Consider the following 72,089-nt stretch of genomic DNA (forward strand, 5'->3'; position numbering starts at 1 on the left):
GGCCCCATGGCCTCCCTGCTTGCATAGAGAACCATGGGAGAATCATGTAGTCGCCTATACATACAACGAGTGAAGATAGCGGCCTAGAGGAGGGACCCAACAGAATGGAGAAAAATGGAGAAAAAAACAAAAAAGAAAACCCAAAAAATATGACGGACGAAGGCAAGACGCCAGGAAGTGAATACGGAGGAGCGAACGTGTTCGCAAGGAGCGGGATATTGCAGAGATCACCAGTGTTGAACCTGGAAGCCACAGCGAGTTCCAGCAGCAGCAGTAAGCCCCAAGGTGAGCAGCAAGGACACCAAGGAGAGCTTGGTCTTGTGCTATGCCAGAGGTTCACACCGAAATCCAGCAGTAGCACACCCCAAGAAGGATTGTAGCTTGGGAAGACCAAAATGACGGAGATCAGGAGGAGGATCAATGAACTCCATGACTTCATCAAGGATAAGAGCAACGTCTACAAGGCAATAAATGAAATGGTGACAGGCATCAAATCCGCCATGATTGCTGCCGAACGTGAACAGGATGCGCTGAAGACAAGATCCGTGACTGTTGAAAGGGCGCTGATCGAGGCCAAGGAGAAAGCAGCAGCTGAAACACAGGAGACGCCGAAGGGACCTCGAAATCCACGCTCGGTGAAGAGGAAAAAGGAAACGCCAGGAGAGGAAGAGGAGTTGAAAAAGAAATAAAGAACAACAAGGAAGCCAACAAGGAGGAAGTTGTACCGTCGAGAAGCCGAAACCGAAGCCGAGATCACCACAGAAGAGGAGCTAAGAAGTGTGTTGAGAGTGCATTGCAATCTGGGAGATGTCCCGATGTCAATCCGGCGGCATGCAAACGGCGGTGATGCGGCTTTCGACAGTTGCAGCGAATAAGCTGTTGGAGACGGGCAAGGTCAAAGTTGGCTGGTCAGTGTGCTCGCTGAAAGCCACTCCTCGGGTTACCAAGCAACTGGAGCGATGATTCAAGTGCATGGGTTTCGGTCACCAGGCTAGGAACTGCAATGGCCCTGACAGATCTGATCGGTGCAGGAAATTCGGAGAGAAAGGTCAAATTGTAAGAAGCTGCAAGAAGCAACTGAGGTGTATGCTCTGCAAAAAAGAGGACGGAAACGATCGTACGACGGGAGGCTTCAAATGCCTAGCATACAAAAAGGCGATGGAAGGCCAACAGTAATGGAGGTAATTCAATTAAACCTCAATCATTGAGACATTACTCATTGCGGAACCGTATCGAGTCCCTCCCGATAACGGTAACTGGGTGGCGGATAGAGCTGGGATGGCGACTATACAAGTAATGGGCAGATACCCCATTCAAGAAGTGGTTGTGAGCTCATACGAAGGTTTCGTTATCGCCAAAAATCAACGGAATCTAAATATGTAGTTGTTACGCACCTCTCAGATGGACGATGAAGAAGTTCCATGAGATGCTGGATGGATTTACCGAAGAACTGATCGGACGACGACCGGTAGTCATCGGAAGCTTGGGCAGTGTAGTGGGGAAGCAGATGTTCCACTGCGAGAGGGCACAGTCTGCTGGAAGCACTGGCAAAACTGGAAGTTATGCTGGCCAATAAAGGCACCAGCAGCATGCTTGGCATGCACAGTTGTACACACCAACTGCTCATTTGGTTATAACTTTTCACTCAGATGTTGAAATTTATTTTTCTTTAAAGTAATTTGTTGGATTAGGCTCATAGTTTACTATAGATTTGCGAAGATTAGGTCAAGCATTTGAAACAACACTAATCAATTTAACACTTAAATTCCGAGATGTTTAATGAGCATTTCTCACCTTATTTTTACAACGCAAAAACAAATACAGTTTACTACTAGCATTAAAATCTACTTTTTTTTACATATCTATAACTATTCTATCTACTGCTTCAAAAAGAACTATGTTCCATCAACTGTGTGCAAAGTTATTAGCAAATGAGCAGTTCGTGACCAAAACTGTGTATGCCAAGCATGACCAGCAGCACTTTTCGCAGAGATGGCCGGGAATCCATTATCGACGTTACTTTCTGCAGTCCGTCGCTGGTGGCAAACATGGATTGGAGAGTATGCGAAGGATATACCCATAGCGACTATCAGGCGGTCCGATACGGCATCGGCTAACGGAATACTGTGCCAGTACTGAGGATGAGAACTTGTGACCGGAAGTGGAAGACGAAAACTTTCGACAAGGATCTTTTCGTTGAGGCACTTCGTGTCGACAGGAGCCCCACTGTTTTGAATGCGGACGAGTTGAGAGAAACGTTAGTGAGAACATGTGACACGACCATGCCGAAGAAACTGGAGCCAAATAACAGACGGCGTCCAGTTTACTGGTGCAACGAGGCACTTATCACCCTCCACGCTAGTTGTCTCACAGCCAGAAGACTTGTTCAGAGAGCAAGATCAGAAGTAGATAGAGAGGAACGAAGAGGAGTGTTTCGAGTGGTCAGGGCCGCACTTAAACGAGAGATAAAGCAGAGCAAGTCGAACTGTTTTAAGGAGCTGTGTCGAGACGCTGATGCCAGCCCGTGGGGCGACGCATTCCGAGTAGTGATGGCGGAGATCAGGGGTCTAACGATGCCCGCTGAAATGTGCCCAAAGGAAGCTGAAAGTCATCGTGGAAGGACTTTTCCCGAAGCACGACCCAACGACTTGGCCCCCTACACCGTGGCGAAAGGATTGAAGGTAAAGAAAGCTCCCGGTCCGGATGGAATCCCTAACGTAGCGTTGATAGTGGCGATCCAGGCGTCCCCGGACATGTTCAGGATGGTGCTGCAGAAAGGCCTGGAGGAGGGTCACTTTACTGACAGATGGAAGGTACAGAAGCTAGTGTTGCTGCCGAAACCAGAAAAACCACCGGGGGAGCCATGCCTGCTGAATACATTCGGAAAACTCTTGAAGAGGATCATCCTAAACAGGCTGATGAAATGCACGGAGAGTGAGCACGAATTGTCGGAGAGGTAGTGCGGATTCCGGAAGTGGAGAAGATCGACGGTGGATGCAATTCGGACAGTGGTCGAGAGAGCCGAGAAGGCGTCCAAACAGAAGCGGAGAGGAGATCGATATTGCGCCGTGAATGCGTTCAACAGCGCCAGCTGGGAGGCCATCGCCGAAGCGCTGCATATAATGAGGGTCCCTGATTACCTGTGCAGGATCCTGAGGAGGTATTTCCAGAACCGGATTCTGGTCTACGAGACAGACATGGGACAGAGATCGATTAAGATCACACGGGTGTTCCGCAAGGCTTCATCCTTGGTCCAACGCTCTGGAATGGGATGTACAACAGCGTGCTAACGCTGAAGCTGCCCAATGGAGTTCAGATCGTTGGCTTTGCGGACGAGGTCGTGTTGACAGTAACAGGCGAGACGCTGGAAGAGGTGGAAGTGTTGTCAACCGAGGAGATCGACATGATTGGTAACTGGATGCAAGGAGTGAAGCTGCAGATAGCACACCGCAAAACGGAAGTGCTGTTGGTCAGTAACTGTAAAGCGGTACAGCGGGCAGAAATCACCGTCGTGGAGCACGCCAGGCTTCGAAGGCTATCGCGCTGGTCCCAGCAGTAGCAAGAGGCGTCTTCTGGCCAGTGTGTCGTCGTCGATACTGAGTTATGGAGGTCCAGCCTGGGTCCAGCAGTACGTTCCGGCTCATGGCTATGCGAGTCGTGAGTGCGTACAGAACTATCTCGTCGGAAGCAGTATGCGTTATCGCCGGTATGATCCCTATCGGCATCACCCTGGTGGATGACAGTGACAGTGGATATCACACCGTGCGAACTTCACTACAGGTCAGGCTTCTTGAAACTTTCCTAAGGAAAAATTGATTCAAGCATTCTAATTATTTGATGGTTTAGAACAGTATTAACAAATAAATTTCATACGTAGGGTAAGATGGAGCAAAATGTGCCTCGAGATAACATGACCAACAGCGTTTTTTCTCGTACTTTTGAAAGATTAATTGAGATAAACAGTTTTGCAGATGATAGTTTTGCAGCTCTTCTTGTGATTCTGGGTGAAAACCCATTAAATTTGTTTTAAAATACACTTAAATAAGCACTGTTGGCCATATTATCCCATGGCGCGCATTTGCCCATCTTATTCTATATGAAGTTAGTTATTCTGTAATATTTTTTATCGAAAAAATAGTCAGGAAAACATTTCCCGATTTTGTCAGATGTTTTAGGAGAAAGGGTTGACAAAATCGGGAAAGTACTGTATAAATTATGTAACAATTCGAAAAATGTCTCGATTTTGAAAAAAATAGTTGAAGCATATGTGTTTCCAAAAACAAGATTTCACGGTATTCGAAAAAAAAATATTCTATTTTTAGGTTCGTTAATCGTTAAATCGAATATAAATTGGACATAACTAAGTCTATACCAAATGGGTCATTTCAGCTCAGTGGGTACATAATTTTAAAAAGTTGTGGTCGGTGTCACCGATTTGAGCCAAATTTGGCCAAAACTCTTATTTTGGCATTCTGAACAAATACCTTTTTTGATTTTGCTCCTATGTGTCTAGCTCCTTCTGGGATACAACCCTGGATTTTCAAGATTTTTTTTAATTTCAACTTTCAGAAGAGATTACTCCACAACCAAATAAGCTATTCGTGATCTTACAAAATTAGTAGATTCTAATAAATTTACAAACATTTTGTTTTTGTTATAGTAACTACAGTAAACAGACTGATTACCGGCAGGTATCAAAATTGTCAAAAAATATTCTATTTTCACCATGGGAGGAATTTTTTATTTCTTAATATTTTGGACTCAAATTTTCACCACACTTTAGAAAACTCTTATACTTGATGTGTTTCCGAGGGCAAATGATTCTGGGCAGAACGGTAAGGTGGTGCACAATGGGGGCAGAACGGTACTTTTGTAGGGCAAACTTCGCAACGCATTACCAGCAACAAAAATGAGAAACCCAGATTCGATTAAGGGCAATCTTAACGTTTAAAACTGTGCTTCAGTCCCACCCTAAGAGGATACGGGAAGAAGTTAAATTAAAAGTTTATGGGTAAAACTTTCAATGACCATCCATTCAGCACCAGAAAACAGTGACACAAAAGTGTTTGCTCTACCGGTACGCTCTTGGCTCAACTCCCATTCAGTTACCCTCTGTGCAACATGCAAGTTTTGGTGTGACCCATTTAACCTTAAAGTGCTTTGTGACATGTAAAGGAAAACAAAATTATGGCAGAAAATAATTGTAATGTGTAGAACCCAGATTAAATCACTCATCAGTGCCATGTGCCTTTTTCTCATGCACTATTTTGTCAAAATGTCTCCAGAACCAATTGTTTGATCGATTGGTAGGTAGGTAGACACTTAACACTGAAATCGATACCTTTCCGCAACTGCTCGAAAATCGATCCCAAGGTTCTTCACGGAACCACTTCATTTTAAAGCTTTCAACAATTTGACATCGATTTAAGATACATCCTTCGTCAAGAGTAGTCATCCTTGTTGGTTCATTTCTCCCACTGACGCCGCCCGTGCGCTTCTTTGTACCGCTGCTGGTCAACCTAATTTCCATTTTTCTCAATCTTCTAACGAAGACGGAGATGAAAAGTCCCCGGCGGTTATTTGCTTAGGCAATTTTGTGTTTTTCTTTTGGCCCGTTTTATTTTTTCTTTTGTCCTCATCATCTCGCGAGTCCCAGTGAAGAAGGCGGAGTACGAATTCTGTCTCAAGGGAGCGGAAGAGGAGGAGGAGAAGGAGGAGGAGGAGAAAGGGCAGGAGGTAGATATTTGTTTTCCTTCTTCTAACTTTCCTCGTCTCGTTTGTCGCTGCTCTATATCCCAAAGGAATAACAGGTTGATTTCTCGTTCGTTACGGATAATTTGTAGCGACAAAGAGGTAGCAGCGGTAAGGAAGCTTCCGGTTTGATTTGAATCTCGAATGAAGAGCCCGCTCAGATTGCTAATCAAGCATCCAATCTGAGAGACGAAGAAAGGGAACCTCTTCTAGGTAGCTCGCAACAGAAGGAATGTGAGGATGATTGATTTGGAATAATCTTGACACATCTGAGCTTCCCTTGCTTAGAATTTATCCGTTATCAAACCAAAAGTTTACTTAATGCCTTTCACCCCTAACGGAGCAAGTGAATTGTGTGTTATTTTACTGGCACGGATTTCTCAACTAATTAGGATAAATTACTGCTTGCTTTAACATCCTTATCAGGGTGCGGAATTGCTCGTTCAAAACTTCAGTATCACTCTTCTTCCGGAGACAAAGCTTCCTAACATGGAAAATTAGTTGAATTGCTCAAAACAGAAAAACTTTGTTAGGCTGGGTCTAGTGGGAACTCTTCGTTCAAAAGTTTCTACCACTAATGAATATTCCGGCTTTAGTGGTGTACGTAGTGCTGACACTTTTGCTTGCATGTGAGTTTTCCATAGCCGAGTATATATATATTCGTAGTTGACTGTTTACTTATTCCATATAAACGGAGCATTCATTTCCAGCACCAACTTCCTTACAAAAACACAAAAAACAGCTCCTCCGCAGCCGCTACAGGATAAGCCCATAAATTTATCCATCGTCAAATGGCGCAAATAACCGCAAATCTTGAGCGGCTTCCCACTGCCACAGTTCAACAGCTCAGGCATCATCGTTTAACAACGGCATTCGATCCCTTACATTCGCAATTCGACGAATAATGGGATTTAAAATATCATTTTATTAGGCTGCCCCATTAAAACTTTGGCTGACAGCTGTCAAAAATATAGCTATCATAAAAAAAAGTCCCACCCGGCTAACCGAAACAACTGGCATAGCTGAATGAGGATTACCACTTTAGGAGCTGTTGATGGAGTTTCTATGCTCTTGTAAAGCGCAGAGGAATGACAGCGTCGTTGAATAGAAGAAATTTGCGAACGAAAAAAAATCAAACTTGGGGAAAGAGAATTGAAGAAGCGACTTCTTTCCATTTTTTTACAACTGCGGCACTAATACAATCCTGCAGATGTAGTTCCATTTTCCTTTCGCAGTAGACCATATTTGTTTGTAAATGTTTATAGAGATACTGCTAACCTGTTGGATTACTCTTGAACAAACAAATCTCCAAATCATCACCAATCGTCAACTCCATCACATCACTCTTGCCTCCTTTTTCTAAAGGTCTCGATAATAAAGAATATAATATTAAAGAAAACTAACTAACTACAGCTACAGCTATCCCCCGAAGAACGCGTTCCCTACTGAGTTGAACCCACCGCTTTGTCTCGGTGGGTTTTCAACCAAGCGCTCTGATTTTCTGCGAGTGACTAGTTCTCCATTGACCCTACTCACATGCAACAAATCAGACCGACTGGTTGCAACCCGCCGAGAAAAAGTGGTGGATGCAACTCAGTGAGTAGCGCGTTCTTCGGGGGAAAGTTGTAACTCTTGCCTGCAGCTTATATCTAACAAAATCAATTAAACCATCCATAACTGCACCGTCTACTTAAATAACCGGCTCAATAGAATGCAGAAGGAGCAGCGCATCAACAACAGTCACAGCTTCCACTAAAATCCATTGACAACAATTCCAACTGACCAACAGCAACCAGAAGAGACCATTTATAGTTAGAGTTAGAAAATGCGCCTAACCACTTTATTTATTTCCTCTCGATGATTTCTTCACGCAAATCAACATAACCTTCAAGAAGTCTTCTCTGCCAATGGTGGTTTTGACTGGTTGATTGGAATTCTTTTATGTCCTGGAGTGTTGTGGAATTTTTTACGCATCGAGGACAGCGTAAATGAGGATTTTTCATTACCTGTTGTTAATTTGTAGGAAATTTTAAAGTGATCTTTGGCACAGCACTACAACGTTTGTTTTTTGTTTTTTTTTTGTAGTGCTGTGCAAAAGATCAGTTTAAAATTTCCTACAAATTAACAACAGGTCATGAAAAATCTACATTTACGCTGTCCTCGATGCGTAAAAGTTTGTAACGGGAAACGATAGACATTACAACCCTTGAGAAAGGCCGCAACCAAACGGTCGAAAATTAATCGTTTCTACTAAAAGACTGAGAAAGCCACCCCATAAAAGAAAAAAAGTCTTCTCTGCCATCATGCATATTCGTATTTCTTTGCTTGTAATGAGTGATCACCAGTATGTATGCATATAGGGGAATTTACGTATTCTCGGCAACCTAAGCAGCGACCTTCTTTCTATAGCCTTTTTCTCTAAGGAACGCACACATATGCAGTATTGGTTTGTTTACAATCTTTTGCTGCCAGCTGCTCTAACAATTTCAGTCGTTTTGAAACGCTTTTACAAAGCTCCAATCTTCTCTAGTGAGAGCGAGTATTGTCGGCAACCAGTTTTTCTTCGGCAACCGTTCAATTTGAACTGCATGTAAATCTGCTGTTCTATTATCGGCAACTCGAAATCAGCTACAATTTGTAGTGCGTGTGTTTCATTTCAAGAAAACCTTGCTAGATTGCTTTTTCTCAGTGGTAAAAATATAGTCAAATTGAAGCTGAAAGCATAAAGAATCGTTTGCATGCATTCAGCCAAGTGTTTTCGTAAGAAAATCCAGTGAAAATAGTGTTTCAAATTGGGTTGCCGAAAATAGTATGTCATGCCGAAGCCGTCATTTCCCCTATGTATGAAAAAAAAACCACTCATTGTTGCAGGACACAGACAATAGACAGTGGACTGTCCGTCTCGTATGACTTGATCAAGTACGATACATAGTTGTTTTCAAATTATCTTCGTATGCGGAGGGTGGACCCATAAGTATAGACACTTGCGCGTGATCCACGGGAGCAAGAAGAGTTTCCTTGATAAACATGTTCCAACCCAATATAGAACAAGCCATCATACGAGGGGATGTCCCAAAGAGTAGGGAGAAGAGCCCCCCTTCAATTCACGAAACGTTAACAACAGGAAGTTGGCAATTCCACTCTTCCCATCCCTACCCAATGAATTTATATGTTTATATGAAAATATGTAGAATATAAGAACATAATACAACCCATGATTTTCTGTTCAGTAAGCACAGGGAATCGAGCATCTCAAAACCACAACACTCCACGACAAAATAGGATTAAGTTTCCGCTTGGTATGTAATGAACAATAGAGATACGCGACAATTCATATAGTTTCTGCGGTTGATAGTTAATTTTAAACATACGAATGGTACTGCCAACGGCGACTACGATGACGACAACAGAGAACCTGGAACTTACAATTTGCCTAGAATATAACACCTTTGTATAATGAGAGAGAGAAGGATTAGTATTTTCCATTTTTTTTTAAACTCTTTATTTGTTCCAAATTTAAAATAAATTACATTTCATTTTAACCTAGGTGCTCCAGTTACTTCAGTAACTTACCAGACTTATTTGTTATGATATCTAGTTTTCTCGTAGTTGTTTTTTCGTTGTTCCTGCCTTGGCAATACAGTATTTTAAACAGGTTTTTTTTTACCTGCATGTCACTATAACAATTGATATCTTAAAACTAAAAACTAAAACTAAATCTTATCTAAGTATAAAGGGAATTAATCGTTGCAATTGAGGATTGCAACGATTTTTGCCTGAAATTATTCATTATTTTGTTGGACATTTGTTCTAAAGTCTCAACATTCGAAATTCTATGTACCTCGGTAGTACTGTACCAGGGAGGCAACTTCAAAATCATCTTCAGAATTTTGTTCTGAATCCTTTGAAGTGCTTTTTTCCTGGTATTGCAACAACAAGACCATATTGGCACAGCGTAAAGCATGGGCGGTCTAAAAACTTGTTTAAATATTAGAAGTTTATTCGTCAGGCAAAGTATGGATTTCCTGTTTATAAGAGGATACAAACATTTTATATATTTGTTACATTTGGCTTGAATGCCCTCAATGTGATCTTTAAAAGTTAATTTTTGGTCGTTGCGTTGGGAGAAATCTTCCATCTTTGTTAATAAGAAGAGAAAATATCTCAACTTTTCTGCAGTCTGCTGCAAATAACACGAAGACTTCTTCCTTTAGCGTAAATGCCTGTGTCATCAGCGAACAAAGATTTGTGGCAACCCTGAGGCAAATCAGGGAGGTCCGAAGTGAAAATGTTATACAATATAGGCCCAAGAATGCTACCCTGAGGAACTCCTGCTCTAACAGGTAGTCGATTAGATTTGGAATTTTGATAATTTACCTGCAGAGTTCTGTCAGTTAAATAATTTTGAACTAATTTCATAATGTAAAGTGGAAAATTAAACTTTTTCAATTTAGCAATCAAACCTTCATGCCAAACACTGTCGAATGCTTTTTCTATGTCTAGAAGAGCAACTCCAGTTGAGTGGCCTTCAGATTTGTTTGAACGAATTAAATTGGTAACTCTCAAGAGTTGATTAGTAGTTGAATGCCCATGGCGAAATCCAAACTGCTCATCTGCAAAAATTGAGTTCGTATTGATGTGAAGCATCATTCTATTCAAAATTATCTTTTCAAAAAGTTTACTTATTGAAGAAAGCAAACTTATTGGACGGTAGCTAGAAGCTTCAGCTGGATTTTTATCCGGCTTCAAAATTGGAACAACTTTTGCATTTTTCCATTTATCAGGAAAGTATGCCAAATGGAAACATCGGTAAGTGTTCCAAATTTTGTTTCAACAGAAAGTCCAAAAGTTTCAAAAACTTGGGTTTCAAATGAAGAAATAATTTTAAGTTTGATTCGTCTATGAACAATGATGGCAACGCCACCACAGGGTCCACCAAGACGATAATTTCTATAAATGAAATAATTTGCGTCCTTCTTAACCTTATGGTCAGATTTAAGGAACGTTTCAGTTATAACGGCAATATGCAAAAAGTTAAATAGCTCGTCTTCATTATCTTTAAGAGATCGAGCATTCCAATTTACAATATTTAATGCTTTAAAATCCATTACTGAATTTTAAAGTCATGACAATATTATTTGCAAATTTTACTCCAGTTTGAATAGCATCAAACATGGAGTTAGATTTAAGCATATCAGAAATCATGTCAATTAATGATTTCTGTAAAAATTCCATTTTAGGGGCAGTAATGCTTCCTAAGTCAAAATTGTCAAAATTTCCGTTAGAATTACGTTGGTTAGTATTTTGATTTCTACCCGTTGCAATAGCAGCATAGGTAGCTCCATTAACTCGCTGAACATTGTTAGCAGCGAAGGGAGTAGGTACAGATGAAAAAATTGAAGCAGGGGTGATATTTGTACCTACGGGTACGAATGTAGAATTTGTTCTTCGCTGACCTTTGTTAACAGCAGAGGAATTTGTACCTGGTCGGAAACGTGGAGCGTTTCCTACCTGTCGCTTAGAACGAGATTGTAGGATCGCTTTGCGAGTCTTACATTCCCAAAAATTAGATTTGTGGTTTTCACCACAATTTGAACATTTAAATTTCTTAGGATCTTCCTTCACAGGACAGTCGTCCTTTGCGTGAGAGGAATCACCACAATTCATGCAATTTAGCTGGCATGTAGCAATTTTTGGTTCCGTGACCCCATCCCTGGCACTTACGGCACTGAGTGAGGTTTTGGAAATTTCCTCCAGTCTTCCTGAATTCTTAACTCTTTCCGTTTTTGAATTGGTGGCCCTGAAAAGGGCCGGTTGTTTTACAAATGGTGGCCACACCAGTGCAAGTCGATGCTGACTGGATGACGGCGGCCTAGTCATGCTGCCTATTGCGGGAAGCCTTTCCTCCGGTCGATGTGGGTGTTTTCGTCGTCGTCCGTCGTCTTCGTATTGGTGCGATGCGTGCTGTTACACTCAAACGACGTGTTCGACGCTTATCCGTCTGCTGCTCGAAGGCAAGTGACGAAGAGAACGCTGGCAAGCGTTTTTATTATCGCTGCTTTTCTCCTTCCTTCCTTTCATGGTGAAAATATGATCGTTGGTAAGTGTCGTGTGTTCTCCAATATTCATGGACGTTTTTTTTTTGAAGAATAAACATTATGTTTTTAATAAAAAATACTGAATTCGTTGAAACAATATTTCTTTTTAATTAGCTAGGAGAAATTACGGCTTCGGCATGACAGACTATTTTCGGCAACCCAAATTGAAACGGTAATTTCACTGGATTTTCTTACGAAAACACTTCGCTGAATGCATTCAAACTATTCGTTAGGCTTTCAGCTTCAATTTGATTATATGTTTACCACTGAGAAAAAGCAATCTAGCAGGGTTTTCTTGAAATGAAACACACGCACTACAAATAGTAGCTGATTTCGAGTTGCCGATAATAGAACAGCAGATTTACATGTAGTTCAAATGGAACGGTTGCCGAAGAAAAACTGGTTGCCAACAATACTCGCTCTCACTAGAGAAGATTGGAGCTTTGTAAAAGCGTTTCAAAACAGTTTTTGACAATTCTTTCGACTGAAATTGTTAGAGCAGCTGGCAGCAAAAGATTGTAAACAAACCAATACTGCATATGTATGCGTTCCATAGAGAAAAAGGCTATAGAAAGAAAGTCGCTGTTTAGGTTGCCGAGAATACGTAAATTCCCCTATATGACTGAAAAAATTCTCATTTTTTATTGAACACCCGTTTTTACTGTACGGTAAACTTTCCTATAGTTGCGGTACGTTAAAAGCATTAGGTTCCTTTAGTTGTGAACTGAGTCTCCATGAACAACTTTAGGAACCTAACGCTTATAACGTACCGCAACTGTAGGAGCGTTTCCCCTACATTGATGAATTAATGAAAATAAATTAATGTGCAAGTAAACACATCTTGATAATCATAGGTAGTAAACAGCATATAGAATTGTTACAAGATAGCGATAGCATAAACAATAATTTTTCATAAGCCATCTGTGAAGAACCTGTTTTGCTTTCATGAAATCGCAAACAAATGCAAAACGTTTTAATGTGGCTTTTATGACGATAATTTTCAGACCGAATTATTTTTATCTGAAGCCAATTTGCTTGATCCTATTCCGTTTTGTTTTATGACGGCATTAATGGCGGCAAAGTTGCCTGGAAAAACTTGAATTATAAAATTTATTTATCTTTTTTCTTTCCTTTATTTAACGTCAGTCTCTGTCGTTAACCATTGATGGCAATCGAATGTGCAGGAAGGCAGCTTCCACACCTGCGTAGGATATCGTACCCATTCAATTCAATACAATGGGCCGGGACCAACGGCTTTACTTCCCTTCCGAAGGAAGACGTGACCGGAGATTTTTATGCTTCAGAAAAATCACACGGACCTCGGCTGGGATTAAACTCAGACCCATTGGGGTGAGAAAGCAATCACGCTTACCACTACATCACCGGCGCTGGCTTGTTTATCTTTCGACAGTTTTGTTGTGCGATCATTGCAATGAGGTTCTACCAACCGGTGGAAACTAACGATTTTAAAATCGCTCACTACTTGACTAGCCTATTGGTCCCAAGTACATCTGTAAGGAGGATTCTGGTAGGGCCTCCAAAATTCTGACTTATGCGCCAGACGATGAGAGTCGTCTGTCAGAACTCAGATCTGTTTGTCCAATCCTACAGCAGAATCCACCTCCAAAGATGTGCTATAAATTCATCCAACTTCCCAATTTTCTTTCTAATAAATTTTCCCAAAATTCGATTTGATTAGCGTAATAAATTCAATTTTAAATTACTAATTTGAAACTAAAAGCAAAGTTGTTTTGTACTTCCATTCATGCAATCTGTTTATCTCCAGAGTCTATTTTTTTGTAATTTTGATATCTGTATTGTAACTATTAAAACCTTTCCCTCATCCTACCTTCTCCTAACTGTGACGTCGTTCCATATATGTGGTCCCTAAACGTGAGGCAACCAACTGGTATTAAATCCCCTCTCCCCTTTCTTCCCCTACTAATATTAACTGTCTTCCCTACTGGAGGTGGTATGTGTTCGTGTGGGTACTAAAGAAACTAATCAAGTACTTACAGCTTCCGTCGATCGTTGGATTACCTTTCACCAGCCACGGAGTGGGTTGGTGGTAGACGCCGTCGTCGCTCGTCGATCACGGGTGCTCGACTATCGCCACGTGTGACCGGTCTCTTTGTCGAAACTGTCGACGAGTCGTCGCACGATGATACAAGCCGGTGGATTACCGACTACGAGGACCATGCGGTGAGTGCTAAAGGGCGACTTGGACGCCAAGACGGCGTTCTCTAACACCAGGAAGGGGACTCTCGGTTTCCCTAGGGCGACGGAGAGGTACACTGGGATAGCTGGGGATCTGATCAGAACTGGTTGTTGAGTTTTACCCGGGACGTGAGTCTGGGCGATTCGCTCTGGCAGTGGCTAACTTTCCCCAGATAGACTACTCGCGGATTTTGTCAACCACATGGTAACGGGTGGTGCTCGCGAGGTCGAACTTTCCTTGCCGATGACCACGCACTCTGAGATTATTCTTAGTGGCACGCAGCCACGAGGTGAAGAATAAACCCAGAGGTTCGCCCCAGTTCGATCAACAGCACATGGATAGCTTTGGGTGCTGATTTAGCTATGTCAAGAAGTCGTCAACTCACACAATCGGGCCGATAAACCTGTAGCCAATATCCCAACAATGGACGTGACCACGTATGGTGACTGTGGATACGCGAAGATTAGCACCCCAAACAAATATTTTTCACCAATTACCTCGCGTAGTTTCAATTTTCTGGTTACGCTTTCTTGTTAGAAGTTTCTGAACTCACGTTTTTATTTCTATTAAAAATTAAACATTAATCTCAATTTTGATTTCAAAATTACTTCAGCTCATACTTTTTACAAATTTCCAATTAAACACGACTCACGATTTTATATTAGCTTTTCATTTAATTTCAACAGAATAGACTCTGGAAATAATAAATTATTTTTTATTACTTTGCAACATACTTCACTTATGGCTTTTTCATTACGTTTAATTTGTTTTCACAATCACTTAGACTTTGTTTCGATAAGCTTCTAGATTCACATTTAAAATTTTCGATTTAAGACGGTTTGAACGGGAAAAATCGAGTGGGTGCTTTTTCCGTGATCAGAAGCCTATTTTTTTTTCAAATTTCGTTTTTATTCTGGTTCTATAGTGCTTGATTCTAAATATTCGTATTAAAATTTTCTTTGTGGCCTGATTAATTAACTAACATACTGATTCGAGCACCTTGGTTGCCTATTTCTAAGGCGCAAATTAATTCCACAAATAGGATTTTTAATGAAACTTGGACCGTAAGTCCGATTCACATCTATAAGCGTACCCCGTTCTAGTAAAAATTCTAGTACTACACTATGTTTGTTTTGATTCGCTATGAAAGTTTGACAGTTAAAATGAGGGGTTCATCAATTAACTTGGGACCGAAGATAGTACCAGAGTTGAGCCAAAATGCTCAGCACGTTTCTTTCTTCGCGACATCCTGGTCTTAGAGCTACCTCTATAGTTCTACTCGAGCGTTGGGTCAACAAGTTGTGTGACATCCTCGATAAGGGTGATTTTCATCCATTGGAAGCAGTTAATCAGGAAGTGTAGCTACATAGCTTGGAACAGGTGGAAGCACAATCGTTCCCGAAAAGTTTTTCTTCTCCCGGATGATGCGGATGCGTTGAAGTCTATGTGCGCTTGCTTGGATTTTGGAAACAGTTTACCTTTTCGCCGAATGAAACCGCTGTTATGGATCGGAAGGCAGCCAATGTCCAGCTGACTGACAGCTTCTGAAACTTCATGACGGCAGTTTTCCGCAGTCCCAGTTTGGCTCTGATGCATGATATTTGGATCATCATGGAAACGCAATTTCTGGAGAAAGATGGTCTGTTTTTATTCAGAATGTGACGCAAACGCTATGGACAATATTTTGTGTATTCCCATCAATGTTCAGCGTCTTATTTGATGCCTTCCAGTGTTTCGTGAACCGCATTCACTTCTCTCTTCTCAGTCGACTGCTATGTTGTGGGACTTGTGATTCTGTGTTTGAAATCTCCACTCGATTTATTTTTTCTCTGTCTGTAGGCAGATCCATCTTTTTAGTTTAGACAGTAAGTAAACAGTAGGAGGTCATGTGATACACTTTACTGACACCAAAAAGCAACAATATATGCTTTCTGATCACGTTTGAAACCGAACGGTTTTATAATTGCTTTTATAACGATAAAACACGTTTATGGAGAATTTTGTCGTTACATCAATACAAAAAATACCGAGCAAGTTTATGATTGATTAATTGAACAGTTTTATAAAGGGATAGAGTGCTGCATTAAATTCATTTTTAAACCAGACACTTTCTGAGTTTTTGCTCAGACTTAAAAAGGGTTTAAAGACAGCAAAATTCTGAACTTCTAACCAGTAATGTGTTGCACTATTAAATTTTGGGTTTAAACTAAAAATATTGCTTATTACTGTTATAAAACTACACAAAATCAGTGTGAAAGCCGAGAGGCTGTTAAACTGTTACTTGGATAACCTGGGGAGAGGATCTGAAGCCCTTGTGCTTGGCAATATTTCATTTAAAGGTACACTGGTAGCGTTGTTTTTTTATATTTTATTTAGTTTTTATTTAAAACTTCATAAATTAAATTGGTTTTTTTTTCTTTAAAAAACTGTATCTTCAAAGGGTTTGTTTTTAGCACAATGATGTATTTTTCGTTCCCATAGACTTTTATCTCGATTTTAACATCAATAAATACTTTGACTATATGTTTTAGTATTACTTCTACGTGAAGTCAACGATTTACATAGTTGAAGATGCTAATTTCAAATAACAGACTGTAGTGGTAATTTTTATACGATAGATGGAGTAGATGAAAGCATAGAGTTGATAGTTCCGTTTAGATTACGGCAGTGTGAAAATAGCATATAGATATTAGAATAGCGAGCTAGGACAACTTTTAAGGAAGGTACAAATCGGTTGAGGGGACACGGGTGGGGTAGGTGCGAGATAGTCAAGTCGACGATGATAGGAGCACATATCGTGGTAGGGGTAAACAATAGTTGCTGCAATTTCCAAACCTACGACTGGATGCCTTCCTTCAAATAACAACTGAAGTGCGGTAAAAATCGGTAGAACTGTTTCAAACACACCGTACACTCAAGTACCGGGTCGGTTTTCATCTCTTTTTGCCAGTGGTGGCGGGGGGAAACACCCCTCACCATCGCTCTCCAAAGGGGGAGTTTGGTAAAGAGAGATGAAAAAAAAAACCGATTTGTACCTTCCTTAAAAGTTGTCCTAGCTCGCTATTCTAATATCTATATGTAATCTTCACACTGCCGTACTCTAACGAAACTATCAACTCTATGCTTTCATCTACTCCATCTATCGTATAAAAATTACCACTACAGTCTGTTATTTGAAATTAGCATCTTCAACTATCAATAAAGAAAATTCTTGCATTTTTTTAATTTTTTAAACATATTTCTGCTCATTTCATACTAAAGCATCATCGAAGAACGCTAGAACGCTTAGATGGTGGTTTAAAATTTCATGTTTTGGGTTTTCATACCCATGATGATATTTTTACTCGTAAATTTTCTTCAAAATCTTAAGAAGAAGCTGCATTTTTAAGATTTTTTGTATCTTTTTTAAAAATATTTTTAGATAAGTCAAAACGTACTTTTTTCAGTGGCAGTAGGCTTCTCGTTAAGATTTTGAAGGCAATTGATGCTAGAAAATCTAAATTGCTTAAGCGTCAATGTGTGTTCCAATTAAAGCCTATGGAATTCCCATAGGTCATAATTAGAACACCCCATAATAGGAACGTATTGCCATAAATTGAACACCTACCCTTATTTCGAATTAACAAAACAATCAAATTTGACATTTGCACTGATTAAAAAAATGAATTGAATTTTCTAGAGGGGGCTAGGGTAAACGCACCAATAGTGGAGGTACGTTAGTGAAATGTGCTCCTATGGAGTCTCCATAAGTCACTATACGAACATTGGAGGGTATTTGACTGAATTTATCGGTTTTTCTATATCCGGAAGCCACCATCTTGAATTTCAATATGGCGTCAGACCGAGGGGCGACACATCTTCAAAATCTAATAAAACAGAAAAAAGACTGTCTTCCATTTAATTCCACTTAATTAATTCTGGTATCCATGACAGATACGCACTTCGACTACAATGTGCAGTCTTCATCAAATGGTTGAAAAAGACGAGAAAATCAATTCAATCAAACGCACGTTTCGTCGAGTTGCGTATGCTTCAGTGTTGGAACACTAAATTTTACATGAAATGTTTGTTTTTATTTCATGATTTACATCAAATGTTAATTACGTCACGTGTAAAAATAGCTATTTCTAAGCGTTTATAACTGCAAGCCACCATCTTGGATTTCAAGATGGCGTCGAGCATCGATTTCCGGTCTCTAGACGTCACCCCGATTCCAAAAATATTCATATTGATTGATATTTGACAGCATTTCCGAATTTTTATAAAACTGAAAGCCGCTATCTTGAATTTCAAGATGGCGTCGGATATCATTTCCGATCTATTTACGTCGCTCCGATTCTGGAAATACTCACATTGCATAGTTCTTCATTTGAAATCCTAGTTTTTCTGTATTCAAAAACCACCATTTCGAATTGAGATTGCATAAATTTATTCATCAAATACAAATTCTGTTTAATTAACTGTCATCACTTACAATTTTCAATAATGCCCACTACGCATATAAGCTACAACAGTACCGGATCTGTTCTTGAATCCATCCTTGTGAACACGAAACCTGATGCTCGCAGCAAACTGGTGAACACAGTGCGGTTTTGTTTGCAACAACATAACCGAAGCGAAACCAATACCGCACATAGGTATTGATTTATAATTTTGTATCGGTGTTTTGCCCATCACTCGCGTATAGGACAAAATTCAATGTCCGATGCCTCTTTGGAATCCAAGATGGCGACCACATCATACGATAATTTACACTTTTTCTGAAACAATTGGCTACCATCTTGCATTCCAAAATGGCGTCGGACATTGATTCTCGGTCGAGACAGTATTCACTCGGCTGACGTCAGAAGCAGGCCACTCTCGATGTGTGTAACGCGATCGTTTGTTTACTCGGCAGCAACCATTGTGTGGTTCTCCTCATTGTTCTTCATCAGCAGTTCTTTCGGTCGATGCGTCGTCAACTTTCGAAAGCAACCATTTCGTGATGATTGTGTGAGTGATGATCACGTTTTGCGTTCATTGCTGCAATGGAAGCGCTCTGCCTTCAGTTGGTGATACTGCAATAAAACCACTGGAAGCGGCTCCCATTCTGTAGGAGGAGGCTTATTGGATAGCGGAAGATAAAGTGTTTATTGTGTTGTATCTTCTGGCTATAGTTTTAAGATGTTTTGAATCCTTGGCTCTGTAAAGTTGATTCGACTGAGCCTTATCAAATAAATTAATAAACAAACAAAAAATCGTTTCTCGACATTCACATGTTGCCCCCGTTCCGAAAATACCGGTATTTTAAGGCATTTCACAGATTTTTATAAACCAATGGGTGCTATCTTGGATTTCAATTAGGCGTTGGACATCGATTTTCAGCCTCTACACGTCGTCCCCTACCTGAAAATACCCATATTCCATGCACTGTGCTTAATTTGTATGGGAAAATGTATGGGAAACAGAATGAAACTATTCATTTTCTTGACAAAAAATCAAAAATTGGTCAAATTTGGTCAAATCTTGAATTTAGATTGGTAATATTATACAGAAGAATTTTGTCGAAGATCTCAAATACAACTTTGTCTCAGACGTTATAATTTGTTGAAACATATCGAATACGGCATTGAAAATTATCGAATATGCCATGATTGACCATAACAAACAATTATGTAATTTTGCATGCTAATCAGAGAATGTCCCATCAGATCGATTCGTCATTTGACGTGGAACTGCTCTATATCGCACATCTTTAGAAAAGCTATGAACGGAGCAAAGGTGCAGCATTTTTTAACAGCAAATGGTTTTAATCTCATAAATGGTAGTGCGAGCTACCATATTACGGCAAGAGCAGTGAATAACAGAACCGGAAGTAATTGAATAACAAAGTTTTCGAATAAATTTCTACTCTCCAAGTTAGAGTGGGAGCTCCGCCAAAGTGCAGGTGAAACGTAAGCTATGAGTTAATTATAATATTTTTTTTTTACATTGTCGATCAAGTGTGGACCAGCAGGCAGTGAACAGTTCGTGTGAAAAAGCAAATAATGAAAATTGATATTGATTTTAAAGATTTAACGAAAATTTGCTCACTATAAACTTCAATTTGGGCTTAAGAATGACAATAAATAATGGGCTCAATTTATTACTGCCAACACCATCAACTTTATTAATTCTCCATATTAGCTACAATTCCCTCCAACAAACCCAGCTTACCTCCCGGTGAATGGAGATGCGGATCACAATAGTCAGCTGTAACCAACAACAAAAGGAGTTAACTCAGGGGCAAATGATCCTTTAGAGTTGAATGATTTGTACACACAAAACAAATCTACATTAAACGTTTCTTCCCCCGTCGTGTGTGTCGAGTTGACTTACCCTCTAGTGACATTTTCGAATGTAAAATATGTGTGGGTTATATTGTGTGAAACTGTGAAGTGTGCGCCCTCTATCAACAGTCGTCATTCTTTTGTATCACAATTGAGCCGTAAACGTTGGCATTAATTGTTCGCTGTGAAATTTGAATAGCAGATTTGCCCCAAGTGGAAGTGGCAATGGCAGATAATGATGCTGAGATGATTTATGATCTACTTAAATTGAGGACATCAGTATGGTCGATTTTTTTTTAAAGGTGTTATAGTACTTTGTATTATAGCATTCAGTACAAACCCAACAACAACAATAACTGATGCTATCTAAAGAAAATTCACCTCATTCACAGACTGCCATTCAAAATCTTTAGTGGAAAGTGCCACTCAATTCAGGAATGCTTCATAAAGGGACGATTCAAATATGACGTCCACTATTAAATGCGAGATGGGATTTTTATAATTTGTGTCAGTACGAGTAATAAGTATTGGAAATAGCCAGACACAGAAGGGTGGGGACTGTGGATATTTGAACCATCCCAAAGTACATTCGTTTCCATGTTTATGTATCAAGTAAATCGATGACCTGATGGAAACTGTATTTTTTAACAAGACATTTATGTAAACCTGTTTCAGTTTTGTTTCACCCTCTTAACAACCTTCCTTCCAGTTCGAAGCTCTCAAAAATTTTCCGGTAGGGTTAACTACCCTATTTCCGAACTATTAAGCACAACCCGCACTTCATCTTTCTTAATCTAGCGCAGTTTAGCACCAAACGGAATGTTATTATTACTGATGGCTTCAAAATGTATTTACCTTTCCGTACGTACCGTAAGATTTGAAAAGGAGAAACCAATCGTTGAGATATTGTCAAAAGTCTAACACTGCTTCTTGACGCCAAACTCGGCCTACGGATTCTAAACTCGGCCTAATGCATTGAAACGCAATTGAAACGCCAATGAATTTACTTCGGCCTATCGAGCCTATCGGATGAAGATAAAAATTGATTCGGTCGGAGCGCTTCTTTTGTTTTTGGGAATAATGGGTGCAAACCTTCATACCACACGTTCTCATTGACTTCGTTCGGTAGCTTATTAACTAAAGCATCGTACCAAACGCATAATTGACTTGTTAACTCTGAAATCATGGATTTATTTGAAGTTTTCTGCTCGATAGGCCCGAAATGGGCGATTAGGCCGAAGTAGTTCTCTACCCTACCTGTTTCGACTGCTGCTGAAACGATACCATTTTCTCAACAGCCATGACTTTCCAGCACGAAATGCAAGTAATGAGCCTAATCGGATTGTAAGTGGAGCTTGGCACAGCGAGAAAACCTGGTTTGTAAAGGAAGACGAAAAGGTTGAAAGGTGAAAAGTTTTGCAGGTATTGTTGAAGTCTATCAATATGATACGCCACGCGGCCTTTGCCTTCTGTAATGAACAACCGCGCTAAGTAAAACGCTACAATTTTGTTACACATAAAGCATGTGCGTCGTTTGAGTAGAACAAAAGCAGTGGGAATTTGTTTAGGAAATATCCCAATAAGCACCGGCACCCACGCTATGATCCTGGAGCAAGGCAAACGAAAGTTGATTCGTTTGTAAATTGCAAACTCCAAAGGCACACGAATCATTGAACCCTTTTCTTCTGGCGGAGGCGTTACATTGGAAAGAGCAACTTTCAGAAGCAGATCGAAAATATCGTTACCCAATGAATTCAATAACGAAGGCAGGAAAGCGTGATGGATTTCCAGTAAATTGTGCATGCAAACGACCGTTTGCATAAAACTAATCATTATTCATAAATAATACCTGAGGTTCAACAATTTCACAGGCCGTACGGAGTATGAAAGATGTGAATTCTGTGAAAACTGTTCAGTCACTCTTATGTACACTAGGGATGTAGATTTTGAAGCAGGTTGTGAATCTTCAAGGTACTTGCCTTGGCAGGCAATTTTCTTTAAATTTGTTGAAAAATGGTGAAACACTTAAAACTTTGTATCACCCAGACCTGCTCTGTAATAGCTATCGTTTATTTCTCATGCACAGTCGCCAGATGGTATGTGAATAAATTGAAGCATATAGAACAGTGCTGTCATGATAACTTGAGAGCTGGTTACTCGTTGAATTTACGTATGTGCGCCTCCGACCACATTAAATTCATCGTCCGCTTTCACGAGAGTCCATAATTGTAATGGAACAACTTATAAATACTTGTGAACATAATTTAGTTCCCGCTAATAGACACTGAAATATGGGTATAGTTTGTTTGTAATACAATCCAATAAATTCAGTTGTGTTAGCTGTCGATTTGTGAGGCGTAAACAACTTTCGGGAATCCAGATCCTAACCATGATGAACTAAACCTTCAACCACTGTTCTATCCTGATATGATTGTTTTACTATACAAGGCCAGATTCTTCTTAAACCAAAAACTTTATACGACACATCAGATCACATGCCAATTGGTGAATTTTTTTCCAAATGTTGAAGAAAATTCCCTAGAGCTTCCTAAATAGTTCCCTAAATCTTCCAGATGATCATTAACCGGGCTACACGTAACTTCTGTAAAGATTGTGAAGCTTTTGAGAATTGTTATCGACTGCTTTATGCTTTCTCAATTTTGCTAAAATTCTTTCAACTTCCCCACAGTTTCACAGAACTTCTGCAAAGTTTCCCCAAATTTCCAGAGCATATTTTATCTAAAGACTGTACTTGAAAAAAAATGCAACAGACAAAAATGATTACCAAAAATTCATTTTAAGTCGGATATTTTTGAATCTCCCAGGGAATAAAAAAGACATATTAGCTATGTTTTTGCATAGTTGGTTTATTCAACCTCCTCTCCTAGGCTAAATTCGCGCACCTTGGACTTAACGCTACCCATCAAATCCTGTGCAACACTTGCGCCATATTTCTTACGCTCTTTCTTCAAATCCTTGTCGTTTTTGAAGACCTTCCCTGTTTTTTCCCAGAATTTTTCTATTGGGTGAACTTTTGGCGAGTTTGGTGGATTTGCCTCCTTCAGCACATAGACAACATCGTTGGCTTCGTATCACTCCATCACCGGTTTCGCGTAATGGCACGATGCTAGATCTGGCCAAAACAGAGTGTCTCCTTCGTGGGACCCGAGGAAGGACAGCAGGCACTTCTGGAGGCATTTTTCTTTATATATTTGGCCGTTGATGGTGCCGGTCGTTATGTACGGCTTGCTGAATTCGCTGCACCCACAGATCGCCTGCCACACTATGTACTTCTAGGCCATTTGTTCGACCTTTTTCTTCCGGAACTTCTCCGGAACATCCAGGCGGGACTTCCGACGAAAAACTCCAGGCCGGAGATCTGCTTGGCGTCCACTTTAATGTGAAACGTTCGTATTGTGCACACAACGCACATCAGCTTAAGCGCCACTCTCTGACTAGAGAGGCTGCTGACGCGTTTTCCGGTCCGGCTATGAGACTCGGTTTGAGTTTAAGTTTAAGTGGCTCAAACACTATGGTTTCGCAGTTGGGTGTGGTGAAATTCGTGCATTCCCGGTTGATTTTCGGTGGAAATTCCGTATCACAAACTTGCTCACCAATTCTTTTTTTTTGCTGTCCGACGACGACGGGTTTGCTTTCGCGAGAGTGACGTTTATTGGATTCGTTTCTTTGCACGGGTGTGTTTTTTGTAACCAGCGGTGTGTAAGTGTGCTTGTGATTTTCATTGCCTCCCGGGAGGCCGGTTCACCGTGTTAGGATGTCACGCTTTTGGCGTGTAGTTCTATCGACAGTCTCGTCATCTTGTGCGAGTTTGAACACGGTCCTGTTGGCAAATTAGCCGGCGAAAGTGCTGATAATGTGTCCGTCACGAGTCTGCTGGTCTCTCGCCAGTATCGGAGATTGTGAGCGAGCTGAAGGATACCTCGCTGTATACGCCCAATACTGGTGGCCGTGAACGGTTCCTGGGGAAAGCACTAGACACGAACCTCCTCCCAGATGAACATGGTAATGCAAGAAAATTTGTTTTCGTTGAAGGAAGCATTACAACAAAGGTAGTTGCTATTAGATATGTTTGCAAACAGTGACAGATAGCAGACATGAAGCTCAAGTGGAGGTTCCGGGCAAAGGTGGTATATCCTAGACGAATGGTAAGTTACAAGTTCGCTTTTGACATCGTCGTAGGCGCCGTCGTATTCGCTGTTGGCAGCACCGTTAGTATATTTAAAATTAACCATCAGCCGCTGAAACTATATGAATTATCGCGTATTTTTGTTGTTCATTACATACCAAGTGAAACCTAATCATATTCTGCCGTGGAGGTAGATGCTCGATAACCTTAGATGGATCGGCTTTGATCAATGAGCAGAATATCATGGGTTTAACTCCAAGCTATCACACAACATAATAAACCCCCATCGTTGGTTTCCGAGAGCATAAAGCGCAGTTAATAACCAATAGTTGAATTGTTTAAGCCATGAGTTTCGGAAATCGTGTATGCGTGAGCCAGTTTGGAAGACATTGTTGGCTACTTTCAGAGACTTCGCTTCATTTGAATAGCTTTTTGTTAAGTCGGTTGTAGATTGTGGTAATGTAAGGGGCACGGCGGCTTAAGAGCAACCGTTTTTGCTTAATGAGTAGAAGATCATGATTTTTTTGAAAATAATCGATTCACCGATTTAATCAATCATTTTAAATCGATTCATTTTTCAAAATGGCACAAAAATGTTTCAAATATAACGGATCATAGGAAAGTTGGTGCAAATTAAGCCAAGTTCAGTCTAGAGTTGATATTACGTTACATAAGCTATCTTGTTATGAAATTTCACCTATAATAAATGACTGTGATGATTGATATCCTTAAGAAATAAATTGTGTAGTACGTACGCAGTGAATGTTGTGAGTGTAACATACATCACTACTGGTCATTAAAATAGGTGTAGGTAAAATAGAAACGAAATTTTATGTTATGCTCATTCAACTTCATTTTATTCGACTTTTAAGTTTCGCTTTAGTGTAATAAAAATTAAGTAATTGCACGAGAAAACTCAATGTTAAAACATTAAATGACTCACTCATTAAAATCCAATATAAAATATTCCTGGTTAGTGAAATAGGTGTGTTGCATAAAACTATAGTATAGAAAGCTTGAAAATAATCGTATCAGTTTTATTAGACCAATGACGCTTAGTAATCGCTGTGTCCTCCATTGTTAAGTTGAACCTAGTTCAATCTTCTTGGCATTGACTCGTCCAAGCACTGACAAGTTTCATTTGGTACAGCATACCACTCTTTTTGACCTGTGGTCCATAGTTGATCCTTATTTGAAAATGCTTGACCAGATAACTTTCTTTTAAGCTCTTTCCATAAATTTTCGATGGGGTTGATGTCAGGAGATTGGCTAGGCCATGAAATAACCGACACTTTGTTTGCTCGAAACCATTCCTTTACATACTTAGAATTGGGTTTCGGATCGTTGTCTTGCTGAAAATGCCATATAAGAGGCATGTTCTCTTCTGCATGAGGGAGCATAACCTCCTCCATGATTTCTTTGTATTAAAATCTGGTCATGATGGAATTAATATGGAAAATGGGACTTACTCCATACCAAGAAAAAAAAGCCTCAAACCATGATGCTACCACTTCCATGCTTTACCGTGTACCGTGGATCGAACTCTTTAACGGATGGTCTACTTGAGAATATAGTAAATGACTATTTTGATTTCATTTGACATGTGGAAGTTTTCGCTCAGGATTCTGGTTAGGTAAGTGATTTAACAGGTTATAAAATTCGTTTTATTTGTATTCAATGAACGATTTAAAGAACGAAGATTAACATATGAAACAAAACGATTAGATGGTCAGAGTGTAAAAGCAGGTAAGGGACTGTTCCATTAACTACGTAGACAGTTTTTTTTATTCTTGATCCCCCCCCCCCTTCCCCTGTGTAGACAATTGACCATACAAAAATGTTAAAATTTGTATGGGCCGTGGAAAATTGTCAACACCCCCCCCCCCCTAAACTGTCTACGTAGTTCATGAAAAGCCCCTAAGTACTTAATTCATATAACCCAAAACTCATCCGAGAGGGATCCCAAGAAAACTAATTGAGCCATGCGTTTTGCATTGAGCCGATATCGATTCTGTGTGGTTCCACCAATTTTGAAGAATAGCCTCTCTAACGGAACACTTGTTACCATTCTTGATCAATAGTCTCGAGCATGGGGATATACACTACGGATTTTCTCCCATGCTCGAGGAGGTTCGACAGAATGTGGTAAAACAGGCTGATGCAATACATTTTGTAATTCTGCCGATATGCCCCCATGGCGATCCAGTCCTGACATAGTAGAGAACTAATGAACCTGAAATATGTCATAATAAGTGAATGTAGATGTAGATTAATAACTTTCTTTACCATTTCGTCATGAATATCCCACAGACCTCCGGTTAGTTTTGGTGGGGGTACAGATGTGTGCAATCATCGTATACTCTTTCGGTGCTATAGATCTGCTCAGACACAATTTTAACTACCCGAGCGTGAGCTAAAGACTCGAGGTACAGGTCAATATTAAATTACAAATGCAAATGCACTGATTTTTTTTTTTTGATTGATCGAAACAAAAATCGAATGAAAAGGATCGATCCAGTCGATTTTTGTCGTGTTTGAGATCGATTCAAAAAATCGATTAATCGAACCAAATGAATCGATCTTTTGTGATTCGATCCAAGATCACCCATTGCTAGTTGAAACCCAAGCTTGATTACATTACTGAGTTGATCTATCATCCTGGCCACTAGTGTAGAAAATTGTTAATAACATAAATTGGAGGAACAGAGGTGAGATTCGTTTGACTGCTTTCGAAAAACTGCTGCAAATTTCATTTGAATAGCTTGTTTAATCAGGGCTTAAACAATCGTCACGTCGGTCCATAGCTTGTTATGATAACCTGAACAATTCGTAAAGAGCAAATCGAAACATGGAACGTCGTGTGAAAGGGGAACTTAATGAAGGTCTAAGTACTTTTTCGTAGCTTATAGTTTTCGATTTTGAAAGATCTTCGGTTGCAGTCTAATCTAATCTAACACCAACACAGCCAGTTCTTGAAAGCATCCTGGAAAATTATATATATGCCTACATATTTTTTTCTTGTCTAATTGATATATGCTTCACATCGAAGATGCGTCACACATATCAAAACGGCCAGGCCTACAGTGCAGCATTTAAGGGGCAAGATGATTCAGAGAACACCGGGCCTGTTTAAATCGAAGATGCTTCAGAATACAATAAATGGATGAAACGTGGACATCTCGAACCGTACGTTCCGATTTTGGTAATTATATGATTGGTTGTTTATTGGAAGCATCAAAGCTAGAAAGGTTAAGATTTTCTTCTGACGGTTGGGGCATGAGCACTTACTCTTTTCCTAGCCTTTTATAACTTATGGCTATAGCGCCATTACTCGCTTTCTGAAAAGAGAAGAGGGAATGGAAAAAGGGAAAAAGATTATGTAAAATCAATGAACATAAACAATATTTTTGATTTGAAATATACAATATAAAAATGCAGAACATTGCGGTGGTCACTACCCGAGTCTTGTCATTATTATCAAGTGATAAAAAGTAACAAGGCCTAAAATGTGATTCTTTGATTACTGGTAAATCCTGATTCCCTAGTTTGAAGTTGTCACGACTAGGGTTCGGTGGTTGATCTTATACCAGTAACGCACCACACCCAATGTTACTGGTTTGAAAAGATAAAAAATTACAAAATGGAACGAACTCACCAAGTTTAGCCAATTGAACCTGAAGGCTGCCTGACATGTGTTGATGTAGAAGTTCAAATTGTAGATGAAGTCTAGTCCGGTTTATGGTAGTAGTTTTCCTTCGATTTGAGAAGCCTTTTCGTGGCCAATAGTCAGGTTCAACGCTGTGACTCAACGAATGATGGAAGTAATGATGGAACGAATTATGGGACGCCTCGTGGAGGTTCTACTTGGCTTCGGAACAGCTTCTCATTGGCAAATAATAGGGACCTAGAATGCGGAACTAGAAATTGTCTCCTGGGCCAGGTTATGGCCAGATCAGCCACCGATTATAGATAATAAAAAAAAACTCCACGCAAAAAACAAACGGCAGGTTCGAACACCGGTTGCAGTGGCTTGCTTACTAAGCAGAAAAACGTGGTTCCTGGTCCTTTCATATTAATATTGTTTCTCGTGTATTTTGCGAAACTTGTCGTCGTCGTCGGTGCCAGGTTTGTATGATCACAACAACTCGAGTAACGGTATGATGTGATGCGAGGGGCTCGGTGGCCTTAGATCGACCGCTTTTGCTTACTGAGCAGAACATCATGAGTCTAATCTCAGGCCCATCAACATTCAAGATTCGTTAATCGTTTTATTTGGTAATATGACTACATTGTAATAACAGCAACTCGATGATCAAAAAAGGAGCTCGTTTGCCTAGTGGAAAACGTTTTTGATTACTGAACAGATCGTTAGGACATCAATTCAGCTTATCGTTTACCAAAACGAACCATGCTGCAAACCCTACTCTCTTACCCAATATCCCAGTGATTCCTCGTGGAAGTGCAGAGGTGTTCTCGGCTTCCATCAAAGCTAGTCTCACGTCAGCGCATTCCTACCCATTCCTTTCTTGACCTGTGTTCGGGCGCGACCAGCGCTGGTATTGCCTAGTTTGAGATCACCAGTTTTTACACATTGAGGATAATTGCTAGTCTCAAGCATCGTCTATTGGTTCTCTGTGTAATTTCAGCAGATCTGGTAATACTGGGCGGTCAGTGTACCCCATTAGGCATAAATACGTTAGGCATACGGACGTTAGGCATAAAGTCATTAGGTATAATTTTCGTTTGGCATAATATACGTTAGGCATAATGGACGTTAAGCATAAAATACCTTGCTGCTGTGCAACTCTAGAAACCTGTTTCGAGCATGGTAAACAATGCTTAAATTTGGCTAAGCGTTGAATTATAGATGATATAAGTTTTACAAATATAGTTTATTTATCACAGTTTGAAATCCATTATTTATCATATCATAAGTGACGTAGCTACATATTTACTTAGATCCAGATGGTTTTTTATTAGGTAGGTTCCGATTCTACACATTGTAGTTTCATTTGTATACCTATGATCTTGACATTTTACCTAGGGGATGAGTACTTAAGGGAGTTAGGTTTGTAGTCAAAATACGATGTTAAGTTAAGTGGAATTAAATGGAAAATAACCTTTTTCACTGTTTTATTTGAAGCATTCCGCTAACAACCCAATCTCATTACTTCATTAGATCCAAGATTAGTAGCGATAGCGGTTAAGTAATCTGGCAATGAAAACTTAGCATAGTTTTGAACTATATCTTGAAATCAATCACAACTAGAAATAAAAATATCACACATCCCAAGTAACAAATTACCAGCTACTTGGCATACACTCTGATTTATGATGGTTTTATAAAGGAAATGAACAATCAATTTAGTTTAAATACAGCATTTAAAAGTGTAAAACATTCCTGGTTTATAATTCAGGTTATTGCTATTTTAAAAACATTCTATAGTCTGTCGAGAAGGTCAAAATATTTCTTCTCTTAAAAATAAATTCAAAGCCGCTCTCAATCCCTCCATAAAACTGTTTTATAAATCAATCATAAACTTTATTAGCAATTGTTTATTAATGCCTTGATAAAATACTCTATATAGTTTTTATATCATTATAAAAGCAACCATAAAACCATTCGATTTTAAATGAGAGCAAAAAGCATATATTGTTGATATTTAGACTTGTCAAAGTGTATCATAAAATCCCCAATTTCTCTGTTTCCAAATTGAACTTAAAAGTTAGATTCTCATAGTGAATAAAAGCAAAAATTATGACAAGGAAATAGAGTAGATGAAAAATTCAAGCAGGTGACTTTGCCTCCATAAATGCTGCCATAAATCTGAACGGGTTAGGATCAAACAAAATGGCTTTAGATAATTTTTTTTTGCTTTATTAGAGAGATTTTCAAGACGTTTGATGAATACAATTCAGTCGGGAAGTTTTTTTTTTCATAAAAGCCATTTTAAAACCTTATGAATTTGTTAGGGATTTCATTAAAGCAAAACCACTTTTTCTCAAGTGATCCATGAAAACCAAATTTTAAGCCGCCGCCATATTACAATTATTTTTTTTTTGATTTTTACAATCTTTGTTTTCAATATGTGTTTCCTTGGATATAACTTTATTTTGGTAAAATTAGCAATTAGCAGATATTTGAAATACGATAGTCATAAAAAATATTTCGGCTGAACTTAATGATTAATCTGAAGAATAGCTAATTTTTTTTTCTCAATTACAAATAATAAACAAAATCGACGTTTTCCGAGGGCGGACTCATTTTTTTCGATGTTTTCAAGTACATTTCACATAAAATTTAATATGGCACCTACAACTACGCCACTTTAAGAGAACAATTTTAAGTATTTTTATATGATCAGTCCATATAGTCCATTATTTTGTTAAGATCGGATGGTATTTATGAATCCTTTTCTATCTTGATTGATGATTTTTCTAGTAGATTCAGCAAGTGGCTAGCGAAAATAGCTTTAAAAGGGTTTTTATTGTTGCCACATAGCTTTTATTGTAGCTTAAATTTGGGTTTCAAATGGTTCTCAATACGTTCGTCATACAACCTTTTTGCAGTAAATCAATCTTGAGAGCTTCGAAAATATACCATTTAGAACCTTCTCCAGGATGGGCCAACTAGACAGATTCTAGTCTTAATGAGGTTTTGGTGGATGCATCAATGGCAAAGTAGCCTTAACCAGGGTTTTATGAATGTTGTTTTAAAATAGTTTTGTATTGCTTCATAAAACATTAAATGTTACTTGGGATTTTTTGTAATGTATTTTTCCACACAGTTTTCCTCAAAGAACAGCTCATGAAATAAAGAATGGTGAATTCAATGCTTTTTTCATTCAATAACAAAAAACTGCTTACGGTTGACTAAAAGATAATGCCAAAGAACAGCTCATGAAATGAAGAATAGGGAATTCTGTGGTTTTTCATTCGATAACAGGATTTCCTCCCATACTTTTCGATACAACGGTTCTGTTTTTGAGTCATCAGAATGAAAACTAGCGGAACCGTCTGCTGATGTGAGGGAGCGGTACTTCCATGAACAGTGACAAGTTGTTGAAACAAACTGTGGCAAACGTACCATTTGCAATCCAATATGCCTGTCCAAGATGGCGCAATTTTGGATGAGTCCCAAAAATTAAGGCTCTTTCATTATTGCCACCGATGACCGATGTCAGCAATCAATAGACGGTTCCCATTATCATCCTTCTGGAATTCATCGGGTCGATGATGCCTAACGTCCATTATGCCAAACGTCCTTTATGCCTATCGTACATTATGCCTAAGGTCCGTATGCCTAACGTCCGTATGCCTAACGACCGTATGCCTAACGTCGTGTACCCGTTTGCAGCGAGATTTTGCTCATATGAGTGCAATGTAATCAAGACTGACATCCTAAAATTCCCTCATGCATTTTTGTGCAGCCTGGATTAGAGATCGAAATGTCTGTGCCCAAAATTCATTCTGCGCAGCTGGTAACTCATGGAGTAACTGTGAGTAACCACCATGACTGGCCTGATTTGGAACTGAATTCATTGAAATCCAATTTCTATAATGCCGTTTTCTAAAGCTTCGTGAACTTCTCCCAAAATCCATGAATACCTTCTATGTTCCGTGAACATCTCTCAAGATCAATAAAGTTTGCTCATGTTTTGTGAACTTATGCTAAGCTACGATAAATGGGCCAGAGCTCCATAAGCATGTGCGACTATTCATTGATTGTGTGTTGGTCGTGTCTCGGGCACTACTATCAATTTTCCGATATCCCAGTTTTTTGCTCGTGTTTAAATCAAATAATTTGAGATTGAATCTTTTATTCTGCAGTTGCTTTGCTATTGTCATCATCGTTAACAACAGAGTCATAACTCATTTGATTATTTCTAGATTTAAGTCATTTCGTGATTCTCTGGATTGTGATATAAGCAGTATCCAGTGGCAGTGACGCATTGTCGTAGCAATTAGAGATGTGACTGGGCAAGCACAGTTATAGCCAATCTAATTAACATATAGTAAAACATCGTTACAGCCTGCATAATTTGTAGTGCTTATAAATACTGTATAATATCGATTTAAGGATTAAGATTACACATGCTTACTTGGATAGGCGACCGTATGACGATGGTACCGTTTTTCTGCTGTGCCAAAAACCTGTGAAAAACCAAACCCTGATTCAACCCATCTCATAAAATGTTGGCTTGGAATATCCATCTCAAGCTCTTCTCCACTATATTTTTCCAAGGTACCCAGACATAATCATTGAAACGTTTTGGAAGTTGCTTTTCTGGACACAAGTCAATGGTAACTAAAGCTGATATCTTCATCTTGTAGTTTATGAACATGATTCTCGATGCGCTTATTTCCGCGTTGAAATTCACTTCTTATGAATTCAATTTTTTTTCATAGTTAGCTCTTCTCATCCACATCATGACATATTTTTAAAGCGTTCACTTCCTCTTACATATTTACCTAAGTATATTGGGTTTTCGTGATCAACTTTGAAAAAATATCAAAACTCTTGCAAAAACGATTTGGAGAAACACAAACATTAGTTCGATATATCTCACGCTTCAACTATGTCAATACCTGAGTAGAAGGCCATAAACAATCCCTACCTCCGGGATTGTGGCATGTTCTTACTAGACCATAAAGTACACATATTTCACGTGCGTTGGAATTCATCCCCTAGGGGTGGAGGCGGTGGTATTTTCGACAAACATGCTTCATCAGTTCGGGAATCGTAGTTCGTGCGTTGTGTTATTGCCTGGGGATATGAGTTGTGACAGAGTTTCCAGTCGCCCACCCATTGATTGCTGCAACTAGATGGAATGCACATATAGATGACATTCTGCGAGAGTCAGCAGGACCGTTTGGCATCCACACATTCTCCCGAATGCAATTTTATATGGAACGCGAACCGGGCACTTGTTTACGAAACGTGTCACACTGTAAAATTCTGGTGGGATTTCCCATTGCAGCTGGAGGGTTTATGTATGCGTTCCTACGCTAATGCCGGTTTGGAATTATCGAGAAAGGGATTGAAAGGAAGGGCAGCTGTTACATACACGCATATTTACGCATATTTTATCGAGCATTTTCAAATGCACATCTGGAGTGGGGCAACGTAACCTTGGGGGAGAGAGATTTTGTTGACAGAATAACAGGTGATAACAATCAGACCAGCATTGTTTGAATTCCGCGGTTTGGGATGCTGAGGAAGCAACGGTGAATTTCATTTTGAATATGGGTTTTGCGTTCGGCGTTTTACTTGAAGTCGCATCACGCATTCGGAATAAACGCGTTGAAATATTCAATTCAAATCGATTCGGGGGATTTACATGGGATATGGCGAAAATGGATTGCCACAGCCGGTGGTAAAGGTGAACATAAATGTTTAGACTACATTCAGGTGAATTTGTGTCAATAGACGCATAAAGGCTGTTGTCCTTTGTCTGCACAGTTGAGGTAATTCAAACAAGATCTAACGCGGAGAATTCTCGTAGTTCATATTCGGTAAAACCGAGCAGACTACTACACAAGGTTTTATATTAAAAACAGATTTCGGAAATCACAAAACCTTAATAAGCACCGGCATATCCGAAATCTCAAGCAGGTACTTAGAATTTTATTGCAACTAGTGAAGACGTAAAATTTCAAGCTGTGAATTTCTCTGCTGTCGATGTGGAACAAATGGCAACATTTCATGTAGATATGCAAGGCAGTCTATGTTACCACGTAATTTAAATATAAAATACAATCACTTTAGAACGGACAACATCATCAATCAGAAGACTAGTTAACGAATTCCTTTTTTCCTAGAAGGGGAATTCCCATTGACAATGATAAATCGCAGAACTACCGAAGAGATTTTCGATCGGTCTAGCATGTCTATCGGAAAGCCAAAATTTCAAAATTGGTGACTTTAGCGTTCCACATTATATGAATAGCTCTCTACTTAAAGTACATAATCACGGCAACGACCAACTATTTCTTCAAAATTGTACATCCCGCGTGAATTCCAAGTTAAATTAACAAAACAATATGAAACAAAAGATTGTCTTGCATTCATTCATCAACCACCACCAAGTTGTTATAATTTACTGAACGAACAAAACACCTTCAAGCTTTCCACGCGGACCCAAGCATCGCTACAAAACACAATTATCAGGTCGGAAATTGAAACGGCAAACTTTTTTCCTCATTAAAATCATCGCACAAGAAGCACACTTTAGCTGGCACTTTTGCGCTGTCAATTGAAAGTGGCCCTTTCTTTCCAATCCGCACCCTTGACTTGTGATCCCAACTATATAGCGTCCTTCGTTGTTGGCTGTTTTAACTGCTTGTTATATTAACGCTTCGTTTGACATAAGTCCAACATTTGGATAACGAATTAATATTTTGTGTGTCGCTTTGGCAGAAATCAACAAAGCATGAAATCCAACAATGCTCCAGGGGTCGATCGCATATCAGCAGAGATGCTTAAAGCTCACCCCATGCTATCCGCACAAATGTTGCATCAACTTTTCTGTAATATCTGGGACACCGCGACTTTTCCGGCCGACTGGATGCAGGGCATCTTAGTGAAGGTCCCAAAGAAGGGGGATCTGACTGTGTGCGACAATTGGCGAGGCATCATGTTACTGTGTATTGTTCTAAAAGTTCTGTGCAAAGTTATCCTGAATCGGATACAGTAGAAGATCGACGTGACTCTCCGACGGCAGCAGGCAGGATTCCGTGCCGGAAGATCTTGTGTGGACCATATTGTCATGCTCCGCATCATCCTAGAGCAGGTCAATGAATTCCAAGAGTCCCTTTATTTGGTATTCATTGACTACGAAAAAGCTTTCGACCGTCTCAATCACGAGAATCTGTGGGGTACCCTGAGACCCAAGGGAGTCCCGGATAAAATCGTCAACCTCATCGAAGCGCAGTATGAGGCTTTCACGTGCAGAGTTCTGCATAAGGGAGCCTTGTCCGACCCTATCCAGGTAGTCGCTGGTGTAAGACAAGGATGTAAACTATCACCGCTACTGTTTCTCATCGTAATCGACGAGATCATGGCAGGTGCAATTGACCGTGTACCGAACCGTGGGCTGCTTTGGCAGCCTATCACCAAGGAACATCTCAATGACTTTGATTTGGCTGATGATGTTGCTCTACTAGCACAACGGCGCTCTGATATGCAGAGTAAGCTCAATGACCTAGCCGAACGCTCCTCTGCGACGGGTCTCACCATCAACGTCAACAAGACCAAATCGTTGGATGTCAACACGGGCAACCCTTCCAACTTTACGGTAGCGGGGCAAGCAGTGGAGAAGGTCGTAAGTTTCCAATATCTTGGCAGCCAAATAGCGTCGGACGGCGGGACCAAGAGCGACATAGGTGCACGAATCAAGAATGCTAGGGCTGCCTATGCGAGTTTACGAAACGTATGGAGATCCAACCAGATAATTCAAAGCATCAAAATCAGAATTCTCAACTCGAACGTGAAATCTGTGTTGTTATACGCCAGCGAGACGTGGTGTGTATCAGCGGAGAACACTCAAAAGCTGCAGGTCTTCATCAACCGATGTCTGCGGTATATAATTCGTGCCTGGTGGCCTCACAACTGGATCTCGAATGCCGAGCTCCATCGTCGATGTCATCAGAAGCCGATAGCAACAGAAACTCGAGAGCGAAAGTGGAGGTGGGTCGGCCACACACTTCGACGGGGCGGAAACGAAATCTGCAAGCAAGCGCTGGATTGGAATCCGGCAGGACATCGCAGCAGAGGCAGACCCAAGGGCTAATGGCGGCGGAGCCTCAATAAGGAAATTAAGGGGAAGCTCACCGGCCCAAAAATAAAAAAATATTTTCGGTACGTTTTTATTTTTCTAAAAATATTGGGAAAAATTATCAAAAATCCAAGAAAATCAATTTCTTCCTTAGATTTTTTCTATCCCATAATGAAAAAAAAATTGGACTCTCAGAAAAACCGAAAAGTTGATGTTTTGTGGTTTTTTGAGTCCATCTTTATGCCATAATGACTTATAAAACATGTTTTTGCACGTGAATTTTCTTTAAAAAATTAGAAAAAATGTGATTTTTTTAGATTTTTGATACTTTTTTTTTCAATATTTTTAGAAAAATCAAAACGTAATTATTTTTTTCGAAGCGGTGAACTTCCCCTTAAGCAAGTCGATAGGAATCTGACCTGGGCCCAGGTCAAGGCAAAAGTGAGCAGCCGCCCAGGATGGAAGTCTTTCACGTTGGCCCTTTGCACCGCTGGTGGTGCACAGGACCCGTAAGTAAGTAAGTAATAAACATCTCTGGTCACGTCTTCCTTCGGCAGGGAAGTAAAGCCGTTGGTTCCGACCCATGTGTGTTGAATGTGTGCGATATCCTACGCAGGTGTGGAAGTTGCCTTCTTACACATTCGATTGCCGTCAATGGATGGCAATCGATGTCCGTCGGTGATTGGCACTAGATTACGGAACATAGACCGACGTTAAATAAAGGAAAGAAGGAGATTGATATTCACAGAAGTTCAGACTTTTTTTTAGGGATTAGTTATGTTTGTTTAGTTTTGTTTTTCTCTTGGTGGAAACAAGTTTTAAAGAGTGGTAATGCAATGAGAGCCATTTCTACCACCACTCATCACTTTAATGTGTACACAGCAAACAAATATAATGTGAATCAATCAATGATATTCATGGTGATGTATTGAACATCAATAACTGTGAAGCAACCATACATGTGCTATTCTTTCATTGCGGCCAATGTCGCAAACGTAAACAATGATTTATTTTTTTCCGCGAATTTCTCGAGAGTGAAAACTCACTCAAGTAAACCACCAAGATGATTGTGTGAAGCGCGAGTCCTCCTATGCGATAGAATTGGTGGATTACATGGACGGCTTCCGGCCGAATACCGTTTAACCGAATGCCATTTGGCTGAATGCCGTTTGGCCGAATGGGTCGTTTGGCAGAATTTTTGAAAATATATTTCCAAATTTTGAACACTACTAGATTTCTAAATGACAGCTCTGTGGACTTTATTTTTTCTTTCTCTAATTCTGGTTTTTGACATTATAAATTTGGAATTTTTTGTTAAATTGAAAATTGTATAAATTTGAAATTTTATACTGTCGATCGATTCATTATTCTATTAAAGATAAGTTTTTCATACTGTAATTGGTATTTTTTAGCCACCCTTTTTAACATGAGCAGTTCTTTGGAGTTTTGTTGTTCAAGGTATTTTTTGCACAGTTAACGCAGCTCGTCATAAAATTAATACAAATCAACAGACAAAAATTGGAGAATTTTCCTTCTTTCAAACATGAGCAGTTCCTTGGAGTTTTGTTGTTCGGCATTCGGCCAAATGACCCATTCAGCTAAATGGGCCAAACGGCAGTCGGCCAAATTACCCGGAACCACATGGACAGGCTTTGAACTATGAGAAATTTACGAATGAAACCGTTGTCGTTTTAGACATTGGTCCTTATGAACGCTCAGTGTCAATATCACGGTAGTTTTTATTGTGACAGATCGATGTTGAACTATTCCAGTTTTACCACTGAGGCAACACAAAAAAGGGTTTAAATTTTAGTCAACTGTTTTGCATGAAGATTCACATATGTTATGTGCTACAACCTACAAGTCTTGAATAAAAGACGACCATTCGTTACATCACAGGTAGCCATTTGGGATTTAACGCTGTCTCTTATGCCGTTTTAGTTTGATTAACCAGGTTCGAATCTAGGTTAGTTTCTTCAAAATATCACTCTCGCGGTGAACTGGGTGAACTGAAATGTTGTGTACATGTGTCTGTGTGACTTGAAATTAAAAAATCAAAAAGGCAATGACAGCTAGCTGCCAAGCGATTGCTCAACAGCAGTTTTCAGCTGATTGTGACCGCTGCTATTTTATATTTTCCAAAATTTATTTGAACGCACGCAAATTACGAACTAATTTATGACCATGAAGGAGACGTAATTCAACAACCTTTAAAAATTGGTAAGACTTGCGGTGATTCGGGATATTCATAGAACCATTTTCTGGCCACCCAGTAACATAATCGGTCTGAGGATTGCATGTTATAGCTATGCTCAAGATTCTATGCAATTAATAAAAAAAAAAAAAATCGTGGACGACATTCAGTAATTGACAGTTTTCCCGGCGATTCTGAATATCTGGGGATCCTTTTTTCCGACCACCCAGTAACAGAATCGGTATGAGGATTGCATATGTTCGTGACAACGAAAATGCATCGACGCGCCATCTGTTGCTCATCGGTCACATCGTAAAAACTACCTTTGATCGACGGCTATAAACGCCCAAAAGGGAAATTTAGATTGGTAGCATGGCGTTGTACCGTCTTCCGCCGCGCCCTGTTATAAAAGTCGAAGAGTGACAGGAGTCATCCTCTTTCACTACAGCGACGTCATCAAGCATCATCATAATTGAAGTGGAACCAAAACAAACAGAAGAAAGTAGTGAATTGAATTTAAACCCGTAGTTTATTGCCTTTTGTAATTAAGTAAAATATAGTAATTTTAAATAGAATATAGACAAAGTAAAGTGCATTTCAAGTCCAGTGATCGCGTGTGAACACTTACCTTTCGAAGGATTGGTCCGCCATCCGAAAGTACCTACAAAAGAAAGAAAAAAAGTGAGTGAAAACTTTACCTGTCCGTGCGCCGACCTGGAAGTCATCGGTTGAGACAATTTTTCTGCTGCTGCTCGCTGTGCTCCCGACATTTGGTCCTTCGAGCCGGATAGCGTCGAATCTCCGCTAGTCCGATAGTCCAGCGCCTAGTGAGCCGCCATCGCACATTCGCTATTGTGCCCGCTGAAGAATCGCTTCTTATCGCCATTGTCCCAGCTGAACAATCTGCTACGGAACGCCATCTTCCTGCTTGGTTGCTGCTGTTATCAAATACAAGGCAAATTAATTGCCTCAACAAGGTAATTAGGTTTCCAACTACTTTTACTTTCTGTTTGTGTGCTACGCTGGTCCATTGTCCACAGATTTCGCTGCAATGTCGACCGAGCGCCGTATCAAGACGCTAAAGATGCGGCTGAAGAGTATTATGACGTCGCTGAACCTCATTAAGACCTTCGTAGACGATTACGATGAGGAGACGCAGGCCGACGAAGTCCCTGTCCGTCTTGAGAGCCTGATCAAGTTGTGGTCAGACTATAATACTTTCCAAAGCGAGCTGGAGACGCTCGATGAAGCTGCCATCGAGGCCCATCTGAAGGAGCGGGCTTCGCTTGAGTCCGCTTATTATCACGTCAAGGGCTTTCTGTTGGCCCGAAATAAAACGCCAATTACACCAACTCGCCCGTTTCCTAATCATTCAGAAACGCAATTCCTTCCGTCGGCATCGCAGGTGCGTTTGCCCGACGTTAAACTCCCTGTCTTCGATGGCAAATTGGAAAACTGGCTTAACTTTCACGATTTGTATGTGTCGCTGGTCCACTCAGCTGTTGGTCTCTCGAATATCCAGAAGTTTTATTACCTCCGATCATCATTATCGAACACAGCTCTTCAACTCATCCAAACGATCCCAATATGTGCGAACAATTACCCGGTGGCATGGAACCTTCTGCTGGAACACTTCCAAAACCCTGCTCGGCTGAAGCAGGCGTACGTAGACACTCTCTTCGATTTCGCTTCTATCAAAAGAGAAACGGCAACGGAACTCCACAGTCTGGTGGAGAAATTCGAGGCAAACGTCAAAGTTTTGCAGCAATTACGTGAACGCACGGAATATTGGGATATTTTGCTCATCCGTATGCTCAGCACTCAACTGGATCCGACGACAAGGCGAGATTGGGAGGAGTACTCTTCGACCAAACCAGCGATCACTTTCAAAGACCTGACATCTTTCATCCAGCGACGAGTTACGGTGCTGCAATCCATCCAGGCCAAGCCCATCGAAGCTCAATCGTCGACCGTTCAGAAGAAGCCAGTTCAGCGATCCGTCTCGAGCCACGGAGCCAACCAGGTCAATCTTCGGAAGTGTGTCGTCTGCTCAGACCATCACCCTTTGTACATGTGTGGATTTTTTCGCAGCTTTCAATAGAAGAAAAGGAGAAAGAGATATGCCGTCATCAACTCTGCCGAAATTGTCTTCGAAAGGGTCACCTATCAAGGGATTGTTCGTCGTCTACCAACTGCCGAAAGTGTCGTGGACGTCATCACACGCAGCTATGCTCGAACGATTCCTCTTTTTCGTCGAACTCGAAGCCAGTCCAGCATCCGAAACCTGCTACACCTACTCCAGCTACCATTCCTCCGACCATGTCCTCATCTGTTACGGTCGTCGAATCCATCAATTACGCTTCCGCTGGCCATAAGAAGAAGACAGTTCTCCTTGCCACTGCTATGATCATCTTAATCGATGACAACGGGGTCGAGTACGTTGCCCGCGCACTTCTGGACTCAGGAAGTGAATGCTGCTTCATCACGGAAAGGTTTTCGCAGCGCATCAAGCCTCAGAGGAAGAAAATCTATCTTCCAATCTCCGGAATTGGTCAAGCGTCCACTCAAGCTAGGCTTAAGTTTTCATCCACAATCCGCTCTCGAGTTGGCACGTACTCCACCAGCGTCGAATTTCTCGTTCTACCCAAGGTGACCATCGATCTACCAGCCACTTCCGTTGATACTTCAACTTGGGACATGCCACCCAGCATTCAACTCGCAGATCCGTCGTTTGACAGCACCAATCCCATCGATGTCATAATTGGAGCCGAAATTTTCTTTGACTTGTTCAAGGTTCCTGGACGCATTCCTCTCGGCGACAATCTTCCGGTATTGGTCAATTCCGTCTTTGGTTGGGTAGTAGCTGGGAAATCTACAATGAGTCCGTCTACCGCTCTCGTCGTTGCAAACGTCGCAGATATCCATCAGCTCATGGAAAAGTTCTGGACAATCGAGGAAGACAGCACATCGACAGCGTACTCCGTCGAAGAAGCTGCCTGCGAGGAACATTTTTCTCGTACTGTAGCTCGTACTCCAGAAGGACGCTACGTAGTCCGCTTACCGTTCAAGGAAGAGGTCATAAATCAAGTTAGCGACAACCGTCGTACCGCTGTTCGTCGATTCCACCTGCTTCAAGGTCGTCTAATCCGCAACCCCGACCTTCACCAGCAGTACAAGGCTTTCATCGACGAGTATCTCGACCTCGGACACATGAAGCGCATTCATGATTACGAAGACCCAGAGGTACAGCACTATTACCTCCCACATCACGCTGTGATACGAGAGGAAAGCACGACGACGAAGTTACGGGTCGTCTTTGATGCCTCGTGTAAAACCCCGAACGGACCTTCGCTCAACGACGCTCTGATGGTTGGACCAACGGTGCAAGAGGACATCCGATCGATCACGATGCGCTCCCGAAAGCATCAAGTCATGGTAGTTGCTGATGCCAAGATGATGTACCGTCAAGTTCTCGTCGACCCTCGTGACTGCCGAGTCCAACTCATCGTCTGGAAACCATCACCGGACCATCCGATGGAGACATATCAACTGAATACCGTAACGTACGGTACTGCCAGCGCTCCTTTCCTCGCCACTCGGGTACTGATCCAACTTGCCGACGACAAAGGTCAATGTTTTCCCCTTGCAGCCAAAGCTCTGAAGAAAGACGTCTACGTTTACGATCTCTTTTCCGGCGGAAGAAACGCAGCAGAAGTAATTGAACTCCGGAACCAGCTAGATGCACTCCTAGCAAAAGGCGGATTTCAACTTCGCAAGTGGGCTTCAAACGATGAGGCAGTACTCAAGGGAATTCCACCTGAAAATCGCGCACTCAAGACTTCCGTAGACCTCGATCGAGATCAGGTCATCAAAACTCTCGGGCTACATTGGGAACCAGCCTCAGATTGCCTGCGATACAAAATCGACCTACCATCTGATACAGCAGACCAACCTGTTACTAAACGAATCGCTCTTTCGCTCATCGCCCGTCTCTACGACCCGCTTGGCTTAGTGGGACCTGTCGTAACTGCTGCCAAGGTTTTCATGCAGAACTTGTGGAAACTGAAAAACGACAGTGGATCTTCGTGGAGTTGGGACAAGGAACTACCGATGGAGTACCAGATCCATTGGACAAATTACCTGTCTAAATTGCCGCGACTCAACGAACTTCGCATCGAACGCTGTATTCTGCAACCCGAACCTGCAACGATCCAGATCCACATCTTCGCTGATGCCTCGCAGCTTGCCTATGGAGCCTGTGCATACGTCAGATCCACTAATGCATCTGGAATAGTTAAGGTTGCCCTCCTCACTGCAAAATCAAGAGTAGCACCTCTAAAAAGGCAATCGATTCCTCGACTCGAGCTCAGTGGAGCACTACTGGCAGCGCAACTCTACGAAAAGGTTCAGTCATCGCTCCGTCTCGACACGAAATGCTACTTCTGGCTCGATAGCACCGTCGTACTCTGCTGGCTCAACGCATCTCCTTCTACTTGGAACACGTTCGTTGCCAACCGAACATCTAAGATCCAGCTCACCACCCAGAATAGCTCGTGGAATCATGTCGCTGGTCTAGAAAATCCTGCGGACTGCATTTCACGTGGGATAACTGCAGACACTATAATTGATTTTGACATCTGGTGGCAGGGACCTGAATGGCTTCGGCAACCTCAAGATTGCTGGCCAGTAGCTGGAAGTACACAAGATCAACCTTCTGAGGCGTTGGAAGAAGCACGTCGAATCTCCTTAGCAGTATCGTCGTCACCAAACGAACCGTCATTCGTCGACCTGCTCGTCGAAAAATTCTCCGAATACCATTACCTTTTGCGTGTGGTCGCTTACTGCCGTCGTTTTCTTCAAAGCTGTCGAAAACAATCCAGTGGACTGCCAAATTCTACTCTGCTGAAAGTAGAAGAGATGTTAGAAGCGGAGAGAATACTCATCAGATTGGTTCAACAACAAGCCTATAGCGAAGAGTGGAAGCAGCTTCAACAGTCGGAACCAGTATCGATGAAATCTCGCCTCAAGTGGTTCCACCCGTTCATCTCGTCAGAGAAGGTAATTCGCATCGGTGGCAGATTGGAAAAGGCAGAACAACCATACGATAGCAAGCATCAAATTCTCCTGCCAGCATCGCACAAACTTTCGCTGCTTTTGGTTCGCAGCTATCACGAACGGCATCTCCACGCAGCTCCACAATTGCTCCTCAATCTACTTCGGCAACGGTACTGGATCATAGGGGCCAGGAACATGGCCAAGCGTGTGGTTCACACCTGTGTTACTTGCTTCCGAGCACGCCCTCGAATGCTAGAGCAATTTATGGCCGAGCTTCCTGCGTCAAGAACTACTGCAAGTCGACCCTTCACCATTACAGGAGTAGACTATTGGGGACCAATTTCACTCAAGCCTATACATCGTCGTGCTGCACCCGGGAAAGCTTACGTTGCCGTGTTTATTTGCTTCTCCACGAAAGCAGTACATCTGGAACTTGTAGCAGATCTCAGCACACCGAAATTTTTACAAGCGCTTCGTCGATTCGTGTCTCGCCGTGGCCTTTGCTCCGATCTACACAGCGATAATGGTCGAAACTTCGTTGGAGCGAATAATGAACTTCGGGATCTCGTTCGCAACAAGGAGCATCGCAATGCTATCGCACAAGAATGCAACCTGCAAGGAATTCGTTGGCACTTCAACCCTCCTAGAGCATCCCACTTCGGCGGGCTGTGGGAGGCCGCAATAAAGTCTGCTCAAAAGCATTTCGTGCGGGTCCTCGGAAAGCACACTCTTGCCTACGACGACATGACTACGCTACTGTGCCAAATCGAATCCTGTCTGAACTCTCGACCGATTGTTCCACTGAGCGATGATCCTAGCGACTTTGAGCCACTCACTCCGGGACACTTTTTAACGGGATCCGCCCTCAAGGCTGTTCCAGACGTCAATTACATTGATATCCCAACGAATCGACTTCGACAGTGGCACCTGGTCCAAAAACTGTTCCAGGAATTGTGGAAAAGATGGCACTTGGAGTACCTTTCCACACTGCAGCCACGTACAAAATGGTGCAATCCACCTATTCAGCTGCAGCAAAACCAACTTGTTGTTCTTCGCGACGGAAACACTGCACCAATGCACTGGCAGACCGCTAGAATCGACCAGGTTCATCCCGGTTCAGATGGAGTCATCAGGGTAGTGACGGTCCAAACACCAACCGGCCGTTACGTTCGCCCGGTATCAAAAATTTGCCTTTTACCAGTGCAATCATCGTCCGACCAAAACCAACCACCACAGATGTAAACATCAACACTGCAGCCATCCAGCTACTTGCATTCCAAAATTCACCTTCAACGATAGTATTCCGAAGTTCACGACTATCCGTTGACAACAGGAGCATCTGTAATTAAAAATCAATGCCTTTCATTAGAAAGGACAAAGTAAGCACCTGTCCAATCTAATAATTTATATCAAACCCCGCTACCGGGTCTTATGTTTGCAGACCATTTTTCTATCGTCGACTTTCGTGTATAAACAAATCGTCCGTCGAAGCTTCATCGATCGTATAGCAGTGACAGTCCCGATGCGAGAAAGAGACCGGTAGCAGAGCAGCTGATCATCGAGCATACACGTCAGAAACGAAGTTCCTGAAGGGGCCAGTATGTTCGTGACAACGAAAATGCATCGACGCGCCATCTGTTGCTCATCGGTCACATCGTAAAAACTCCCTTTGATCGACGGCTATAAACGCCCAAAAGGGAAATTTAGATTGGTAGCATGGCGTTGTACCGTCTTCCGCCGCGCCCTGTTATAAAAGTCGAAGAGTGACAGGAGTCATCCTCTTTCACTACAGCGACGTCATCAAGCATCATCATAATTGAAGTGGAACCAAAACAAACAGAAGAAAGTAGTGAATTGAATTTAAACCCGTAGTTTATTGCCTTTTGTAATTAAGTAAAATATAGTAATTTTAAATAGAATATAGACAAAGTAAAGTGCATTTCAAGTCCAGTGATCGCGTGTGAACACTTACCTTTCGAAGGATTGGTCCGCCATCCGAAAGTACCTACAAAAGAAAGAAAAAAAGTGAGTGAAAACTTTACCTGTCCGTGCGCCGACCTGGAAGTCATCGGTTGAGACAATTTTTCTGCTGCTGCTCGCTGTGCTCCCGACAGCATATTTCATCTAGGCTCAATATTCTATACAAATTACAAAAAAAAACATTAATCTCTAGGCTGTCTTTCAAGAATTGACCATACACGGTTTTCCGGGAATCTTCAGACCATAAGCCTCTAACTATTTTTCTCGGTCCAACTGGCCAACTACAAGTCCAATCGATTCCCTATCTGTTTCGCTTAAATATTTTTCAATATTTTCAGACTGGCTGATTCTTTGTTGTTTACCTTTTTAACATTTGATGAGCCTCGAAAAACATTCGGGTTCGAACCTAGTCGTTCTTCAGGTTGCTTGGTGGCGAACCTAGGTTGGTAACTGGCATTCAAACTATCAGTTTGACAGCTCTTAGGTTGCAACCCGGGTGAGGGTTCGCTTCAAACTAAAACGGCATTAGATAGAAGCAATGTAACCTCCATGCCCGATACGAACCAGACTGAAAGTCTCCTTAATAAAGATATAAAAAAAAAACAAATGCGACCTCCACCGATCGAGAACTGTCCTTACAACTGGTGGGGATAAGAAGTCAGCTGGGCACATGCCTACTTAAGAGAGAGATGAAGACCCTTCATAAATAAGTGTCACGAGGGGTGTGAAATCTCGGCAGTAGAGAGGGTAAGCCATAAGATTCGTTTGGAAAACGTTATTAATCAATGTTAAATTTCTTTTCAAGTGAACAGACTTGGGATTTAAACTATAACCTTCTGATCATTGAGCAGACACTTGACGCACTGTACCACCCTGGCAGTAAACCTGGAGAATAGAAGTACTAAAAAGGTGAGCCCCTTTGATTCATCCACCTTCGTTTATAGTAATAGTGTGATTGAATTGTACGAGAAAATAATGTGATTTTGTCACGCTCTATGAGTTTCTTGCATATCGAAGAAAGAGTCGCCTTTTCACCCAGCCACAACACTACACTGGCGTAAATTCAGCTACCCTGCCACCCCTAGTTAGAAGCAAAAGCAGTAAAGTCACCAACGTGTACCACATCCTAAACAAGCAAGGGCAAAAAATAAATTGAATTTTCCATTCATCCTTTTGAGGATCGCGCGCGACCTAGCCTTTCTTCCTCGAAGAGACGATTCTACCGACGACCAAACATCAAAGCCTCTGCTCGTTCCAATTGTCGCTCAGGTAAAAAGTCACATAACGGTTGGTGCGTCATTGCCAGGGATCTCTCCGGGAATCAAGGCGTACGCGGAGGAGTTACTAAATTGGATTGGTTGTATTTTCTCCTCCAGCTGATTTTCACTCAAAGGCGAAAGAAGGTCTAATTTTTCCAAGCGAAGATGCGCCTGAATGGAACACTGCTCCATTGTTGACCCGATATTAGGGTGATTCATGTTGTAGAAAAGTATTTGCAATCTTATAGGCCACCCTCCAGTTTGATTCATGATCCCAAAATATGAGTCTGTGCAAAAAATTGGTAAAGGTCGCGCAAATGGTTTGAAGTTTATGTGGAGATTATGGCGAATTACTATGGGATTTTTTGTACTTCACTTATATCATCGCTCAGTTTGGGTCCAGTTTGATGTGATGAAATTGGTGTCTTGTATAATTGCCAAACTAACCGTTATAACAACAGGCAATGGTCAACAAGATTAGCAACCACATATTTATTTTAAGCATTTGGCAACTAGAACAAAAGTTATAGCGATATAAGTGGAATTTAGAATGCTTCCATAGTGATTCCCATACAAATTTCAAACCATTTTCGCGACTTCTAATCCATTATTAATCTTTACCCTTTTTTGCACAAACTCATATTTTGGGGCTGTGAATCAAACTGTAGGGTGGCACAAAAGATTTCTAATTCTTGTTTTTGTTTTCAAAATGAAGCACCCTACTCGATACCCATGGAAATATCAACGTAACCGTATCTATTTATTGCGTTGTATCAATGAAGATGAAACTATGCCTCGCAGTCCCGACGAAGAATGGGACATTGAGAATCAACAGCATTGGAGCAAAGACGATGCCGATGGCGGCGTCGTCCGCAAAGTCGACAGAAGTTAATACCGCGTCAATCTTGCTTAAATTAATGGTTGCTTGCATTTCAAAGGAAAGATCCATTCGTGTCCCTAACAAAGAGGGCGCGCTACCAATTTTACAGCGAACGCAAACACAGCAGTGGAAGTGAAATGGAAAATTGCTGGAAAAGCCACTCCAGCACGGGGAAGGAAACCCGAAACAGAACGACCGCTCCTACCCAGCAGTGACAACAGGAGTGGTGGTGGTCGTTAAGGTGAACACAATCCCTTTTCTGCGCCCTACAACAACCTACCCAGGATGCCTGTTGTGAGGGATCAATGAAGGCTTGCGTTTTTACTTGAGCTGATTAAGTGAAGTGATTAGGAAAATGAAATGCCTTAATCAAAGAATGGCAAAAAGGCTTTTGTTATTGGAAATTTATACACGGCTGAGTTGAATAGGATTCAGCTCGGGATGGGTTGCACATATAAACCAAGCGCAGGCTCTGTCCAATATTATGGTAATCATTGAACAGTAGACTGCTCTGGTGGAAGTATAATTGGCCCATGTTTAATGAATGTTACTCATCAACATGGGATAGTTACAGCAAAGAAAGGAACAGTAACTTCATGCACACGCTGAACCAGAAAGTGTTTACTCTGACGATTGAAAAATCAACATTGGTTTTTTTCTTCCTCTAATTATTTTATTTTTAGCGTGTTCGTTTATGCCAGTTTAATCTGGAATAAAATGGTATAATTTCTGACTACGTTTTGAAATTACCGGTAGCTTTATATTTCGTCCAGCTTAAGGTGAAAGTTAATGCTTTTCCGTTGATACTGAATCCACACCCGTTCAAACCACACCCAAATTAGAAATGCACCAATACAAACAAGCATTGCAAATTAGAAAAATGGGAAGTATTGAAATTTTGAACATATTCGTAAACACAATATTATTTATTAATTATAATAATTCTACTACTGAAATGACAACTTCAATTCCAAAATTCCAAGTTCAGGATAGTGTTACTAATGCTCAGGAAAGTCTTGCCAGGGAAGGCCTGCCGAACTTCAGCTAAGTCCTGATTAAGTTCATAGAAGCCCTGCCGAAGTTCAGGAAAGTCCTTCCGAAGTTCAGGGAAGTTCTGCGGAAATTCAGAGAAATTCAGGTGAAGTTCAGAGGACAGCGGCGCCGGTGGTGTGGTGGTAAGCGTGATTGCCTCTAACCCCAGCAGGCCTGGGTTCAATCCCAGTCGGCGCCGCCGGGATGTTCTGAGGCATAACATCTCTGATCACGCCTTCCTTCGGAAGGGAAGTAAAGCCGTTGGTCCCCGGTTCACGAGGTTCATGGGTCGATAGGTAGGGTTCAGGTGTGGGAGCTGCCTCCCTGGCGTCGGTAGCATTGGTGCTCAGCACGGAAAACAAGATCGACGGAAAACAAATCATGGAAAAAAAAAAGTTCAGGGAAGTTCTGCTGATGATCAGGGAACTTTTTCCGAACTATAGGGAAGTCCTACCAATGTTCAGAGAACTCCTGCCGAAGTTCAGAGAAGTTCAACCGAAGTTCAGGGAAGTCCTGCTAAAGTTCAGGAAAGTCCTGCCGAAGTTCAGAGAAATTCTGTCGAAGTTCAGGGAAGTTCTGCCGAAGTTCAGGAAAGGGCTGCTGAAGTTCAGGGAAGTCCTTTCATTTCAATTCTCGGAAATCAGGGAAGTCCTGATGAAGTTCAGGGAACTCATGCCGAAGTTCAGGGAAGGCCTGTCAAAGTTCAGGAAACTCCTGCTGAAGTTCAGAGAAGTTCTGCCGAAGTTCAGGAAAGTTCTGCCGAAGTTCAGGGAAGTTATGCCAAAGTTCGTGGAATTATCTAATTATCGTTAAAAATACCAAGATATATCAGAATACCTTCATCAAAAAGGCTGAAATTTTTACAAAATACACTCAAATACTTGTAATACAACTTAAAAAATTTGAAGATCATTGAAGGTTTAAAAAATATTTTATTGATCAATGGCAAAGGTGGATGATTTCTACAATGTTCAATAATCAATTTATCTAATTATCTTTAAAAATACCAAGATATAACAGTGGCATAAGTAATAATAAGGTCTAGCGTTGTCTCTATTTTGAGAATTATCTGGAAAGATTATGATTTAAATATTTCCGGAACAGGACCAACATGAAGTGATCAGAAATCGATATTCGACACCGTTTTTGAATAAGGTAACAGTTGTTGAGAAATTTGAGACCCCAATCAATAGAAGATCTATGGTTCTTGAGAGTTTCCGGATTTGTTGGGTCATTAACTTGAAACTTTAGTATCCTTAGAAATTCCGATGTATCGTATTTCACCATGTGCCTTCCGTGAAGTTCCATGCGTGAATCTAAACGTGGAGTCCTTTTTGATATTCTTTGGTTCCATTTAGTTGGAAATGCAAAAGCTTTTTTAAACTAAAACTCAAACATAAATTCGGTGAAAATCTCACCACTCCCACGCAAACCAACATCACCATCAGAGAGGTGGCGTTAGTTTACGTGGGAATCCTGAGAGTTTCGTCGAAGCGACGTTTCATTTTTGACGTAGGACTACGTTTGTGATTTCTACATGAGGGTACACTTTGTGAAAACCGAAAATGGAACATGTAACATAATTATGGAAGATTTTGAACGTTAATGACTCAGCTGCCCCTGGACGAATTACAATAATTTTATCACCAATCGATCAAAAATATTTCTACGCATCTGTTAAATTTAACACTTTATCATTTTTCAAAATGTTGTTAATTAAAATACTGTTGCAAAAAATTATCACCGATTGCCTGCAAAAAGCGATTTCCCTAACACAGATTTCAAAGCTGAATTCCATACGGTTTATTCAATCAACGCGTGGTGAGTACAACAGTACACAACGGAAGGCTGCCTGCAAGTAGCGAGCTGCAGCCCACATAAGCATCCATCGAAGGAGGATGAAGTCGCACCGCTTTTGATCGGAATCAGTAACTGTTCGTGAGGCGCCGTGGGCCATCAATGTCAAGCGCGTCATACTAAAGAGTAATAAACAGAGAGAATCCCGCTCAAATTCCAATTCCTACACAAATCACAAGCTCCTGTGAAGATTTTTTGACGTATGACTACGTCTGTGATTTCTATATGGGGGTACACTGTGTGAAAACCAAAAATGGAACATGTAACAAAATTATGAAAGATTGTCAACGTTAATAACTCAGCTGCACCTGAACTAATTTCAATAATTTTATCACCAACCGATCAGAAATATTTCGACTTTAAATTAAACACTTTAACATTTTTCAAAATGTCACTATTGAAAATTGCACGAATGTGTAACTGTTGCTATTAGAATTAAAATTATCACCGAAAAGCAATTTCCCTAACACAGATTTCAAAGTTGAATTACATCCGGTCTCACCAAACGGTGTTTATTCAATTACCACGTGGTGAGTGTGGTGTTCTCCTGTACACAACGAAAGGCTGCCTGCAAGCAGCTAGCTGCAGCCCACATTAGCATCCATGGAAAGAGGAAGAAGCCGCATCACTATTGATCGAAATCAGTAGCTCTTCGTGAGTCGCTGTGGGTCATATATGCCAAGCGCGTCATACTAAAGAGTATAAACAGAGAGAACCCCGCTCAAATCTCTATTCCTACACAAAACACAAGCTCCTGCTGCAGTTAACATATAAGATTTATTAGATAAGACCACGCCATTGCGTACAACCCTTGTAGTTTTATGCGTCCCTTGTAGTTTTATGTAGGATTACGTCTTTCGGCAACATATTGGGGGTGCAATTTAAAAAAAAAACCAAAATTGACCGCATTACAAAAAGTGGTCAGGTTTTGTCAATAGCGGATGGATTTTAATTCTAAACAAGTCAATCGATTAGAAATTTTGCTACGAATCTGTTAAATTGAACACTTTATCGATTCTCAATAGGTCACTACTGAAAATTACACAAATGTTCAACTGTTGCAATAGTGATCGAAATTATCACCGATTGCCTGCAAACAGCGCATTCCCTAACACAGATTTCAAAATCGAATTCGATCCTGTCTCCCTGAACGGTGCTTATTCAATCACCGTGTGTGGTGTCCGGTCGGTCGTCAGCAGCAGCAGCAGTGCTTTCGGCGCGTGACACCCTAATACCTCAGCATTACGCAACCATCACGACAAAACGGTCCCTTTCACGACCACCATTAATTTGATAAAGAGTTTTGGACATTTGTCGAAGTCATCAATCGGATGTCAGTTCCCATATGTTTAAATCTAACATACCATATATTTTGAAGGCAACATTGGCAGTGCAATTTCAGAATCCAAACTGGTCGCGGCATGAAAGTGGTCTGATTTTGATCCAGAGATGATGGATTTTAATTCTGAATCCGCAAATCGATAGAAAATTAAGGAATGTCAATAATGAAAATTGCACGAATGTGCAAGTGTTGCTATGATAATAAAATGGTCACCGATTGTCTACGAAAAGCGCTTTCCCTAATACAGATTTCAAAATTGAATTCCATCCGGTCTCACCGAACGCTGTTAATTCAATCACCGCGTGTGGTGAGTGGTAGTGTTCTCCAGTACACAACGAAAAGCTCCCCGCAAGAAGCAGCTAGCTGATCGAATTCAGTTGCTCGTTGTGAGCCGTTGTGGGCCATCCATGCCGAGCACGTCACCCTCGTTCCAAACATCATACAATCTCATCCGTGTTCAACAACCTAATAGCTCAGCATTATTCAACCATCACGACAAAGCGGTTCTTTTTAGGACCACCATAAATTAATCTTGTTTAAGAGTTAAATTTCATTGAACGTTCGCTCGCCTTGCTGCCAGCCACATCATCCCCAAAGCTCTTGGATAATGTACCCAGCAACCAAACGATAGTGGTCAAATGCGTCGAGTATTGAAGTGGTACAAAAAAATTTCTCGCAAAGACCGAATACCACATGACCATGTCAAATAACCAGAAACACTTTGTAAGGTTTTCTCCATAACGCTAGAAAAAGCAAAAAAAAAATCGAATTTATATGATTGATCGCGAATATCTCGCGATTGGAAATTTTTTTGCAAGAAATTGCTCCAACCAATTTTTGATTTTTTTTTTTTTTATCATCTATTGAATAAACAAAAATGTCTGTGCCTTTTGTTCAAGAAAATGCTTAATTTTGACATCAGAAAACGATGGGTTTCCGTGATGGGAAAAGTGGTTTCTCTAACACAGTCACCGAATATTGATACCAAGCACCTTATGCCTTTTGATGAAAATTTAAACCCCTCCTTATAGGAGAATTATGCCCAAAAAAAATCTTGCCGAATGCTCTCAATAGAAGAGGCTTAAAATTAGCTTCAATAACCATAAACGTAGGCTCAGATTATGTAATTGATGTGTTTTCCCTAATACATATGTATTTCATTTCCGCACCGCTATCATCTTCAAGAACATCGAGGACAAATTTCCACAGGACCACAAATGACTGATAAAAGAGTGAACTAATGAGCAAGAACTTGAATCCAAGACATGTCGTCCAGGATTGGCTTGTACTACTTGGACATCGACAGAGCACCTCACAAACAGAACTCTCAAATTGCTTCCGAATTTCAACCTATCGAACTTTTTCATTGAAAACGAGTTAAGAAATCAATTTAACGTCTACTATACTTTTGCAAAACTACCTTTCGTAATCCTACGTCAAATCTATGGTCGTATCTTGGATACAATCTCTTACTTTTTTTATATAGAAACTCATTCATCGCTATGAAACATCATCATTGATTTAATTTTATAGAGCACTTTACAAGAATTTTGTGCTCAGCTAACTTTTCAATGTATTATTATTAATTATAAATATCTTCTGGCTACCACTCGCACTAAAAAAATGGTCAATTCATGAAACTGATCCTACACACTTAGAAATACCTAATTTTACACGTGACGGAATCCATCTTTGACATACAGGATGAGACGTAAACTAACATGTCATGTGAAATTAAGTGCTTCTAGACTGAAAAGTTCGTTACTTGACGAAAAGTACGTTTGATTGAGCTGAATTTTACGTCTTTTATGACTCAATTCTATGTCAAAATTGACGCCCGTATATGTCAGTCTCAGAGCACCTAAATTTACATGATTTTTTCTAAGTGTGTAGATCTCTGCGGTTTTCTTCGGAACCTCTTAAAGACGTCTTATCAAAATGAATTCAGAGTTGTGACCGGAATCTTAATCGCGTGGACATCGCAATGGTTCACCGGAAGATCCGGAACATCTGTTGAAGTTGTCAACTGATCCTAGAGCTCCACTTTTTTTTTCAAAACAACTCATTGACGTCTTATCAATATAAATTCGGAGTTGTGTTCGGGTAATTGGCCCTTGGGTGCACGGAATGGACAGAGGATCCAAATCATCCCTTAAAGAGATTAATGCATGAAACTGATCCTACAACTGGATTTGTGACCGGAAAATGGAACCTTAGGTCCACGATATGGTCCACCAGGAAAATCCGAAAAATCCAAAAAAGTGTTTAGTTCTTGAAACTGAGTCCAGAGGTCCGCTTTTTTCAAAACAAGTCTTTGGCGTCTTATCAGAATGAATTTGGAGTTATGACCAGAAAAACGGCTCCAGGGTCCATTGGATGGTCCTCGGGAATATCCGGAACATCCGTTGAAGTGGTTAATTTAAGAAAACTGATCTCAGCCCTCTGTGGTTTTCTTAGAACTGCTCATTGACATGGTTTTTCAATCATGGATGATTTCGATGTGGTATTTAAGTATTTTCGTAGCTTCTACGCGCTTTTAACGGACTTTTTGAAGATTATTTTTTTGGATTTTTGATTTCTTGGAGATCTTTCTTTGGAGCTACAAGTTCATGAGGGACTAGTTTCATAGTTTTATTCTTCACGTCATAATTTAATCAATAAACAATTTGAAAAAATCGTCTTATTGAGTTCTCATTCATATTAATTTATTATGAACACATCCAGCTTGCCACTTTGCCAGGTACCTATGCTTCAAGTTATGATGGCTGTGAATTCCTTGGAGTCATTAATTATCTAATGAAAATTATTATATAAAATTGAAAAACATTATTCCATGTTGATACAAAGATGATATATATAATTTCCATTGGGCGCGTGTCGTTGGCATGATCGGACTGTGCTCTTCTTCACTTGACTGACAGAAAAACAACAGGTTACTTCGATTCAGAGAACATTTAACACACACTGCCACTGTTATTCTATAATAGCAGTGGCAGTGTGTGTTAATTGCTCGCTGAATCGATCAACACCTTGTAAACAAACGGAGCAGTTGTGCAGCTCCACTTGTCCTCCTTCTCTTCCGCAAAACTGTTGTCCATGCTAGTTGCGTTGCGTCAAATCGAACACTAACTCTCTTGTCCTGACATGTAGCTAGTTATAGCTATATGATCGGTATGGAGAAGTTTTAATATGTGCGAATCTTTCTGATTTTGGGTCTGCATAACAGAACAGTTCGACTTCCTTCAGCTTCTTGATCTGATCATCTATATTTTCGGCTTTCTCAGTTACAGGCTCATGCTCGTCGTTATCAGTAGGATGAAGAAGTTCGAGGATTTCTTCAACCGTTGTCTCGTTGTTCTTCGTGATGTTAATAGTTTCTTTCGGTGATAATCCATCGGCATTCCTTCGTTCGCCAAGGTTTTGGATTGAGCTAATGAACTCATCGTGATCAGAGTGAGCTGTGGTTGACGAGGATGGTACCCGTCCCATGCCAACAATTCCGGATAGTACAGGGTTACCCACTCGAAGTGTTACCTATTCAAACGACTATAAGTTTTTTTTGTGTGAAATATTTTTTATTGATTCCAATGACAAAAATGTTTGAAAATACTCAAAATTTCAGAATCCATTCACTTTAGCTCGATATGGCCACCTTTTGCCTTGACTATGACCTTCAAACGGTCAAAAAACGAGTTGCATGCTGCACGAATGTGAGCTTGTGGTATTTTGGTCCATTCACGTACAATCGCTTTCTTCAGCGCATCCATACTGGGCATATTTTTTAGTCCGCACCTTGCTCTCTAAAATGGACCAGATGGAAAAGTCCATCGGATTTGCGTCCGGCGAATTCGAAAGCCATTGTGTCGACGAAATGAAGCGTGGAATATGATTTTTTAACCATTCTTGGTTAATTTTTGCTTTATGTGACGGTGCCGAGTCTTGTTGGAACGTCCATGCTTTGCGACCGAAGTGTTTGCGTGCCCACGGCTCTAAAGCAGCTTCCAAAATATTTTCACGATAATAAGTCGCATTTACTTTGACACCAGGCTCGATGAAAACGATTGGAGAGCGCCCATCAGCGGTCACGGCTGCCCATACCATCACTTGCGATGGGAAATTTCTTCGGGTGACCATTCGTTGGCTTATATTCTCGTACGTGCGTTCGGTCAAGTAAACACGATCGTTTTGAGAGTTTACGAATTTCTCGATAGGGAAATTTTTCTCATCAGAGAACACAATGTTTGGAAATTCGCCACGTTCGTGCAAGCGCAACAACTCCTTTGCTCTTTCGAGTCTAACTTTTTTTTTGCTGTGGTGTAAGATCGTGTGCTTTTTGGAACTTGTAGGGCTTGACCTTTAGCTAAGTTTTCAACAGTCGTTGCATTGAACTTTGTGAAATTTTCAGCTCTTTAGCCATTTGATTGCCACTTCGACGTGGATTTCGTTCAAGTCGAGCCTTCACTTTTCGAATCATCTCAGGTGATGTTGCTGTTTTTTTACGACCACCTCCATGGCGTTTTGCAATGCTGCCAGTACTATTGTAACGACTTATGGTGCGATACACGAACATTTTGTTTACTTTGAGATGTTTTAGCTGCCGAACAATTGCTGGTTGTGATTTTCCAGCCAAATATAAAGCAATCTCTTTTCTTCAATCTTCTTTTAAATTCCATCACGAATAACTTTTTTTTCTAAAAGACGGAGAGAAAAATGCTTTTGTAAGCTTGTAAACAATAGAATGAACTGGCATTGGTATAAATTTGAGCGCGCTGTCATTAATAGTGTGGTAGTTATAGCAGTTTGAATCTGGTAACACTTCGAGTGGGTAACCCTGTAGAGGGCTTAACACGGTTCACAGCAGCAGTCAAGCAACGGATACAGTCTAGGATTGTGAATTATCTCCAAGCATCGAATAGATTCATTCCTTGTTCATCGACTTGTTTAAAAAATTTACCGTAACTCTGACGAATGTATTAAGGTTTAAAATATTATTATTATTATTTAACTTTATTAATGAGGCTTTCAGCCTTGGGCTGGTTGCCTCCAAGGAAGTTTAAAATAAGAAATAGTACCCTGATCCAGTGGTTGGATAACAAATGTTGTGTTGGGGGTAAAGATACAAGTTTGATGTTCGGGTGTTCTATCTGAGGATGTGAAGGAGCGTTATCCAAAAGCAGCAATGAAAAACAGCCACTTTTTTTTCCTTTTCAGAATGTCTCTACCTCCGGCACAAAACATTGCTCGAACCAATCAACGAACAGTTGGGATGTCATCCAAACTTTATTGTTTGAACGGTAGTTAATACCCTGCTCCTGTTGGTTGATATTTTTAAAAACCTTGGGGTTTTGAACATTGTTGATGACAAATGGCTTAGTCTTCAATGAACCACTTGCATTACAATAAAAACAGTTTTGAAAACCCTCTTTTATCTGCTTTCACACCAGCCATGCTTTTCAATTTTTCTGTGATGTACGATTGTGTTCTTAATCCGGTTAAACAGAAGCTTGGTTTCATCACAATTGAATATTTGATCTTCATGGTATCCCCCGTCGTTAATCAGCTTCTGCAAAATTGCAGAAAATGTTTGAGCTGATTCAATATCCGCTGAGGATCTCTCTCCATGGAGACGCACATTATGAACATTATACCGTTTTTGGAATTTCTGGAACCTGCCTTAACTAGCAAGACATGGATGAGCCGACTCTGAAGGCGTATCATTTGCGGACACATAATAATTGTAGAAAGCGATGGATTTTTGCCGGATGATATGAAAATCTAACGGCAGTCCTTTGCTGGACATATCGTCAATCCAAGTATGTAATGCTTTTTTTTTATCTAGTTCGTTTATTTGTAAGGCTCAATCGCGTTAGCTTTACGGAGCATTCAGCTAAAAACCCAATTGCATTACTTCATTACTACTTTACGGAGCCTATAATTCATTGTTCTTTGTTTGTAGCAAAATTCACTTAATTCAATGTCTAGTAGGAGTTGGGCCGAATACTCGCGGTTTACCCGAGGTTAGAGGGGTACATTGTAGAAGGACAGGAAAAGGGGAGGAGCTTGGGGGTAGGGTTTCGTTGACTCATCAGAGCGATGTCGCCAGTTTGTACGGTAGTGTGGTTCTAGATTCGTCTAGAGTTCGACCGGCTATGGTGACCAGTGGGCGACGATGAGACTCATCGAGACGCGGGACAAGACAAACAAGAACTAATAAAGAGATACAAAAGAAAAACGAATTAAATTCTTATACTAGACATTTGCAGAAACACATAAATCGACTGCATATAGCATAGATCGCGGGTACCCAACACGTCTCTGATAGGGATATAGGATTGTCTTCCTTGGGCCTCGAGGGTATTCAAAAGTCGCTCTCTGGCGGCGTCATTATCCGTACATTGCCAAACTGCGTGATCGATGTCGTCGTAATCGTTTCCACACCGACATATGTTGCTGTCCACGAGGTTTATTCTATTGAGATGCGCATCTAGCGAGTAGTGGTTGGACATAAGTCTACTCATCACGCGAATAAAGTCACGACTTAAGCCCAAGCCTTTAAACTACGCTCTCGAAAAAACATTAGGAATACTTGAATGTAACCACCGTCCAAGATTTCCAGTGTCCCAATTGGTTTGCCAACTCAACCGATGAAACTTAGTCCCGATAGCAGGAGCCAGTCTGACAGATGTTACACATACTATATAAAAATTCTATACCATATAAAAGGTAAAACCGTAAGCTACAAAATTTAACCAATGTTTCCAATCGGGAAATAGTGCAGAATGTAAATGTAATCATTATATTCTATTATCAAAGTTACCCGCATTATCAAAGATACTCCTTGTTCTAGTGTCCACCTTACCAATTTTGTCGACTTTTTTAAACCAATTTTTCACGCTAGAAACGAGGTGCTTGATTATTGAACATATTTTTATTTTATTTTTGAAAACGAAATACAATACCGCATTATACACCTGGCAACTTCTTTGAAATCGCAGGGGACCGGATGGAAAATTTATGAAATATCTACTTTGAAAGGTGATTGAAGGGACCATCGCATTTTTGGAGATTTTGGTAATTTTTTTAACCATATTTAACAGATTAAACGATAGAATACATTATGTGGTTTCGTAAACAAATCCAAATTCTGGTCTAAACTCCTAATTCATTCTATGAGTATTTCCGAAAAATCTGCCAGAATCAGTTTTATTAATTGACCACTTTTAAGGATGATCCGGATCTTCTAGAGGACCATCCCGTGGTCCCAAGAGGCTATTTTCTGATCTCATTTCCAAATTCATAGCGATAAGACGTCTATGAATGGTTTTAAAAAAAGTGGAGCTCTAGGATCAGTTTAATGAAATGACTACTTTTACGGATGTTCCGCATCTTTAGCTGGACCATTCCGTGGTCCCCAGTATCAATTTTCTGGTCAAAACTCCGAATTTATTGTGATAAGTCGCCTATGAGCTGTTTCTGAAAAACGGCGGAGCTCTAGGATCTGTTTCACGAATTGACCACTTTAACGGATGTTCTGGATGTTTAAGTGGACCATCCCGTGATCCCCAGTAAAAAAGGCGTGATCAGAGATTTTGTGCCTCATAAAATCCCGGTGGCGCCGACTGGGATTGAACCCAGGCCTTTTGGGGTGAGAGCCAGTCACGCGTACCACTACACCACCGGAACCGCTATCCACTAATATTCTTGCCGGTAGATTCTCAGTCAGCTCTTATAAGAGAATCAGGTGAAGCGCCCATACTCCGTTGCGCATCCATGTTTCACTCCCGTGTTGAAGTGCCCAACGTAAAGCAACAACTCGCGTGGTCTTTCTTTCTCCGTAAAATGAAAGACAGTGCAATTCCATTTCTACTGTATGGAAAAAGCTCTTTGATGAATCAGTTATCCTGAGGTTGGAACTGTGCTCGTCCGCACCTAGCAAACCTCGGATAATAAACTCATCAGAACAACTGCCCCGATTCCTTATTATTCGAAACCTTTTATACATGAATTTGTTACTTAAACTCTACACAATAGTTTTTCTCCAGTATGTACATATAAAGCGAGACAGATAGTTTTTCTCTTGGAAAGTCAGTGTCTGTTTTTTTTTTAACAAGAATTAATGCTCCTCGCGGTAGGAACGGCTATGTAGGATGCTTACTCACCAATGTTTACTTTGACCTTTCTCGAAGCACCTAGTTAAGCCAGCGCGCATCGCTGACGACGCGGTAGCAACTGTTTATAAACAACTGACCCTGGAAGTGTGCGACATTGTCACTGCTGCTGTTAAGTTGTGTATTTGCTCCAACCGTATGGGGGTCTATTACTGGTTAATTTCTTACTCAGATTGATATTGGAATTTGAGGCCTTTGCATCCCCTCTTACTTAACCAGCTTGAGGATAATATCGAAGAGATTCTTCTCAAGGATATGCGCTGGTATCTATTCTATATTTGCTAATTTTTTTACTGGATCTTCTTACTATGGTTCTTACTCCTACTGTGCCTTTTTGACCCTACTTTGTACTATTGATAAACATATTCAGTCGTTCATACTTTAACTTAATTTTGTCATTTGGCTAAATCATATGTGTTAACAAGTTTTATCACGCGTTTTGCTGATATGAAAATTTGCCTAACAGACTTACGTTAATTATGCGTTTAGTTGAGTTATACCATTCTTGTTGCAATTGATATTTAATGTTAACATTCTATAGAATCATTACGAATAATTCACTATAAGGATTGATGTTTGAATTTGGGGTTGTTGCATCCCCCTTACTTACTGAGCTTGAGAATCTTTTTGCAAAAAATAATATCAATAAGCTTGAGTTGGTAATCTTCGATTTTAAAAATTTCGTGCTTTTTTGTTGCCATTTTTCTCCTAACCTTAGGGTGATCCTAAATTGTACCTTTCGTTAAAGCTCCTTCGTTTCTGCTCGTTCATCCGTGCGATTGAAAACTGTTCCTGACTCGTCATTTGGTTGATATCAAATATCAGGTGTGGGTGTATCTGCCATTACCCGCCATCTATGATTCGTTGTTTGCCGCATTCAGGTTACTCTTCATCGTCTTTCATATCTATGGCTTGTACTGATCGCATCTCGTCATTATGTATGTTTCTGTTGGAAACTTTTTAGTGCTTATTAGAACTTCAACTTTCTCTATGGTGTAGTATGATTCCACAACTTCGATGATTTTCGTTATAAGATGTAAACTTGTTTTGGATTTTATCCACGACTGTGTTCTATCTGTGTTTATATATGCAGCTAGTCAATTTATTGTTTGTGCCATACCATGCGTTAGTTGTGTACTTGATTGTGCTTCATTGCCATTTTTAAGTTTGATGTTTAATGATGTCATATCAAACGTTACGTTGTATGTTCTGTAGTTTTATGATGATGTTTGCGAAACCGTTGCTGAAGTAGCTTGTCTTTTTAGATGCTGTGTGATGAGCTTATGCCAAAGATTGCTCATCAATTCTGTTATCCTCGATAAACCACTCGATTCCATCTTCCTGTTCCTTATACTTTTCCGATGATCCTAACCAACACCGTCAATCTTCAATCTTCCGCATGATTTGTCTTTCGATTGTCATCTAGCCATTTTGAATGTGACTCTTCCTTCGCTGTTGACCGTCTCTGAGATTCGCCACCTGGTACATCCAAGGATATCCAAAATCGATTTTCCCTTTCTCACTGTATCACCAATAATTATCTTTTTGATATTTTTTTTTTATCAATTTCACTCTAAAACATTCATTAAACTATAACTTTGGTATATTCAAATAATTTTCTACTCATCTTTTGAATCAACTATAATATTTTTTTTAACTTGGTTTACATACTTTGATATCATTGACATGATATGATTAATAATATTCTTCGTTAGTTGCTTGCTGCTCTTATTTTTTTCAATTTCATATTTTCATCCACACAATAAATAATCAGTATGCTATCTATTTTCTGCAAACAAATTCAGAATTAATTACTTTAACTGAACATTTTTATCTGATTGTCGATATTACACTTCTTGTTTTACTCTTAACTTTGTTCCTTTGTGTCATACTTCTTATTCTGATATCTTTCATCATGTTTTGCTAGTATTTTTATTTTATTACCCTACTTTTTCTGTTACTTCGTTTAACTCTTTTTGTCTGTAGTTGTAACTCACCAATTAATCAAAGCATCTGAATGGCCACGTCATGAAATTGCAGCAAGTACTCTCTTTCTCCTAATGAGGTTTAAAACGGCACGTATCTGTAATTCGATTCATCTTTGCTCGGTTCCAGGTTCCTCTGGCCATACGTTTAACTTTTTATTTAGTCAATTCAATTAATGTCTTGTACGTGGCCAAATTGCTGCAAGTGCTCGTCTTCGCTAATTGAGTGCAAACGGTGGGTATCTGTAAGTAAACTTAAATTTCAGTTAGACTCATTCATAAATTCTCGTGCATTCTGGATTCCGAATGCCATTGTCCAATTGTTCATCTCCACATCTGTAACGGTCTGTAAAAAATAAAATGGCCTTTAATAAATTGTCAACCATAACATCATTTACGACTCTGGGATCATTTACAGTATATTAATGCTGTGTTTTGACGGTATTTTCCGTTCAAAATTGTTTTGTATTCAATCTCGCTGTGAGATTCTTGTGCACAGTTAGTCCAAAGCGCTTTGTAGGTACAATCTTCTTGTCCACTTTGATCTTGTTTGTCATCGTTTTTTTTTTTCATCATTGTCATAAGTATTATTTTTCAACGTGTTAATTTTTTTTTTTTTTAATGAAATTATTGTATAAATCTGTAACTGTTTTTCAGTAATTTAACCCATATTGTGTGCTGTAATGTCAATCCTTAGCTCTTCGATCCATTCAAAATCGTACTGCAAAATAGTTTGCTCTTTTTTGATGAATACATTTGTTTTATAAGCTGAATCATTCAATTACTATATGCATTACATATAGGTCGAAATTTTTTGTATCTCTTTGAAATGTTTTCATCACATTACATATAGGTCGAAATTTTTTGTATCTCTTTGAAATGTTCTCATCACTTTCATATTAGAAAATACTGTTTACTATTATTAACTATATATGTTTTTACCTTTGTTTTCATTTTCTTGAAACTTTATCTGAAGCTTCGCTTTTATGTTTCCATCTCCATATATGCATGTTTTGAACATTTTGTTCAATTCCTTATTAATCCCAATTGAAATTTTATATATACTTTTTCTTTACAATTTTCAATTGTCTCTTATCATTCTGGTTATTCCATAAATTCATTTTCATATAACAATACTTAATTTTATATATACATACCCCGGGGTCATTATCATTTAGTCAATAATATCCATTCGATTTTTATTCTTATTATTTATTTATATTACTATTCAATTTAATCATCACCATATACATCATTCGTTCCGGGAACGTCTTCCCTTGTCTAACGCACTCTCTCACAAACATTCCATGTATCCCTCTTATACATTAGCTACAGTTTATCACTTCTTTTTTTTTTCACTTCACTAATAGTTTTATTATTTGCTCGCAGTATTCTTTCCATTTTCATAGTCATCTCCTGGAGGAACATCCAAATTTTAATTGTTATTTTAATATGTGTGTCTCTCTATTCTTAATTATAATATAAATATTATGTACATAATAATCGATAAATAAATACTTATTTTGATTATAGGAATCTTTATCTATACTGACGAATTTGTTCCGCGTACTTGATGATTAATCATTGTATCGCTTTATACGATTGACGTGGATTTTTTCTAATTTCTTCCCATTCTGTATTACCACGGTTTGTTCACTAGGAATTTCCATTACTGTGTATGGGCCACGCCACATACTCTGTAGTTTTTGTCCTACCCCCATAGGGTTTGATTGCACTAAAACTAAATCTCCCCACATTGGTTGCCATTGATTTGAATTTTTGTCATATTGAACCTTCCGCTTTTCTTTTGATATTTTCAAGTTTTCTCTTGCGTTATAATGAATGTTGCTCAAAATACTCTTCATTTCGCCAACGTAATCATGATAGTCCATTGTGGAATTACATTTTTTGTATATGGATGTAGGAATTTTCGCCTTTCGTCCATACAATAACTCAAATGGGGTGTAATTTGTTGAAGAGTTTATCGTTGTATTGTATTCAAAGTTGAAGTATGGTATCAATTGGTCCCATGTTCTTTGATTCCCTCCAATAAATTGTCGTAAATAGGTTTTCAACTCTCTGTTTGAACGTTCCACTAAATTCGCCTGTGGATGGTATGCACTTGTGTTGATTTTTTTAATTTTCAAAATTTTACATATGTTTTTCATGAGGTTACTCATGAAGTTCGCACCTTGATCGGTCACTATTTCTTTTGGACACCCGAATTTACAGATCACATTTTCGACAAAAGTTCTTGCTACTGTTTGTGCTTCCTGATTTTCCATACATGCGACAATTAAATATCTGGTTAAGTCATCTTGAACGACTAATCCGTATTTACTACCCCATTCCGATTCGGGTAAAACAACGATATCCATAAATAATTTTTCAAACGGCTCTGTAGCTGTTGTAGTAATTTTCATTGGAATTTTGTTGGACTTGCAAATTTTGTTTTTCTGACACGAATCGCATTTTCTTACATAATCTTCAATGTCTCGTCTCATATTTGTCCATGTAAAAAGAGATCCAACTCTCTTTCGCATACGTTTTGCTCCTACATGTCCACCTAGGGGTGCGTCATGAAATTCTCGTAAAATTGTTTCAATTTCTTCACCCTCTATTTGAATGCGTTCAGAGTCTGCATTGTACAAAGAAATTTTCTTATCAAATTTCAATGATATGAATTGTATCATTTGTAATACTTCAAACTGTTTTATTTTGCGAAATGATAATATATGGACATGTTTTGCTTGCTTTAGATAGTCAGGACCTTCCATAAAGCTCCTATTGAGTTTCTTTAGGAAACTTTTACCATTGAGCAAAGAGTTATTTTTCCCCTCGATAATCAATCCTGCAATCTTTTCGTTTGGTATATTTATAATTCCATTTTTATCATAATCCTTCAATCCATGTGGTAAATTACACAGAGTTGAAATTTCCTTGTAGGCTGATCTACTATTTAATATAACTAATGTAGCATCTGCTGAGTCATTAGTTAATTTCCCTGAAATCATAAGTTCATCTGTGTTTACTAATGATTGTTCTACGCTTGCTTTGAAGTCATTGTATAAATTGTGGTTATCATCTTTCTTTGTGGTGTTTTCATTGTCCCTTATATCCATGTTAACTAATTCATTAAAAACTGAGTCCCTTTGAGGTTGGTAAGTTCTCAAATTCTGGTCAGTGAAATCGCTTGATGGCTTGTTGTTCATTTTTGTTTGGGTTGTCTGCCTCTGCATTCTTTGCTGCTGTCGCGTAATGACTGCAACTACCTGCTCTTGTTCTACCGACGTATGTTGTTGATTCTTAATGTCTACGCTACCTTTTTTAACCTTACAACGTTGTAACCTTGATTGCCCCTGACAATAACTTGTTGGTTGAATCTGGTTGACGTTTTTGTTTTCCTTCGTGCATGGTAGCCTTGACAAAAAGTCTGCAACAATGTTCTCCTTCCCCTGTTTGTAGCGTATATCACATTTAAGACCTTGCAACTTAAGTCGCAGTCTTGTTAATGTGGGTGACGTTTCCTTTAACCGCCAAATTGAAATTAGAGGCCTGTGATCTGTGTAAACAATGAATTTTTGATCAAATATAAAATGTCTAAAATAGTCAACCGCCCAAACGATCGCTAATAATTCTTTCTCGATTGTGTGGTATCTACTTTCTGCACCTATTAATGCCCTGCTCGCAAAGGCGATCGGTCTATCGACAGTTTTCTCATTAGATAACACCGCTCCTATCGCGTAATTGCTAGCATCTGTGGTGATGACAAATGTATCCTCATAATTAGGCCTTACTAACAAAGGTTCAGATATGAGGCATGTTTTAAGCATTTCGAAAGCTTCCTCACATTCACGTGTCCATACAAATTTTACATTCTTCTTCAATAAATCGTTCAAAGGTTTCCTGTACTTTGCAATGTTGGGAATGAATTTTCCGTAAAAATTAATTGTACCTAAAAATGATCGAACATCTTTCACTGTAGATGGACTTTTCATCTTTTGTATACTTTCTACATTTTCTTTGGTTGGTTTTATACCATATTGATCTATTATATGACCAAGATATTTGATTTCTGTTTTCAAAATTTTGCATTTCACCGGTTCCAATTTTAAATTATGTTTGCGTAGTCCTTGCAACACTTTATATAAGTTTTCATTATGTTCTTCGATTGTTCTTCCTGAAATGATGACATCATCCAGATAAACAACGGCTCGAACATCTCCGATTTCGTATAGTACCGTATTCATTAATTTTTGAAAAGTTGATGGGCTATTCCTTAATCCCATAGGCATTCTTGTAAATTCAAAGTGTCCTTTTGGGGTTGAGAAGGCTGTTTTAGCGGCATCTTTTGGATCGATTGGGATTTGATAAAATCCTGATTTTAAATCCAATGTTGAAAAATATACACTATCTCCAAGATTATCCATGATTTCATTGATGAGTGGAATTGGATATACAAAAGGCTTAGTTATCAAATTTAAAGCCCTAAAGTCCACTACAATTCGATATTTCTTATTTCCAGCTGCATCCAAGTCCCTTTTTGGTATACACAAGACTGGTGCATTCCATGGGCTTTTACTTGGTCTGATGATACCTTGCCTATACATTTCTTCGATTTCTTCATTAATTTGCTTTTTTGTTGCTTCTGGGAATCTGTATTGCCGTTTATTAATGGGTACGTTCGTTGAGGTTTCTATTTCGTGCACTGCCGCATCTGTGTGGGTCAGTTTATCACCCTCAAGAAAAAACACATCACTAAAATTACTTAAAATTGATTCAATTGATTCTAAAGCGCTTCGTGATAAATGATCAAGTTCGATCTGTTCGAAGATTTTATTATATCGTTCGTGTCCTTGAAGCATTTTAATATTTTTGTATTTGACAACATCGTAGTCTATGTCAGCATTTAAGTCCAACATTTCTCTGTCGTCATATTCACTTCCTTCTTCATTATATTCTTCATGATAAAAATCATTTTCCAACGGGTCATCTATTTCCATTCCATTGAATGTATGGACTTGTGTAAAATCTTTACACTCGTCTTCTTTATAGTTTTTCTTGCAAGTGTCAAGCTCAAAAATAGCATATTCAAAATTTCTTCCAATTTGTGCTACATGTTTTTGAAGGAACTCTCCTCCGAGTATACATGGTACTAATAAATGTGTCATTAAATGAAATTTTGCTGGGAATACTATGTTTCCTATGATTAAACCTATATTAACTGATCCCATTGTTTTTGTATTTCCTCCAATTCCCGCTATTGTTATAGTATCATTTGTATTTACTTGGTCTATTCTTAGCGATTTGACTGCTTCATATCTGAGCAGATTTACTGATGAACCTGTATCGAGTAAACATCTCAGCCTATATGCGGGGTTATTAGATGTAGGTATCTCGACAAAAAATAAGTTATCTCTAGAATAGATTTTTTTAAGTGCTATTTTATTTGATATTATATTATAAAGGGTTGATTCGCTGTTATTATATTGCTTATTTTTATTTTGTTTCCCCATTATTGCGTGAAAATTAAATTCTATTTCATTACTATTTTTACTTGAAAGCTCCTTATTTCTCTCAATTATATTTTCGTCCGCTGTAATTCCTACCATGTCCTTTTTAAAAACGTATGGTTCAATTTCCACATATCGTTTAATGTCTTTCACACTACTTTCTCTATGTATATAATCAATATATTTTTTATTTATAGGATGAGAGAAGCTTTTGAAGATTGCAAATCTGAAGCTCCCACCTATACTTTCGATATGATCTCTTGCGAATGCTGTGCCTATCGTGGCTGGTACAGCTAAATTATGAACTAAGTTAAATTTTATTGGTATGTTACTTCTGCCTATTTTTAAATTGACCCAAATGTCTCCAAATGATTCTTCTTCTTCTCCGTCTATCTCTGTATATGCCACACTAAGTGGGTTTATCAGTTTTGCTCCCACTTTCAATGCTATACTTTTATGCATAAAATTTTCGGTTTTACTTGTGTTAAAATAGTATCTGCAAAAGAACTCCGGGTTTTCTGCTGTTGACATATACCAGTAGAAATCTCCGTTATTTCCACCGAACATTGGATATTTATGGTTTGTTGTAATGATTGGGTCAAATTTTATCCCAGCGTGAAAACATTGGGAATCTGTAACATGTGTCTTTCCATGATTCCGGAATTTTAGTTTTTTATGTCTTGTGTTGAAATTATCTCTGATACTGAAATTCTCTCTGCGGTTTTCGTCATTGTATCTATTGCTGTATTCACCTTGGTAATTTATGTTGTAGTTTCCGTTATCATTCCTGTTGTAATTGTCTGACCTAGTCGGTGAATTATTGTTATTCATATTTCTGCTAAAATTATTATTTTCTTGGTATTCGTAACTCGTGCTCCTGTAACCATTTTGATTTCCATTGAACGGCCTTTGATTAGACCTAACGAAATTATTCGGAAAATCTCTATGAGGTCTGAATTTTCTATCAAACGAATTGTTTTGTTGATGTTTTCGTTGATACTGGTTAAAATATTTGGGTTGATTAACATGATTATTCCAATTATTTCGGTTCCTTTGTGATTTTGATTTTTCAGCGATGTGAATACACTGAAGTCTTTTTTCGATATCCTCAATTTGTTTTTCGTAGATACACTCTTCCTGTAAATATTCGACTAATTCATTGAAGGTGTTATTTTTCTGTGATTTTGCCATATTTTTCAAGTTCCTATTTTTCAAACCTCCCAAAAAATGTATCCTCAAATTCCGTAGTGCATATGACTCTCTGCCTTTGGCATTGTTTTCTTCATATTCATCCACGTGTTCTTTTAATGTTAATGCCCTATCTTTGTAATCTTGAAAGCATTCGTTTGGTCCTTGCTCCAAAGTTTCGATTTTCTGGAAAATTTCTTCCAGTTTAACATTTGTCCCAAATTCTCTTTCGAGATTAATTCTCACTTCGGGCCATGTTTCCGCATAAATGCGTTTGAAATACCCTGATGCTGGATCTTTCAATTTCATCAAAATTACCTGAATTAAAGGTTCATGCGATTCTTCTACTGGCAATTTCTTAGCGAAGAAATCGCACTGGTATAAAAACGATCGTAATTCTGAGGCCGCGCCTCTGAACTCTGGAATGCATTGAATAGCTCTTTCAGTTGGGAACTCTGCCATTTTTTGTTTGTTTTTCGAAGCAAACGAGAAAAAATGCGACTGTTTCCCAGTCTCTTATTAAATTATGGATATTGCTATTATCTTGCCTTTTCGCGAATTTAATTGGATACAAAACGCTTTCAGCGTAAATTCAAGACAAATTTTTTTTTTCATGTTTTGTGCTTTGTTAATCAAATTTGCCTGTTGGCCTTTTAAATTTGTTTAAATTAATTTAACGTTCCCTTAAAGTGGTTGATTAAGCATTAAGCATCTTGCAAGAAATGTTGCTTACAAAGATGAAATGTATACTATTTATAATATTGTATGAAATGTATCAGAACTTTACTCAATTTTTAATGTTCACTTGTATGATATGAGACGCTCCATTTATGTGTATCTAGAATAGAACCTTACCATTTTTTTTAAACTGTGTACTCACCCTATCAGGAGCAGGATCAGGGTTATTCCTTGTTGAGTCTGCGATGAAGTTCCCAGATGAAGTCCCCATATCTTTATAGTTGACCAGATGTGCACCAATGTGCTGTACTCTTTATTAATCACTAGTTCACTTTTTCCTTTTTTTGTAATTTAATCAAAGTCACTTTTTGGTTTTTTAACACTTACTGATTTTAGCCAGTCAAAATTTTGGCGTTCCAACACTTGAAAATAGCGGTTTAGTTTCCGCTGTCACCAGATGAAGCGCCCATACTCCGTTGCGCATCCATGTTTCACTCCCGTGTTGAAGTGCCCAACGTAAAGCAACAACTCGCGTGGTCTTTCTTTCTCCGTAAAATGAAAGACAGTGCAATTCCATTTCTACTGTATGGAAAAAGCTCTTTGATGAATCAGTTATCCTGAGGTTGGAACTGTGCTCGTCCGCACCTAGCAAACCTCGGATAATAAACTCATCAGAACAACTGCCCCGATTCCTTATTATTCGAAACCTTTTATACATGAATTTGTTACTTAAACTCTACACAATAGTTTTTCTCCAGTATGTACATATAAAGCGAGACAGATAGTTTTTCTCTTGGAAAGTCAGTGTCTGTTTTTTTTTTAACAAGAATTAATGCTCCTCGCGGTAGGAACGGCTATGTAGGATGCTTACTCACCAATGTTTACTTTGACCTTTCTCGAAGCACCTAGTTAAGCCAGCGCGCATCGCTGACGACGCGGTAGCAACTGTTTATAAACAACTGACCCTGGAAGTGTGCGACATTGTCACTGCTGCTGTTAAGTTGTGTATTTGCTCCAACCGTATGGGGGTCTATTACTGGTTAATTTCTTACTCAGATTGATATTGGAATTTGAGGCCTTTGCATCCCCTCTTACTTAACCAGCTTGAGGATAATATCGAAGAGATTCTTCTCAAGGATATGCGCTGGTATCTATTCTATATTTGCTAATTTTTTTACTGGATCTTCTTACTATGGTTCTTACTCCTACTGTGCCTTTTTGACCCTACTTTGTACTATTGATAAACATATTCAGTCGTTCATACTTTAACTTAATTTTGTCATTTGGCTAAATCATATGTGTTAACAAGTTTTATCACGCGTTTTGCTGATATGAAAATTTGCCTAACAGACTTACGTTAATTATGCGTTTAGTTGAGTTATACCATTCTTGTTGCAATTGATATTTAATGTTAACATTCTATAGAATCATTACGAATAATTCACTATAAGGATTGATGTTTGAATTTGGGGTTGTTGCACAGGTTCACCAACTTAATACTACGTATAGAAGGGGTGGATCGATTACTCTCGGTTTACTCGAGTTATTTTTTTCATTAATTTATTTGATAAGGCTCAATCGAATTAACTTTACAGAGCCGAGGACTATTGTTCACTATACAAAACATCTTAAAACTATGTCAATCTATCCAGCAGGCCACTTTTCACAAAAGTTGATGATTTTATGTTTTTTGTAGTTCGCAAACAGCGGACCATAGCGCACCTTCAAGGATTTTCAACGTATCTCTCAAATTCCTTGTTTTATAGTGTCCTGCTGAATAGACGCGTAATTTTTCGAAAATCTTCATTAAACCTTCCAAAACTTTCACCAATGTAGTGTACCAATAGCGTACCTTCCGATTATGAGGTTTATTTTTATCGTACCTATCAGACTAAGGCCTTGTTGTCCTCTGCTGTCCGAAGAAATCGTCTCCACTCTACTCGATCTATGGCCACACTTCGACAGCCTCGTAGTCTGCGAAGGGTCCGCAGGTCGCCTTCTACTTGGTCGATCCACTTTGCCCGCTGCGCGCTTCTTCTTCTTGTTCCTGTTGGGCCGCTTTTTAGAACCATTTTCACTGGGTCGTTGTGCGGCATTCTTACGACGTGCCCAGCCCACCGTAGTCGTCCAATTTTTGCAATGTAGACGATGGATGGTTCTCCCAGCAGCTGGTGCAATTCGTGGTTCCTCCTCCATGTTCCGTCATCCATCTGCACTCCACCGTAGATGGTACGCAACACCTTCCGTTCGAAAACACCTAGGGCACGTTGGTCCTCCACGAGCATAGTCCAGGTCTCGTGGCCGTAGAGGACCACTGGTCTTATCAGCGTCTTGTAGACAGTCAACTTCGTGCGGCGGCGAATTTTATTCGACCGGAGCGTCCTCCGGAGTCCAAAGTAGGCACGATTCCCTGACATAATGCGTCTTTGAATTTCTCTGCTGGTATCATTTTCGGCGATCACCTTCTTCTCTTCTTATTCGCATTTCAAGCTTATTGCTTAGCACATATTAGCTTCTTGCGTGCTCTCAACTTAGTGTTCTAAATGCACTTCCACAGTTATTAATTGAGAGCTTTCGATGCCAATACCAATGCATGAATTTGTATATTGTGTGGCAAGCACAATGATACTCAATGTCCAGGGAAGTCGAGAAAATTTCC

The 72,089-nt window shown here is 39.8% G+C and overlaps 1 protein-coding gene across 1 annotated transcript; it reads left to right on the top strand.

Annotated features, from left to right (window-relative positions):
• Positions 1–2,573: 2,573 nt before the first annotated feature.
• Positions 2,574–44,790, top strand: LOC135717621 (uncharacterized). The gene is made up of 5 exons (XM_065239747.1): positions 2,574–2,934; positions 3,240–3,410; positions 24,285–24,398; positions 39,534–40,516; positions 40,585–44,790. The coding sequence occupies exons 1-5, from the start codon at positions 2,574–2,576 to the stop codon at positions 44,788–44,790; spliced, it is 5,835 nt and encodes a 1,944-aa protein (XP_065095819.1).
• Positions 44,791–72,089: the final 27,299 nt, after the last annotated feature.

This window comes from Ochlerotatus camptorhynchus, unplaced genomic scaffold (genome assembly GCF_037179485.1).
Source record: "Ochlerotatus camptorhynchus isolate MF236.1 unplaced genomic scaffold, CSIRO-AGI_Acam_v1.1 ptg000062l, whole genome shotgun sequence".
Lineage (NCBI taxonomy): Eukaryota > Metazoa > Arthropoda > Insecta > Diptera > Culicidae > Ochlerotatus > Ochlerotatus camptorhynchus.

What these genes read in the sequence shown, in the direction of transcription:
- LOC135717621 (XM_065239747.1), top strand. Translation starts at nt 2,574, where the DNA reads ATGCCCGCTGAAATGTGCCCAAAGGAAGCTGAAAGTCATCGTGGAAGG. An exon ending in GCTGATGAAATGCACGGAGA is followed by an intron (nt 2,935 to 3,239) that starts GTGAGCACGAAT and finishes GTGTTCCGCAAG; the next exon opens with GCTTCATCCTTGGTCCAACG. An exon ending in CGAGGAGATCGACATGATTG is followed by an intron (nt 3,411 to 24,284) that starts GTAACTGGATGC and finishes GTCTCTCGCCAG; the next exon opens with TATCGGAGATTGTGAGCGAG.